The sequence below is a fragment of the Microtus pennsylvanicus genome, chromosome 4, assembly GCF_037038515.1.
Source record: "Microtus pennsylvanicus isolate mMicPen1 chromosome 4, mMicPen1.hap1, whole genome shotgun sequence".
NCBI classification, from domain to species: Eukaryota; Metazoa; Chordata; class Mammalia; order Rodentia; family Cricetidae; genus Microtus; species Microtus pennsylvanicus.
The window spans coordinates 93,930-166,018 of record NC_134582.1 but is presented as its reverse complement, the minus strand read 5'-3'; the positions used below and the strand labels follow the sequence as shown (position 1 = coordinate 166,018).

The window sequence follows — 72,089 nt, the reverse complement described above, 5'->3', positions numbered from 1 at the left end:
CCCACCCTAGCCAGCATGGGTGTGGGTGATTGCCATTGTCCCATGATACTATCCTTCCATATAACCCAGCCCAGAGATTGGGAGGGTTTCTGCCAATGTCTTTCCATTGCTGATAGACTTTGTTTATCTACTGTTAAAAAATTTAAAATGTTTAAAATTGTAGATAATTGGGTATTTGGGGAGGTGATATACTCCCCCTTCTTTATTTTACAAAAGAACTGTTTAAGGGTAGCATGTGTGCACTCCACTATAGCCTGTCCTGTAGGATTATGTGGAATTCCAAAGGTATGTGTAATTTGTTGTTCTTGGCAAAATTTTGCAAACTGTTGGCTCGTATAAGCTGGTCCATTGTCTGTTTTGAGAAAGTCTGGGATGCCCATATAGGCAAAAGCCTGTAGGCAATGGGTAATAACATGCTTAATCTTTTCCCCTGAATGTAGGGAGGCATAAATTACCTTGGAATAAGTATCTACAGAGACATGTGAAAATTTAAGTCTGCCAGCTTGGGACAAATGGGTAACATCCATTTGCCAAAGGTGGTTAGGATGGAGGCCTCGAGGATTAACACCTTCGTTGGGGGCATTATGAAATGGAGCACAAGCTGGACATTGGGATGTGATTTGAGTAGCCATGGCTAGAGAACAGCCAGAGTGAAACTTTAGAGAAGAGGCATTTAAATGATACTTTTTATGAAGATGACAGGCTCGTTGTTCCTCAGAAAGGAACAATGCCATTGGGCAGGTGAGGGAATCAGCAAGCTTATTTCCCTCTGCCAAGGGCCCTGGCAGATCAGTATGGGCCCGAATGTGGCCAACAAAGGCAGGAAACACTCTTTGGCATATAAGGCTTTGTAGCTGAACCAAAAGGTGGAAAACCTGAGAGGTAGGTAATATGTATGGTGAGGTTTCCAATGGCCCAACAATCCTTGCCACATATATACTATCAGTATACAAGTTGAAGGGTTGATCCTTGAAAAGAGAAAAGGCCATAAGGCAGGCCGTGAGTTCTGCAGCTTGGGCAGAAATTGGACCTACGGGCTGCTTTTCTTTAATTGAATCAGAGACTACCACTGCATAGCCCTTGGAAGAACCATCAGTGAACACTGAGCACACTCCCTTAAGGGGGGAAGTTTTAATAATTCTTGGAAAAATAACAGGATGATTCTTACAAAAGGAAATTAAACGGGAATCAGGATAATGGTTATCAAAAATGGCTCCAGTGGTGGCGATGAACAAGGTCCATCCATCTTGAACCCTCTGTAGCCTTGTTATTTCCTCTTTTTGATAAGGGATTAGAAATTTATTTGGGATCCTACCAAAAACTTGTAAACTAAAATCATATGCCTTCCATAGGAGCTGTAGCACCATTTCATAATATGGAGTCACCACCTTCTTAGGGGAAGCGGGTAAATGCAGCCAATAAATGGGTCCCCCTTGCCAAAAAACTCCAGTAGGAGAAAATTGTGAAGAAAAGACCATGAAATAAAAAGGGTGGGCATAATCAAGGCAGCAGAGATGTGCTCGCTCAAGAGCATTAAGCAAGGCATATAGGGCTTCTTTTACTGCTGGAGTCATGATCCTGGGGGAGGCAGGGGAAGGGTCCCCAGGTAGCACGTCATACAGGGGCTTAAGAGTTCCCGTAGGAATGGAAAGGGAGGAACGGATCCACTGAACATCTCCCAATAATTTCTGCCAGTCATGGAGGGTCTGTAAACGGGAGCAATCCAGCTGCAGCCTCTGAGGCTGAAGCCCAATGGATTGGACTTGAAAGCCCAGATAGGAATAGGGGGGCTGTATCTGCACCTTCTCTGGGGCCAAAATGAACCCATGTTCCTCCAGAAGGGTCTGTAACTCTGCAAACATTAATAAACTTTCCTCTTTTGTTGGTGCTGCCAGAAGTATATCACCCAAATAAAGGACACTATGGAAGGAGGAAAACTTATGCCTAAGTGGATCCAAACAAGCTGCAACATACATTTAACAAATTGAAGGACTGGCAGCCCTGTCCTGGATTGTTAGGGTCAGGAATTTTTACAACAGGGGCAATCACTGGGCAGCACTTAACGCCTCCACGGGGAGCCTCCTCCTAGCAGAGCCTCCTCAGAGCCCAACCAAATGGGAGGGGCTGGAGAGGTCCTGAACTGGTCAGAAAGAGGATAGGGAGGGGGCTTCTCCTGCTCCCCAGAGGTCCCTTTTGTCTTTTCTTTTAAACTGGCCCTGCGTAATTCCCTCTGCAGCACTGCGATTTCTCCCTCCAAAACTTCTTCTGAACCTGTTGATTTCCCCAAGCTCTCTTTAAAATCAGACAAAGAAGGGTAGAGGCGTGTTTGCGCCAAAGAATTTTGCTTGGGACAAGCCCCTAAGCTCTGAGAGGAAACTCTGTCCCGGGATTCACTTCCCTCCCCCCTGTCTGGAGGTTTTCGCTTTCTTTTAATCTTTCTCTCCTCTACCTTACCGGGCCTTCCCTTAGCAGGCTGAGAGAGCTGTTCTGCTTCTGTATCAGAGGCAATCTCAGAACAAAAGGAAGCCTTAGTCTCACAATCTTGGATCTCAGAAAACACCTCTTTTGTTGCTTTCAAACCCTGCTTAACCGGGACTTTCTCTGTAAGCAAAGCATCCCTGATCAGTCTCCAAAGGGAGAATATGGCCATTGCCAGGACCTCAGGCCCCTCCTCTCTCAGTTTTCTGAAGATCCCTACGGACTTGTTCCCATTCAGACATATTGAGAGCTCCACTGGTGATGAACCAGGGACTCCACGTCTCTATAGTTTTAAGAAAATCTTCTAAAGTCTTAGTTTTTACAGCTGTTCCCTGCTCTTTCAATAATCTCTTTAACTGAAACTTTAACTCTGATTTACTCGTAATATTTCCCATATTTCTTAATTAATTAATTAATTAATTAATTAATTAATTAATTCTATATAATTCCCCCAATGCGTCCTGGCCGGCTTACAGGACGACCCAGTCCACTTACCTCACTTTCTGATCTCGGTTGGGACCTCCAGATGCCGCGCCAGCGCGGGCTGGAACCAAGAGTCTCGGCGGAGGGTGTCCAGGTTGAATGAATCCACAGAGCACGAGCTTGCGGTGGAACAGCTTTTTTTTATTGTCTGCTGGGCTGGTTGTATACCATGGCACCAAATGAGGAGGGGGCTGCGAAGGGACTGTAACCTGACCCTAGCAGAGATCAAGGACTGGTCACCATGCACTTAAAATTCCTTCCTTCCCTGCTCCAGGAGCAGAGGGAATTTATTATGTTTTCCTTGCAGATAAGCACCTCAAATGGGGGCAGGGATATCAACTCGGGGCTGCAGTTCCCACAAGATACAATATTACCTAAGCAAACAAGAAAAAAGCAACTTTGAAACTCTAGAAATGACAGAGACATCTCGCTGCCTGGACAGTCATCCAAAGTTTCTCTGTACTGTTGGGGCATCCATCTTCGGCCTACAGGCCCATGGTATCCAGAGACATTTCCATGAAGCAGAACATTTCAAAGTCAGTTCAGTCACTATCTGTTGTGTCCTGCAGAATGTCTCGCAGACTCTTTCATGAATCAGGAACCCCCAAAGATCATCTCACCTTTAGGCAAGTTGAGCAGTCCTTTCTCTGCTGGTTCTCTGTGTCCAGTTTATGCAACAGTCCAGGGAAGAGCAGTTTCTTGCCCAAATGGCTATCAAACTCCATAAGGTTCCTCTTCGATGCCCTTCTTCTTCTTGAAGAAGGTTGGTGCTGCCAGGAGCAGAGTGTCTCATTGTCATGAAAAGTCCTAAGTTATTAAAATATTGAAAATGCCATATTCTGCAGTCTTTGAAAGATATGAAGAATGCCTATCTAACTGAAATATATCTCTATATATCTAGAAAATCTAAGTAACATGACTACAAACTTGACTATTATTGATTATCCATTAACAACCTATATACATTACATTTTTAAGTGAACTATACAATCTCAATACCTTAATCAAGATCAGAAATACATATACATATAACAAAATTGACCTTAAATCTCTATCAATAAAGCAAAATCTATACTAATGCAAATTACTCATATCTATATCATCTCCCCCTTTAAATGTTAAAGAACGTTTATAAACCATATTTGGGAACATGGGCGCAGTTTTTTCTCTCCAAACTGCTTCCTGCTGAATGGGGGCGCTGTTAATCAGATCATTTAGGGTGTAACCTGTGTGCCAGGCTTATCTCAGTTGGCAGTTGAGTGAAGTAATTTTTTGAGGGTGTTCACAGGAACTTTTTGGGAGGTCGTGGTCTATCATACCATATCGGGATAGATGCAAACCACAGGGTCTAGTCCTCTGTGAAAACAAGAGAAGACCCTCTCCAAAGCATCATATCCTTAGACCCAAATTTTGAAACCGTAATATCCTTATATCCATTCTGGTTTAGCTTGGCAGACCATGTAATGAAATGTCTCTCTGTACTTAGCTCCTTCACTGTCAAAAATTTTAAAGAAAACACAATGTACATAATCCAGACTCTGTGAATTTTCCATTTTTACATGGCTTATTTTTCTTTATTTCTTTTAATCTCTTAACTATCTGTACTCTGTCTCTTTAAGGACTTTACCTTTTTTTTTTAAACCATTAACTTTATTCTCTATTGATGTGGGAGTGTCATATATCAATCTGTTGATTTCATTGATTAAGCAATAAAGAAACTGCTAGGCCCATTTGATAGGCCCACCCTTAGGTGGGTGGAGTAAACAGAACGAAAGGCTGGGAGAAAGAAGCTGAGTCAAGGAGTCACCATGATTTTCCCACTCCAGAGAGATGCAGGTTAAGATCATTCCTGGTAAGCCAGCTCATGGGCTACAGCAGATTATTAGAAATTAGTCCAGATGCGAGAGCTAGCCTAGAAGAGGCTAGATAGAAATGGGCCAAGTGGTGTTTAAAAGAATACAGTTTCCGTGTAATTATTTTGGGTAAAGCTAGCCACGCGGGCGGCGGGGTGCTGGGGACGCAGCCCTGCCACACCTATTTCAACTCTCTATATTCTTTTTCTTCTCTCTCTCAAGCCTATGTACATTCATCCAACAGTGTGACTCATTTAGTGGTCTGAATCTGTCCTATTGTGAATCTGCAATTTTTTACTATCCAGGAGCACTTTTGATTTGCGCCTTTAAATCACTAGGCGCTTAAGAATCTAAGCTGTGACATTCCTAGGTCAAAAACAGGTACTGCCTGCTGGCCCCGCCCAGTCCAACATGGCGGAGCCGCTCGTGCCTCTGATCCTTGCACATTGCACCAGTAGCATGGCGGAGCTGCTTGTGCCTCTGAGCTGCGGCACGCAATGTCCCCCTTTTAGGCACACATCAGTCTAGTTGCCATCAAACAAATCGTAGCACTTTACTCCAAATGTTCCATTCAAAATCTTTGTCTCCCGCAGGAGACAGATCACAATGGCAGCACAGCCCAGAAAGCCAGCATTTTAAAACAGCCAGTTTTTTTCCTGCTGCTGAGTCAGGAAAATTTCAAAATGGAGGACCTACCATTTTGTGCTAGCTCTGGGGCCGCCAGGTAGGAGTGGCACTCAGCACTTTAATTCTGAGACTGAGCGTGCAGCACAGAAATTCTTTTCATCCAAGTTACAGCCAAATCTGACACGCAGAGCACTGCGCAGTTTGAAAACACGCCACGCCCTTCTGCCTGCCTAAGCCTGATTTGGCTGTCTACCCAGGTGCAGGCAGGGAGTGCTGAGCCATTGGCACGGTCTCAGAGCACTCTCCTTCTGATCCCAAGCGAGAACACAAACATCCAGTCCCATAAAATCCATTGAAATGCTTTAAAGCCAGAGTTCACGCTGGCAGCACAGCCCCAGGAAGCTGTGCTTTAAAATGACACAGTGTTTTTTCTGCTGCTGCTGCCGAATCAGGAAATCTCTCTATAGCACGCCACCAACTAACAGTCAAAAGCTGTGTTAAACTCTGTTTTTTTTTTCTCTAATTAAAATAAAGCTCTCTCAGGTTTTACGTGTAGTTCATTACCACGCTGGGCACCATTTGTAGTAATAAGAGTGGTGGGGCTGCGTCCCCAGCACCCTGCTGCCCACAAGGCTAGCTTTACCCGAAATAATTACACGGACACTGTATTCTTTTAAACACTGCTTGGCCCATTTCTATCTAGCCTCTTCTAGGCTAATTCCCACATATTAATTTAGCCCATTTCTAATCATCTGTGTTGCACCCCAAGGTGCGCTTACCGGGAAGATTCTGGCCTACGTCCATCCTGGGTCGGAGCTGAATCACGTCTGCCCAGGAGAGCGGAGCATGGCATCTCTGTCTGAGGTGTCTTACCTCACTTCCTCTTCCTCCCAGCATTCTGTTCTGTTTACTCCACCCACCTATGTTCTAAGTTATGAGCCCAAGCAGTTTGTTTATTACTTAACCAATGAAATCAACAGATTGATATGACACTCCCACATCATGCCTGGAAATGCTAGAGTGAAATTTAGATATATCAAAGACCCAGACATTATAATTATTATAGTTGTAGAGTTGCAGAGATAGCCTAACTTATCAGAATGCCAGGCTACATTATTATAGCTCTGGAGGAGTAGAACCACATAGAAGAGCTCTGGAGGCTGGAGCCAAAATAGAACAACTCAGCTCTGGAGGATAGAGTCACAATAAAACAGCTCTAGAGGCTGGAGTCACAATAGGGCAGCTCAGCTCTGGAGGACAAGTGTCCTGACTATGAGGAAGCCAGGCTACCTGAAGCTAGGGTGCAATGAGGGGTGGTCTCTCCACAGGATATAACAATCCTGCTTTTCTACTAGAAAGCAGGCACAGCTGAGCTCAGTTCTGGTCCCTTAAGGGAATATCCTAGCAGCAGGGATATCTGCTTCTTCTCTGGCCCAAGATGTTTCTTCTTTTGCTAACACTCTACTACAGGTTAAACCCCTGCAGAAATGTAGCAATCTCCTCAGGTGAAAAGTTACTTTTTTCTGCTCTGCCTTTCTCAGCCCCCCCCCCCTTAAGGAGCACCCTAGCAAGGTTCTTCTGTTCTACTCCTCTTTGCTCAGGCCCTCTAAAGGAGATTTTCAGCAAAGTTTTTCAGCTCAGTCCTCTAAGGGCCGTCCCAGCCAGGTTCTTCTATCATATACCAGTGAATGAAGATCATCACTCAAGACTATTTTGAGAAAGAGATTTATTTGGGAAGGAGGAGTCCAGGAGAGTGGCTGCCACTGCCAGGGAGGGATAAACAGTGGCCCTTTAACTGAACAGTCAGAGAGTCTTATATAGGATTTCTTAGGGGTGGAGTTTTTCCAGAAAGAAGAGGGACTGATTAGTTTTCTCTGCTCAGGGATGGGTTAGTTTAGTTGATCAGGGTAAGAGATAGCTCTGAATTCATGGCCAAACTGGGTTTCTTTCACTGGTCCTTTTTTTTAAAAAGCTTTTTGACTCTAATCTTAAGACCAGGGCATATTTCTTTAACTGGCTCTGATTCTAAGGACAAAGTGTATTTCTTTGACACTGGTTTCAGAGGCAGGGCATATTTCTTTGGTCCTGGGTCCAGGGATAAATATGTTTCTCTCCCTGGCTCAGGTCTCAAACCCAGGCTGTATTTCTTTCACTGGCTCTGGGTTTAGAGTCAGGGTGCTCAGTGATTAGTTGGTTTTCTGCTCCAGTTGTCCCATTTTACCCTACAATAATGCTTCCAGGAAATTGGATCATCATCAAAGAAACAAAGATTAGAAAGAGACAAAACAGTGAAATGGCTGTAAGAAAATAAGGTTTGGATGTGTTTGAGGAAAGAGTGTTAGATACAAAATTGAGTGTAGACTGAAATATCCTTTTTAGAAATAAAATGTATATAATATACATCACTAATCTATCTATCCATTAATATACAGAAATGCATGTATATTAAAAAGTCTTTTCTAAACACTCATGAAGTAAATAATAAAATTACTTATTCTATGACATACAAGAAGTAAAGTTGCTCAAATGATGTCATAAAGTATTTTTGTCTTCTAAAATCTAACTGTTGAAGAAATTAAAAAGACTATGTAACCTCAGTCTGAAATTTTAGAAAATATCAAAAAGTTGAGGAAGAAGAAAAATATATATTCATACCACACACACACACACACACACACACACACACACTGCCTTCATTTCTGCTAAGTTGCTGAAAATGCAATGGAAAATATGTAGGAGATTATGGCTGAAATTATCAAATGTTCTTTTAAGAAATGTAGCTAAAAGGCTGTGATTTTTAGTCTGATAATATTCTGAAAAGATTGATATTTACCAAATTATGATAGGAATGAATACAGTATTCATTTTTGTAATGCTGAATTGGGAAGCACTGCTTTAAATCTGAAATAAACTCATAATTGTGACATTTGAATCACTGTAAATAAAACTCTATGACATTTATGGATTTCTATTTGTGGTTTAAATATATACACAGTGCAAAAATGTCTCCTAGGCAAAGTGATGACAGTAATATTCCCTTGGTATTTTCTTAATGTGGTATTCAAAACATTCTGTATCATGCTGACTATAAAATGCAGTTTGAGTTTTGGGTGGGGAAAATGTACCCTGTCTTTTAACCTAATCTCTATGCCCCAAAGATAATACAAGTGAATGCTTACTTACAGATAGAATAATTGGCTTTTCAAAGCTCATCACCTCTGTCTCTTAATAAGCCCTAAAAATAGCATCCCTTGAGGCAGGAAACTATTCTGTTCTTCCCAGAGGACAGGTTTACATTGGATACCATAGCAACCACAGCTAACTGCTTTCTCTGACTTTTTAAGCTTAGTGTGGGTTTCTTTGCAAAAATATTATTCTGTAAGTCACCAGTTCTGAAAATCTTGTTTGGGGAAGATTGTGGCTTTGTCCAAACTCAATTTTTATTCTAAATAAAGAATAAATTCTGTCATTCCTCCACTTTGCTTGAGTGCCTGTAACCCTTCCAAAATAAAGATGCAGACCTGTTGCTAGAACCATTGATGCTGAAGTATGTAATTCTGACATATCACCATATTTGTCACTAACACAAAAATAGATAATCCTAGACTTCAAACGTAGTTTTTATAAAAAGCTTTTAGCAAAAATCATCACAATGTAAGCACAATATATCCATGATATCTAGTTTAAATTCTACTTTATATATTGCCTTTTAGTAGTCTATGAAAGTATAGCAGGTAAATTTTCATTTTAGACCATTTTTGGCTGTTTTTAGTTTCCTAAACTTCAATTAACTTATTGTCCTAGAGTTTCTAGTGCTGCAACAAAACATTATGACCAAGAAGCAAGTTGGGGAAAGAAATGGTTTATTTGCCTTACACTTTGACAATGATATTCATCACTGAAGGAAGTCGAGGGAAGGAATTCAAACAGGGCATGAATCTTGAGGCAGGCACAGAATTAGAGGCCATGGAGGAAAGTTGCTTATTGCCTTGCTTTCCCTGGTTTACTCAATATGCTTTCTTATAGAACCTAGGACCACCAGCCCTGAGATGGTATCACCCACCATGGACTGGACCCTCCCTCATTGATCACTAACTGGGAAAATGCCTTACAGCTGGATCTCATGGAGGCATTTCCTCAACTGAGGCTCATTCCTTTTTGATGATTCTAGCTCCTGACAAGTTCAAACACCAAACCAGCCAGTATACAAGAGCTGCCAACCCATTGAGTTCTTTTTGTAAACATGTGTTCAATTCAAATGTGTTTTGATTCCAATGCATAGGGATTTTGGTCAAGGCAAACTATCATGATCACAGACTCTAAATTTGGTGGTGGTGTTTTAAATAGGATAATTTCCACAACAAAGCATCTTCAATGTTTCATTAGAGAGGCACTCTTACACTCTATTCCATCAAAATCACTTTTTTTCATGCCTGTTTTTAAAGAGTTCTTTTTAACATTTTCAAACTCCTGCAACTAAAATTGCCCTTCCTTTCTTTTGCTAAATACCCCATCAGCTCCCAATGACCACAAGAAAATTGTTACAGGTGTTTTTAAAAGAATTGTATTTTTGATATGCTAAAAAGCAAGATGTGATTCATATTTTCCCCTCTTCTTTTTCTTTTTTTATGATTCTTAGTAAACCACACTTACTGTAAATTCACAGCTGTGTTCTGAAACTCCAGCACAAAGATAGTGTTTGTATCTCTCCTAGTCTCTTGCCTTGTGTGAGGTCACCTGCTGGCTTTAATGCCATGTTGAGTTACTTAAGTGTAAGAACACTTGGGAATTCACATAAGAATTGTAAACAAGGTATCTTGAGCCTGTGATTCTCTCTGACCCTGTACACCTTTCCCTCAATTCTTAAATCTTTCCTTTATAGCTCTTTTTATAAATTTCATGTTTTGGTTTTTTCCCTACATTCTTTATTAAATCTGTAAGAAGGCTATGGTCAAATAATTAAAAGGAAAACCCATGCCATCATGTGTTGTTCAATTGGCATGGCCTGATCTAAAACCTTGTAAAGACATGACAAATATGACTCAAAATACAGAATTATATCTATAGTTATGAGAACCATGATGTCTTAGGGTTTCTGTTGCTGTGAAGAGACATATTGACCAAAGCAACTCTTATAAAGGAGAACAATTAATTGGAGCTGGCTTACAGCTCAGAGACTTAATCCACTATCATCATGGCAGGAAACATGGCAGTATGCAGGAAAACATAGTGTTGGAGAAGAAGCTGAGAGTTCTATATCTTGGTCTGCAGGCAGCAGGAGACTGTGTACCACACTGGGCATAGCATGAAAATATAAGACATCTATGTCTGCCCACATAGTGACACACTTTCTTCAACAAGGCCACATCTACTCCAACAAGATCATACCTTCTAATAGTGCTACTCCCTATGGATCAAACATTCAAACACATAAGTCTATGGGGACCAAGCCTATTCAAATTACCATACAGTATACCCTGAAATTTAAGAGAAAAAATTAGATGGAGATGATACCATATTAACTGTGGTCAGTGAGAGAAGGTGTAAGTCACAAAACAATCCCACACCAGTTTGGAATTATGGTTAATAAAAGGGTTATTTATTTAAGGGGAAAACTTACAAATCACTGTCCTAGACAACAGCCCTCTGAGCGACCAGAAACAGAGTGTAGCAGCCGGAAGTGCAGCCAGAAGCAAGAGAGCAAGAGCAGGGCTACTGCTACTCTATAAAACAAAAGAGACCATGCCCAAGTGGGCTGGTATCTTAAAGGCTATTCGCTGAAGGAGTGGAAGGAGCTCCTGCATCACCTCCCAGTTTTGTTTAAGAAAGTTCCAAACCCAATACAAAACAATATTCACTAGGAACAGATATCAAGTATAAGATTAGAATTACAATCAGCATAAACAATATTAAGCAAGGAACATGTGTTAAATGTTTTAATAAACATTCTATCCTAAGGAGTCTAAGTCTTATATTGGAAATGGCTTGGCTATATCATAAAAGGACAGTAACTATGACTATCTAATCTTCAGCCCTATAGAAGGCCTGAGAAGGGAGATAATATTACTTGAACAGGCAAGAAGTACAATCAAGTAGCTTCCGAAGGGAGCAATATATGACAGAGTCAATTAGCTACCTGAGCAATCACCCAAAGGCTCATTTTGCAACATTGAAGCAACCAACTTTGACTATGGTCTAGAGTAATTGACAGACCATTTTCAGAGGCAGAAAAATTTTCAAAACCATTTTACCCTGTCTTGGCAAGATTTGACAGTCCTGCTTATTCATTTCCAGATATCATGTAACTTGTCAGTGGTTGAGGCAATGTCAGTTCCTTGCCCAAAGACCAGTTTTTCCAAGAAGAAAACAAGATCCGAGTGTAGTGTCTTTGGTGCTCAACATTCTCTAGGGAATAGATTGGTGTTGTCAGAAGCAGTTATTTTTCATGTCAACAGAACCCTAAGTTACTTAAATGCCATGTTCCACAGATCCTTGAAGTGGCTGAAGATTACTTATCTAGATAGAGTACAATCTCTATGTATCTAAAGAATCTAATTGATCTGACTGTATGTACAACAAACATGAACAACTGTTGACTTATAATAATTAATACCTATATAACTTAGAGAGTAAAACTTCATGTCAGAATATTAAATAATCTGTAAACAACTGTGCAAAAACTGAGGGCAATGACCTCAAAATGTAAACAACCTATAAGTATCTTGATCAGAGGCAGGAGTAATATATAATGCAATATGAAAATATATCCTAAAAGTTGTATCAATATACAAAATGTCCTAAACAGAGATAAGAAGATACATATATACAATCAGACAGAATAACTTTGTATAGGTATACAAATAATGTAAACAAAAAGAAGAAATATAATTTGAACATGTATCAATATACAACAACCATACCAATGTAAATTACCCATGAATAATAGCTCACAAGTATTCACTCTATTACTGACTATTACTATCCCACCCCCCCCTTTTTTTAAAATCAAACAGTTTTAACCCCAACCCTCTATCTAATACAAGTGATAATCAACAACCCCTAAACAGGTTCCCAACCCTATGGACAAAGTTTTTTGGGATGGGGGTGTTGTCTTCTAGAATTGCTTCATGCTGTCATGGGGGAACATTCAGAGTTTCTGTCTCATATCAGGAAGCCAGTGGTGTGGGACAGTGGTCTGTATTCTGTCAAATATATTTTAAATAAATGCTGATTGGTCAGTAGCCAGGCAGGGAATATAGGCGGGACAGGAGGGCAGGAAGTAGAGGCAGGGCAACAAGAACAGGGGAATTCTGGGAAGAGGAAAGCTTTCTCAGCAGTCCTGACCCGATCACAGAAGAAGCAAGATGTGATTTCCCCACTGAATAAGGTACTGAGCCACATGGCTAGCACAGATAAGAATAATGGGCAAATAATAGACTATATATGTTATAAGAGTTAATAAGAAGCCTGAGCTAATGTGCCAATTAGTTTATAGTTAATGTAGACTTCTGTGTGATTTCTTTGGAACTTAACAACTGTTGGAACAGGGCAGGACAGAAAACTTAGACAACAAGTGAGGGTTATAACAGACATACTTTGAATGTCACTTGGCAAAAAGCCTTTGAGAAATGCCAAATACTACTGTAGAAGAAGATTTCAAGATATAGTTACTATTACCTGGCCCATTTGTGGGGCCTCCATAGAAATACTAAAAATAACCAAAACACCGGATACTCACAATATCCTGCTATTGTGGTTTGGCACACATATAGATAATAAAATATCTTCTAGGAATCAGTATATTTCACTGAAATTAGTTATTCCATTTTAAGAATGGTCACATTTGCATAACTAAGATAGTATCAAAGATAAAAAGTTTCTCAGGTCTCATGCCTTAGCCTTAGGGCCTACAACTTCTGTCCAACATAAACCCTGGAATCCAAGCAGGTTGCATCTAGGTTCTAGGATTCTCTGGTTTGGGTAGAGGGAGCAGGGTGAACAGAGCTCTCTGCTTGAGACAGGATTCAGAAAACACTTTTCTAGTAACTTTAATTGTCTTAATATCCTCAGCATTATAAATGGAAGGATTTGTATATTTTAATTATTCATATGTGCTGCTGGGAAGTGACATGACACTATATTCTGGTGGGGAAGAGAAGAAGCTAGCTAAAACTCGGGGAATAAAACAAATATTCCCTTGGGTGGCTGTTTGCAGCTTTCTTGAATCTGGGAAATAATCGAGGCCTTAGACTGTGTGTTTTGTAGACCTAAGTGAGGTTTCACTGATCCCACTATTGCCTACTGTTGCCAGCACAGAGTCCAGGCCTGGGCTCTGGTAAGCATCTGCAGTGCTGTCTGAAGTATAGCCTCAGACAGAGCATGGCTTAGGATGAAGCAGCATTCCTGGGTAGACCCTACAAATCCAAGGTCTGCTCTATTTTTATCACCAAGCTCCATGTGAACCTCTTCAGTGGGCTGCCTTTCACAGCCATGGGAGACCCTGGAAACTGGAACCTATCTGTTCTCAGAATGGAGAAGGCCTAGCTTTGTCAGGAGAATGAGCCCAGAAAAGAACCTGGCCTCTGAATACATGTCGGACTTCCCTGGAGAGAAATTATGAATCTCATTCTTTACATAAAGCCATGTTGAAAACAATGCCAAAGTATAAAGAGGAATAATTCAATACTAAAAGGCTCAGGTAGGTTTTTTTATGGATTGTTCCCCAGGTGGCAAAGGAAGGACATAAAGGGTAACTCCTTTTGTACCTTCAACATTTGCAACTTGACCCTCAAATTTCTCCTTGAAAACAAAGGTGTGTTTATAGGAAACACACATTGATTCTTGATTATCACACCTGATTGTTGTGTCTTGTTTACAATTATTGACAAAAAAGTTCATCCCAAAGATACACACACCTTTAGAGAAATCATAAGGAATGAAATATTTCATTGTGCCTAGGAAAGTGAAAATAGAAAACTTCGATGACTAAAGGAAAATGTTTCTCAGAAATATCTTAGAATAGTAAAATTAGGTAACTGAGAAACTAAAAGTTACTTTTATATTTTGTGAAGTATTTAATGGGTTTTAAGGTATCTGAAAGTGTTTATTTTTCCTTCACATTATATATAATCACAGTTTAATAGTATAAAAGTTTTCTAGGAAAGGGTTTTGAGCTGTACTGATTTTTATAAACTCTGTGCCTTTATTGAGTGAACTGAGATTTCAAACTTGGAAGAGAATTTGAAAAGTATCTCTCCAAACCCATTTTACAATTAGCAGATACCTGAATTAACATTATTCTGTAGCAGATTATATACCCACTAAGTAATATGTAATCAATATAGGAATGAGTAGTTACTAATGTAAATAATGTAACTGTTCATCTCCATGTCCACTGCAGTAATCTAGAGGCAATGACATTTTAAATGGACCAACCTAATTTACAAATGGAACACACATGCATAGCTCCTAGAGTCAATTTTCTAAGAAAAGGAGCTCAATATTTTTTAGAAAGATGGGAGAGTCCAGATCAGTGAAAAAGATACTCTAAGAAAATGTATTGGTTTTTATATAAAAAGCCAAGGTTTTCTATAAAAGGTTAATGAAACTAGATTAAGAGAACATGGAAAACAAATTATAGGGCTTGGACTGTGATAATATGGACATCATAAATGCAATGGATTTTGTGGATAATATAAATATATTGAGCTTCCTCTGGCTCAAAAGAATAACCCTATCACTGTGCCACTCATCCATATGAAATATGTAAGACAGTTACAAATCAACTATCATTTTAAAACCAGTATTAACTTAAACTTTGAAAAATACAAATGATATACTGTATTAGTTCTTAACATTCAGAAGAAAAGATCATAGATGTTTAGCACTATTGATCAGTAACATGCTAACCAGCTACTTGATTTGCATAAACTTGTAAACTACTGAGAGAGAGAACAAAGACATGAGTGGGACAGCCTACTATAGAAATTATGAAAAAACTACAAGAAATAAGGCTTAATGTGATTCTTCAGAACTATGGATATGAACTAGGAATTCCTCTCAGATTTTTATGAACATCTTTAAGTACAGAGTGACCTAGAAATAAGTATTTAAAAATTACTGAAAAGAAAAATAGTGACAATATTTTCAAATCTTTTATTTGTTAAATTACAATGTATAGGAATGTATAAGAATCTTTACTATTGTAATAATAGCTTAGAATCTTTTCTGAAACATGCACTCAAGATCCTACTTAGAATTCAGTATTAAATGTCTAAAAAGGCTCTTTGTCTGACTGCATTTATATTTTAGATATAAGCCCTTAGAATTGTAATAGACAGTGTTTTCTCACCAAGGCCAGCTGGCCTGGGTCTGAAAAAGCATGGGATAAATCCGGACTAGCTGAACATAGAGGACAATGAGGAATACTGAGAACTCAAGAACAATCGCAGTGGGTTTTTGATCCTACTGCACGTACTGGCTTTGGAGGAGCCTAGGCAGTTTGGATGCTCACCTTAGGAGACCTGGATAGAGGTGGGCGGTCCTTGGGCTTCCCACAGGTCAGGGAACCCTGATTGCTCTTTGAGCAGATGAGGGAGGGTGACTTGATCGGGGGAGGGGGAGGGAAATGGGAGGTGGTTGCGGGGAGGAGGCAGAAATCCTTAATAAATAAATAAATTTAAAAAAAGAATTGTAATAGACAGGAAGAAGCATCAAAACATTGCTGCTAAAGGGGGCAGAGAAGGGTAAAGTAGAACTTGGCTTAGGGAGGCAGAGGAAGTTGGTGAATGTTTCTCTAGAAGCTGAGTATCCTCTAACAGCCATTAAAGAAGAAATGCTCTCAGTCCTACACCCCAGAGAAGAGAACTTCACTGGCAACCGGGATAAGTCTGGATGCACATTATTCTGTGGAGCCTCCTGGAAGAAGCAAGGTTTCTTATACCCTATTTTGTTTCTGTGAACTCACAGACCTGGTTTGTTTCTTTGGCTTTCTAGTCTGTAGAACTTGGAAATCACAGACATGGGCTGTTTAAATTTCACCAACAGAAAATAAATACACTGCCTTAGTACTAAATTAAGAATTCCACGATAGAAGTTCATTACAAACTTTACTCTTTCTGAAATTCTTCTAATATTGGGCAAGTCAAGATCTCTATTTAGGTATATTTAACATACTGGGAAGTTGAAGGGAAGCCATGTTTCACTGACTTCTGCTATAGGAAGTCTTACAGCCAGTGGTTACCCACCTATTGGGGCGTGGCATCTTGTACTGTATAAGCTGATGTAGAGCATACATTTGCTATTTCCAGTTGTCAAATCTTGCAAAGACAAAGTAAGACAGTTTTGAAAATTTTCCTGCCTCTAAAATTGGTCTATCAGTTATTCTAGACCTTAGCGAAAGCTGAAACTTTGAACGTTTTCAACGTTGAAAATGAGACTTTGGGTGATTGCCCAGGTAGCCAGTTGCCTCTGTCATTTGTTGCACATTTTGGAAGTTGCTTGATTGCACTTCCTGCTTACTCAAGTAATATTATTTCCCTTCTCAGATCTTCAATGGGGTTAAAGACTAGATAGTTGTAGTTACTTTTCTCCCATGACTTGGCCAAGTTATTTATTATACTAGTTAGGATAGATAATTATTAAATATATTTGTTCTTATTGTATATAATTTTGAATTAAGCTTAGAACTCTCTTATTTAAACAAAAGAGGGAGGTGCTGTAGGACGTCTTACAGCCAGTGGTTACCCGCCCATTGTGGCATGGCCTCTTATACTATATAAGCTGATGTAGAGCATGTGTCCACTCTTTTTTCTGGTACTGCATTTGGTTTCTATTCTCCATTCAAGGAGAGGATTCTAATTTGTGAGCTTACCCCTAAATAAACAACCATCTATTTCTCAATTCTGAGCTAGTGTGGGATTTTTTTTAATCATCCTTCCACAGACTTCATATAAGATTGCTTCAGGGTTCTTGTGGACAATCTGCCAATTACTTCTTTTGTGTGCTATTTGAAGAAAAACTTCTGCACCATTCCATCCTAAATTCTTGCACTTTAATTCTTCCTAACTCTTCCTCCTCCTTTTGCTTTTCTTTTTGATCTTCCTCTTCCTTCTGCAATTATCCCTTTTTCAAAATTTTGAAATCTAATATAGAATCTGGAATAAAATTCAAAACTATTTTCTGTGTCCTCTTCTAATCAAAAGAACAAAAGTATGCACAGGATGAGGATTGGTGGGTTCTTTTATACAAAATCCATCATTGCCCTGAGGGCATGCCACAGAGATTTACTTCATTGTCATACTGTCAATGAATACATTCTGCAGGAGAGAAATTTTTTGATTATTCAATAGACAATTTGAATAACAAGGAAAGCCACATGGGTCAATCACCCTTCAATAGTGGACTTCTCATTGAATCATCCACAAAGATAGCAACCAATGAAGGACACAAGTTTGTGTACAGTTACACATTCACTAACCTATTAGGGCTCAACTTAGATATAAATTACTTATGTAAACTTCTCAGGAGTTATTTTAGCAGAACTTTATGAACACAATGTCTATAGCATTTTTGCAAAATACCTTCAATAGAATAATCCTTTCAGGTCTTTCATTGGCAACATTTTACTTTGGATGGTCTGCATTGCAGTGTTAGCTGCCTCTTCAAAAGCTGATATCCAGGTCTCTTTGGTTGGGGTTCCATTTGAGAGTTAGAGAATTCAAGGCTCAACCAAAAGACAGAATGAACGTTCTTTGACCCTTACTAATTCTGTAAGCAGCAATTTAAAACTGAATGAACTTGCCTTCAATTTTAACACTACTAAATTAAGCTCAACTGAAGGAGAGTTTGAATGGAATTTAACTTATGTCAAGTGTTGAAAGGAGCAACTGCATTTTTCATAAACCTGACATAAGCTTACACTATCCTCTAGCTCTTGGAGTTTTTAATTGAAGTAAAAAGTTTTTATCTGTAGCTGACTTCAAAATATGTGCTATTCCAAAGCACATAACATAGCTTGGCAACTACCACTACACCAGCATTTTACTGTTGTCTAGTTTATTAACATTATCCTTTCTGTTTATATTAACTTTTAATAATTTCATACAATGTATATTTTATCATATTCAGCCCCTTCTTTAGGGAGCAGAGGATGCTCTGAATGAGTAAAGTACTGAAGAAATGTGTGATTTGACATGAGGCTAGCCTGTTGAGGGCTCCAAGACCAATAGGCTCTTGGTAAATTGTCAAAGCTGTTAACCATATGGGTCAAGCTCAAGAGAGTTGGCAACGCTTTCCTCAGAAGTGATAAGAACTTTTGATCAGTGTGTGCAAAGACTAGCAACTGAATCTTCCCCTGGATGCTTATAACCTATGACGGCCATTATACAAAATGTCACATAAAGATTAGCTAAACCCTCCCCTTGAGCTGTACTTAATAAACATGTTGAGGTTCCAGGTTCTCTCTGTAAAGATTAGAGAACCCTCACCTAATCCAAGTTTCATTGTACATGTGTCTTTGTGTCTCTCCTTCTTTACATCCCTCTGCTGTCCTTAGCAAAGTTAGAGAACCCAAGTAACACAGGACACAGCACAGTCGTTTAAACTCCTCCAAGATACACACCATCTCCTACCCTCATAACTTGATGTCCTCATTTATTTAAAACCCATCAAGTTCAGTTTGTGTTGCACATATACTCTAAAGTATGTGGCCATCTATTAGAGCATGATTGGCCTACAAGGAGTCACACCCTTAAAGAAAATAGATTCTCCCTCTACAAGTAGCTAACAGTTTCCAACTTCTCAGCCAGGGGTAGGACATCATGCTTACTTCTCCTCTCCATGTTGGAATTTTCTTAAGAATAAGTTTGTAGAGGTGTTGTGCATGCTGTCACAACATCTGTGACTTTGCAGTGAAACTGTCCAGTTTCTGTTTGAGAAACATTGTTTCCTTGTGCTTATCCACAATCTTTTGATCTTACAATCTTTCCTCCCCCACTTCTGTAATACACCTGAGGAATCAAAGAAGACGTAGAATATAAATCTCCCATTTAGGGATGAGGATTGCATGGTCTCTCATTCTCTGTACCTTGATCAGTTGTAGGTCTCTGTGTGTCTTAGTTATTTTTATGGCACTATGAAGAGACACCATGACCTAAACAATTTAAAGCAGAGAATGTTAATGGGAATTTACAGTTTCAGAGGGTGAATCCATGGCCACAACAGTGGGGAGCATGGCAACAGGTAGGCAGACATGATGCTAGAGCAGTAGCTGAGAGCTGACATCTGAACCACATGCATGAGGCATGAGGCAGAAAGAAATCTAAGTAGAAATGGTATGGGTTTCTGAAATGCCCCCTAGTGACACCCATCCTCCAACATGTCATAGCTCCCAATCCTTCCCAAACAATTCCACCAATTGGAACCAAATGTTCAAATATATGAGCCTATGGTCTTTTCTTAAAAACATCTTTTCTATTCTTCTCTTAAGTGAATTATTTGTATAATTTCTTTCTCACATTTGCCTCTTTTGGGCTTTGTATTAACTTTCTACTGGCCTTGTTATATGAATTGCTGAATGTTCTCTATTGCTCCTATTCTTGGGAAGTTTGAAACAATAATTTGATAGCTACATTTATGTGCCACATTACTACATTAAAGCATTTTCAGACAGGTGTTAAAATGTTATTCTGAGTGTGTCTTTGAAAATGTTTCTAATAATTTATTGACTGAATGAGAAATTTAGGAAAGTAGGCAGTCTTCTTCAGTGTGGGTGGAAATTACTCACAATATTTTTAATAGAAAAAAAAGATAATGGGAATGCAATCCAGAATGTGCTGGGACATTCATATTTTTCTGCCTGCCCTGAGTTCTTAGGTTTCAAAATTATACCATTGGTTTACACCTCCAGATCATGGGACTCTTTTTCTTGTGAAGCACCCCCAATAAATATTTTCTTACTGATTTTTATCTGCTGAAAAATTATCAGTAACAACTGATTTTTAAATAAAAAATAGACAATAGATAAGCATATTTTAGAAAGTCAGTCTACTGCTTTCTCTATAGAATGATTTCAAATCTGAATCAATTTTTCTAAGGGCTAATTCTAAAATCAATTTCAGTTTTGAATTTTTTCTTTTTTATATCAATTTGTAAAGTTGTTCAACCTATTAATTTCTGCTACAGATGTAGTTGTATTAGTTACTTTTCTCATAGCTGGGATAAAATACTTGAAAGAAGCAATTGAATTTATTTTTTTAATTGTCAGAGAGAATATAGCACATGCCTGGGGAAGGTCCTGAGCAGAAGCAGGTATCAGGCAACTAATTACACTGGCAGTGAGAAAGCAGAGAGCTCAGGTGGAGGGAAACATGGAAATACTTATCCTAAGGCTCTGTTTCAGCCAGCTAGGCTACATGTCTAAGTGTTAGAACTTCCCTAAAGAGCACTCTCAGTTAAGGAATAATTGTTCAAACAAAAGCCTGTGAGGGACATTTCTCACATAAATTGAACAAAGGTAACTAGTGTTTATTAAATTTGAGAAGCAATGCTTAATATTTTATCTTTCCACTATAACTAAACATAGGTTTTTGTTTAATTTTTAGTTTCAAACATTTTAAAATCCAACACTGAAATTTTAATTAATTTTTACAAGGTAAACACATCTTTGTAAGCAAGACCAGACCAACATAATATTTATCTGTACCCCTGAACACTCTTGATTAACTTTCTTAAAAATGAGCTTTTGTGTGTGTGTGGGGGGGTGTGGTTATAGGGAACACAGAGCTTGTTACTTTGTGGATGGTGGTATCTCAACTCTGGTCCTTGTTATAGTGCAGAAATCATTAAGTTAAGGTCTTGGTTATTTCTGAGATTGTGAAAATAATAGACCAAGTACTATCTTTTATTTGATTTCCCTTGCTCAACATTTATGATATACATCCTATAAATTCATAAAAAATTGACTCATTGTTTTGGGGGGGTTGTGTGTATTTGTTGCTTAGTTTTTGTAACAGGGTCTTACAGTGCAGCTCATGTATTCATGACTTTGAATTCATAGTAGTCTTCCTTGCTCAGCCTCTTGGGCACTGAATTACAAGCAAGGGATTACCCTGCCTGTCTCAATAATTTATACTTCTACTCCTCTGACTTTACATGCTCTGTTTCCATGACATAAATTCTAAGAGCTGATTTAATCCAAATCCTCTGGTACCTCATTCCCATTTTAAAAATCTCATTTAACTCAGATGTAATGACTGCCACAGGCACCGACTTATTAAAAAAAAGTGTACTTTTTAAAAAATCATTGAGTTGTATGCAGGCTGCAACACAAACATTTTATGCTAAAAATTCAGTCCATAAATAATCGGGAAACAGTAAAAAAACATAACCAAGATGTTATGATTAACTTCCCTTTTTCCAAGTTTCAGAAGATGCAATTCTCTTATTTTTATTGTTTATGTGTTTATGATGAACTTGGGTAACTCTGACAACTTCCATCGCCCCCCTGAAACTCTTCTTGAAGACCTGCGTGTCCTTTCGTGTGTATGTGTGTTCCACTGAGTTTCAGCACAGCAACCTACTACTTAAAAAAATGTCACACACCCCATCCAAGCACCCATTAACTAACTGTTGATAGTTCTCCCATCCATAATGGAATAGTAATGAGCCAATTTATAATATTCTAAATAGTTTTTTACAGAGAAGGTGTCAGAGCTCAGCAATCCAGCCTTATTTTAAAGCACGATCTCCTACCTATTTGTGTACTATCACAGAGTACAGGCGCGTTCACCGGACTTTAGTGGCAAGTTTAAAACGTGTGACAAAACTCAAGCTCGCAGTGCATGTCGGATCCGACCTCACCTCCACTAAGTTCACAATGCCACACGTGCACTTCTATAAGAGTCCTACGGCACACTCGCTCGGTCCAGGAAGAACCGCGCACGTATTTCCACCCTCTTGAGAGATCTGAGCGCTCGAAGGCACCGTGGGAATCCGAATGCGCATGCGTAGTGCTCCGGCGCATGCGTCGCAACCCGCGCATGCTCAGATGCTCCCACCGCCCGGCTACTGGGGGCCTGAGGAAGGCTACCCCGCCCCGCCCCGCCCCGCCCGTCCCGCCCCGTCCCTGCCGGCTCAAAGCGCTCCTTCCTCCCGGGTCGTCCTCACTTCTCTTTCCCCACAGTCTGTCGCCTCTCCCTTGCGCTGAGTCTCTGCTCGCACACGTCGCGGGATCCACGCCGCAATCCATGGCCGGGCCTACGGGGCTGAGGAGCTGGGCGACCTCCTTGCTCTTCGCTGCCGGTGAGGAGCGAGAGGAGCTAGCGGTGGGAGGTTGTGCTGGGGATGGAGCCGAGCTGGGTTGGGGCCGAGCTGGGTTGGGGCTGCGCCGCGGGGAACCTAGGACTACCGTGGGCCCTGGCTTCCTCAGCGGAACTCTCTGCCTTCAGATGCCCAGAGGGTACAGCACTACCTACTGTGCAAACAGGAAGTTTCCTTGACTCCACTGATAAGACTGAGGATGTTGAGCCCCAACTTGGCATAGGTTCTGAGTCTAAAAACGGGATGATGCCTAAGGACAGATTTTGGGCAGATAGCCAAGAAGATTGTGTTGTGAAGAGAGACCCAGTGTCTTTTAAGGTGTCAGCATGGAATATTTGGGTTCTCTGTGGTTCACCCTACTTAGCTACCAATTTCGATCCCCGTGTGAGCTAGGTATTGCCCTGTAATAAGTGCTATAACTGGAGCCCAGTTTTGTCATGTTCTACCTATTTTAGGGAATTGCAGTTGGACTTTGTACCAAGGGGATAAATGCTACTAGAGAAAAAGAAAATTATTTTTATCTCTAGGCCAGAAAATTAGGTTAGCGAGAAGAAAAAATAAAGCGAGAGTGGAAATATGCAACTATGTATTATGTGTACTTACCTACATAGTGCTTGCCCTTTGCAATATGAGTGAATGCATTGTAAATCTGAGTGAATGAACTACTTTTGCTTTTGTGTCACTTAATACCTTGTAATGGTGAGCTCTTTGGTAAATAGTAATAAATAAATAAATTAAATAAAACTAACATTTTATAGGCAATTTACACTTAAGGTAAAAACAAAGTGATAAATCATTTATCTTCTATATTTTGTCCTTTCCAGTTATTTTACTTGACCTGGCTGTCTGTAAAGGATTTGTAGAAGATCTAAATGAATCGTGAGTATACATATATGTGTAAAATACTATTATATACTATTTAACATCATTTAACTCAGATGGCCGTGCATATTTCTGCACAGGAATCTCATTTTTTTAAATAATAGGTGCAGTGGTGACTGATGTTAACATATTGCCAATTTTGTTTTAAGTTCCATTTACATGCAAAATTGAGGAGTGCACCAGCAAGTTTTGCTAAGTTATAAAGTGACAATCCAACCAATATTTCTATATTGCTTCTTTCTTTTAATTTAATCATACAGAGTGAGAGCTGGAATTCATAGTTTAATCTGTAGTATAACAGGTTTATTCGCAAGATCTTGCTCACACAGGAGGTGAGAAGTCTAACTTTATTGCAAAATTCAAGGTCAGTCTTTCTGCCTTGACTGCAGGGGATAATAATCTTTTCCCTGGCAGGCCACATGGGTGCCTTTCCTCACACCAAATTTGATGTATAACCAGTCTCTGGAGGGACTTGTAGTCAAGGACTCAGGCCTCCCATGCCAACCAAGCTCATAAATATATCAGCACTCCCAGCCTATTTGTTGGGTCATTATTGGCATCTTCACCTTTTTTATATACTTTACTACTAAAATGTTTTTGCTGAGGTCTTTAGCTTGGTCGCTTTCCCACTTAGCATTCTGTGCTTCTCATCAGTGAGATGGATATCTCTGTTTGTGCTACATCTGCCTGATGTTTGTATGGTACTGTTTCATAACAGGAACAAACGACACCCATTCAAGGAGTTACCTTTTTTTTTTAATCCCTCATATCTTTCACTGTTAACAGTAAATCAATCAGGACTTGTTGTTACTTCCAGGTTTGTGTGTGTGGTGGGGGGGGGCATGAATTTGTGTAGGTGTTTGTAGTTTGTGGTGTGTGTGCACATGTGTGAGTACAACCTTTGCATGCGTGTATAAAGGACAGACAATCACTGGAAGTCCTGCTTTACTGCTTTACGTCTTACTCCTTCGAGACAGGATCTTTCTCACTGAACCTGGTGCTAGCCAATATCTAGCAAGCCCCAGAAACTCTTCCTGTTTCAACCTCGGTGTACTGAAATTACAGGCATGGTAAAGGCTTTTTTGTGTGTGCTATAATCTAAACCCAGGTCCTCTTTACACAACAAACCCTCTTACCAACTGAACAATTTTGGCAGACGGTTAATTTCAATTTTGTTCTTTGTCTCCATCAACCACCTTGGCACCTGACTGTATGATTGAATTGCTTTAGTGAGAGTAATGTGATCATTTGAATAAAGGTACTCTAATGGTACTACATTTCATATAGTAGGAAAAAAAGATACTCTAATGGATTGGCAAGACGTATGAACATCTCATGGGTCCTAGTCATAGCAATGGGCCTCGTGGGTATGTTTGAAGATTGTTTATAGAAAATGGTTTTTGAGGAAAACTCTTTGATATCAAGAAAGTAGCGTTTTTTAACTCAATGGTGCCTTGTGGGGCATGTCACTATCAACCACCTTTTCACTCTCTTTTAATAATAAATAGTAACTGCCTGAGAAGAGTCTCACTTCTAGTAATCATTTTGCTGCTTATGTGAATGCTAACCTGAAAGACTCTTCCATTGGGAAATGTTAATGATAGAGAACCTTGCTTGTTGGCTAAATGAGAAAAGTAAATTATATCTTGTAGTAGTGCCAGCAGATGTTACCACTCAGATCCACAAAATTCAGACATGATCCCAGACTGAGCATGGAATTTATTGTGAAAAAGCACCAAAACCATATGAAAGAAAGAAGTCTCATTTCTCATATTCCAGTGAAAGCTAAAGATACCCCAGAAGGAGATTGCTGAAGCCCAAATTCATAACATTCTTGCTAGATGGAATATGCTGCACCCTTTGTGTTGTCTGTAATATTCCTTGGGACCTGACTTCCAGTGATGTCACTGAGTTTGCTTAGTCATCCCCATGCTTTGTGCTGACTTCTCTGTCTAGGTCATGGGTGCCATATTTGCTTCCTGTTGAGGTTGTCTAGGAGCAATGCATCTCATGGTGGCTGGTCCTGGAGTTTTGAATTAGCCTATACTCAGTTGACTTATTCGGGAGTATAAAATTAAGTCCTATGCTGTGTCACACTAACCCACAGGACTAGGTGAGTGTTAAGGTTCACAGTTAAAGGACAATCCTAACTTAGCTGATGGCATTTACAAGTTTATTATAGCCTGAAATATGAATCTCAGACCTTTGATCCCATTACAGCAATTCTGGATTTGCTGCATTTCACGAATATTTTACGAGAACAACATTCTTTACCAGGAAATGATGGAACTCCTAAAATCCACACTCTTAATACAATCCAGAGACCTATCTTGTTAACAGAGTTTCCTATGAATATCCTTAGGCCACTGCATTAAATTTCTTGCATGAATTTAATATGGAATACAGAAAAGAAGAGCTTAGGAAACACATCGTCATCCCTCAGTACTCATGGAGATTAGTTCCAGGTTTTTCTGTAGATAGCAAAGTCTGGGTGCTTAAGTACATTATATATATAATAGCTTATTTGCATATATCTGTACACATCTGTGTATTTTAGTTCATCCCTAGGTTTTTTTTTTGGTAACACCTAACAAAGCATAATGTAAATACTTTTGCTGTATTGTTAATGTAATAAAGACAAGAAAATGAAAAGCAGTACTTGTTCAGAATAGAGAAGCCCGTTCCTCAAGTGGAATATCAAAGGAAACAGACTACATTTGTGGTTCTTACCCATATTCTCCTTTCTTTTGTTGAAGTGTTTCAGTTCTTTAGACAGTTTTCAATTTTAATTCTTAAAGTGCTTGCTGGGTAGGAAAAGATTTAGTAGTTACTGAGTAAAATTTTTATATGAAACTTAGAAAATTTGTTCTGTGTTCTTTTATTGATCAGTTCAATATTAAGTTGCACATTTGTAAATTATACTAGTTATTGTAATAAATACTGTTGTAGGGATATTGTTTGTGAACATAAATATAAAATCAGATTTATTTTTCCTTTTGTTTTTAGATTTAAAGATAATCGAAAAGATGACATTTGGCTTGTTGATGTAAGTATGTAAATTTAAGTATCATTTTTGATCTCTTTTATGCAGAGAGACCAATTTGTTTTCTCAGATATTGCTACTTTCATTTCCCTCGTATGTTTGTGTGTGTGGTGTTGTGCATGTATGCGTGGGTATTTCTAAATGTGTGCATTCACGTATGCATGCAAGTGTTTATGGTGTATATCTATGCCTGTGAAGGCTGGAAGTTGACACTGTGTCTTCTTCAGTTGCTGAACACCTTGTATAATGTGAAGCAGGCTCTCTCACTGATCCCAGATGGAAATCAAAATTTTCTCTGTTTTGGTTAAGTGTCTTGCTCTGGGGATTCCCCATCTCTTTCTCTTATGGACCTCTTATGGACCATGATATGTTCTTAGTTGCATGTACCCACCTGGATTGTACTTGTGTTTTGGTGCTCCAAATTATGGTCCTTAGAAATGCATGGCAAAAGCTGGGCGGTGGTGGCACATGCTTTTAATCCCAGCACTCGGGAGGCAGAGGCAGCTAGATCTATGTGAGTTCAAGGCCAGCCAGGTCTACAAGAGCTAGTTCCAGGACAGGCTCCAAAACTATAGAGAAACCCTGTCCCCCCCCCCAAAAAAAAAGAAGACAATGACGACAACGACATGCATGGCAGCTCTTTACCCTCTCCGCTATATTTCTACCCCTACTTTCAAGATTCTGGCAAAGGAATTTATTTTTGATCAAATTCTGGGAGTAAGGTCACATTTTTTGAAGAAGTTGAGGCCATTTCTTACAATGAAATTGTAGATTATATCTTAAGGAGATTACTTTATGATTTCTGTATAGACTTTACCCTTGTTTCTTCATTTTTTAAGAGATTGAGTTATAATAATATACAGTAATGCCAAACATGCTTCATCCCAATACTGAGCAAAATTAAGTTTGAGTGTTTGCTTTAACATGTATCAGTGGGAAAAAAGTATAGTCCACAAAGTGGAACAAGAGAGCAGAGTTAATGATTGTTATGAGTGGAAAATAGAGCCTGAGAATCTGCTGCTTAAGTCTTCCTCCTTTTATTTATGTTTAAACATTTCCATGGAATCACCTTGAAAAATAAGTCTCATTTAATGAAAATACACAAATATTGTGTTAATACCATATAAATAGAATACCTAATTAAATTGTTTGATTCTGAAATGTGAAGGGCAGTGGTTGCAATCAAACTGACTTGTCCCTGTATCATATCTCTCAATGATCATGCAAAATCCTGCCAGTGAAAACAGTAGAACTCAGCAAATGTATCTACCTCTGTGTTAATTTTTTGTACTAGAAACATGTTTTCCATGAACACAGGTTGAATGTGGTATGGTGCTTGCATGTTTATTTAGTAGTTTTATCTTATGTAGAACATAAACACGTTTGCACAGAATTAAAGATTTTGAATCAATTATGATTCTATTCTAAATAGGTATCGATAGTCAATTAAAATGAAATTAAAATATTAGTTTTGAGGTATGCCCTAAGAGGTAAGCGATCTAGATTCATGCGTTTTTTTATTTTGTAATAAAAAACTATCTTGTCTGAAACAGATTAGTAATTAGATTGCTTAAATAAATTCTTTGAATATTAAGGTTGAGCTTCATAGTGGTACAAGGTTTTAGTGTATTTTTTTTTCTTTTTGTGTAGTTTTATGCACCCTGGTGTGGCCATTGTAAAAAACTGGAACCAATTTGGAATGAAGTTGGACTTGAAATGAAAAGCATTGGTTCTCCAGTTAAAGTTGGAAAAATGGATGCTACTTCCTACTCTAGTAAGCTCATAGTTAATTATTCTGTTATTCTATTAATGGAAATATTTTAATTATAGCATTCAGGGTAAGTAGAGGAGATGCTTTATCATGGAAAGTTATCTTAATAAGTTAAGACTATATACTTAGAGTTAAACAAAATTACCATTAAAAATTTAATATACTGTATGTGCTAATCTTAAGCATAGCATAGATATGCAAGTCATTGTTTGCTCCTAGTTGAGTCTACATTGATAATCTTATAGGAGGCAACTACAGAAAAGTTGAATTTGTAAGTATAAGCTGAGGAAGCATAATATGGAAAAAACTAGGTACTTACAAGATGAGTTGAGTTAGAAAAAATATAAATGAAGATTAGAAAGGTACTGAAAGTTGAAAGTGAAATTAATGAGTTGGTACAGAGAACTGAATGATGCTGAGACGAGTACATGGCACCTCATAGGCCAACTTTGCTCTGCTGCTTAGTTTTGTAAATAGAATTATTGAACTATTGCTACAGTCATTTGTGTATTGTTATCTAGACTATTTTCATGCTCCATTATCAAAACTGAATTGTGACAGAACTACATATCCCCATAACCTAAAATGTTTGCTATCTACCATTTCAGAAAATCTTTACTAGCAAGTGTCTTAAGGAAAATAATAAAAGAAGAAGTTAAGTTTATGGAAGTATGGGATGTCCTATCAATTTGGAAAGAGTATAGCTTCAGAGAAAATAATAATGCTTTTGTTTGCGGTAGTGGGAATTCTTCTAAAGGCCCTAAACTTTGGCTTTATTGGTAAACATTTAGTTGTGTTATTTCTTTTACTGGCTGTTTTGAAGTTTGAATGATGTGGCATATGCTAAATCCTTCATATTCAATAAGATTGGTTTCCTTGTCTTTTACTTCTGAAAGTAGAAGTATGCTGTGTGGCAATATAGCACAATATAGTCTTACAAAAATGGGACAAGATCTTTCCCTGTCTAAAGACTGGCTTAGAACTTTCTATGAAATCCTTAGACTCATATCAGTATTCCTTCTCAGTTTCCCAAGTACTAGGATTACAAATATGAATCAACATATCCTGCTACTTACTGTGCTTTTTTTCTTTTTTCGGGAAGCTAAGTATATGTTCTAGGTTGTACTTTACTACAAGACAGACCCATGTTTTTTAATTTCAACTCTTATTCCCTACTTTGTAGCTTTAGGTAGGCTACTTAACCAAGTTTTAGTTATTGAATCTGTAAGGGACTAATAATCTTAAAGGTGGAGACAATTGTATAATGCTTCATACTTAAACCCCCTTGGTGCAATGGCTAGTACATACAGAAGGCACCATATTGTTAAGAGTTTCCCAGGTGAGAAAGTGTTATACATTTTATCATTTGTCAATTGGGAGAGATTACAATAGAGGGAAAGCAAATGACTTGATAAAAATGTTTTGGGCTGAAACTTATAAGATCAAAAAGAATAACAATACATACATGAAGATTATCTATGTGAGCTTTCATATTTATTCTGTGTAGGATGCTAGGAGCTCAGAATTGAGTGAAAACAGCAGAACTGTGAAAATATGGTAGTAAATGCTGGTAATATTTATGGTAGTAAATATATGGTAGTAAAATATGGTAGAAAAATGCTGATAGTCATTTGCAAGGCTGAAGTTACAGATGGGATAGATTGCCATTGTAATCCTTAGTATACTTTGTTAAAAATGAGGCCACTTGTTGGTTCCTGGTTGCTCAGTCCCGAAATAATCACACAGAAACTATATTATTTAAATCACTGCTTGGTCCATTAGCTCTAGCTTCTTGTTGGCTAACTCTTACATCTTAATTTAACCCATTTCTAGTAATCTGTGTATTGCCATGTGGCTGTGGCTTACCAGGTAAACTTCCCGGTGCTTATCTCCTTCAGGGGCTACATGGCTTCTCCCTGACTCTGCCTCCTTTATCCCAGCATTCAGTTTAGTTTTCCCAGCCTACCTAAATTCAGCCCTATCAGGCCGAGCCAGTTTCTTTATTCATTAACCAATAAAAGCAACACATAAACAGAAAGACCTCCCACACCAGTACTTGCTGAGCTGTATATCTCCACTGCTATATGGGAAAGCATATTGTTTAGTTTTTTGTTTATGTTCACAATGTCAGCTAGCCTAAGTTTGCAATTTTTCAGATTACTGATGTTAATGAATCAGTGATCAAGAATGTAGTTGAGTTGTTAGAGCTGAAATTCCTAAATGAGATAAGAGGACTGACAGACCACTGTCGAGGAGAGGGAGGATGTTTGGGCTAGTATATTTGAATTAGTTATTACCTGTATTAGAAGAAGGAATTGTAGAGATGGCTCTGGTTGAGAATGCTTGCTACAGTTGCAAAGGACCTGGATTTTGTTTCCAGCACTCGTATGTGACTTACAACCATCCTGAACTCCAGCTTCAGGGACTCTGACAGCATCCTTCTATCCCTGAAAGCATTGTACACATATGGTACATGAAAGCATCCATGTTGTGATATATTGTGCACATTCATACGTGAAGACAAAACACTTTAAAAAATAAAATAAAACAAATAAATCTAAAATGAAAATAATGTTAAAGAAGTTTTTACATCCAGTGATTACCAACTGTGACTAGTTAAATCTTGATTATGTCCGCAGCCATGCATATTTACTCATCACATCTATTTATGAACTCACATTCCATTCTTTAGAGACTATTGAAAAGCTCACAAGTTTCACTTGGCCAGGAAATACTTATAGCCTATTAGAGAGAGAAGGAGAAGTAAATTATTAAGTGCAAAAAAGTCTGGAGAAATGGCAGATTCATTGATCACTTGAATCATTTAGTGGAAAATAGAATAGCTATATTAAGAAGTTACTGGGAAAACACATACATATAATTTATACAATGCATTTAAACTGGAAATATCGTAAAGATAAACTGGTGCCTCCGTGATATTTACATTAACTCAAAGCTTGCAGTATCTGATCCCTTGATATTTAAATTTTGTATTCATTAAGTGACTCTATTAAACGAATTCTGAGATTAAAAAAATTACCAAAATAAGGGCTACAAATGTTCCTCAATGGTAAAGCACTTCCTTGGGATATATAAAGCCAAAAAGTTTAGTTATAGTTCAGGTAAAAAAAAATGTTTAATTTGAGGAACTATAAAGTAGAATATTTTGATATGTAGTTACATAGTTTGGGTTTGATTTCAGAGAGGACCATTCCAAACAGTCAAGTATAGAAAAATTGTCTAAGATTGTTTTGACAGTAGCTTACTCTCAGCTGTGTAATTGTGGCAGAAACAAATGTCATCAGGCTCAATAAAACAAATCCCAATGGATAGGACTTTTGAACAGGAATTTTGAAATAGTGTGGTTTATTTTTCTGTGTTGAAATTGCACCAAATATTTTTGATTCCATTTTAATTAGTAATTAGTCAACCAATTACTAATTAATATCCTTTCTTCCAGGGATGAATACTAAGAATATTTTTCATTTGGAAGTTAAATCATATAGTTTCCCCTATCATAGTGAGTTTATTTCTATTCTGGAGCCCCTAAAACTCTGCTTACTATATAGCCTTGTTATACGGTCAGGGTCCTCTGCATCACTTGCATGAATAAGCTTTCATTGGTATTTGACCAGCACCATTCCAATTTTTTGTTCTTGTTAAAGGATTAGTTTTGAAAATTTTCTTTCTAGATCACAAATTCTTTTTAATCTGTGACTGTAATTGATGGTTTTTCAAACTTGTATTTTTGACATTTTAGACCAGCTATTTCTGTTTGGTTTTTTTTTTTTTTTTTGGTTTGGTTTTGTTGTTGTTGTTTGTGCTATACAAGTTGTTTTCCATGTATTTTTTAAATTTTTAGCAGCACCATATCTCTGACTTCTCTAGATTAAAGAAAGGTTCCTACACATTCCGGTTCTTCCTCCTCTGCCCATATGTAAATTAAAAGCTTTACTTTCCTAAGAGTCATTATTTATGCCCTTTTCATGTTGGTCATATGGTGACAGGAAGTATGAAAAAATAGTATTTTTTTAGCTAACTCTACCTCCCTTTTCAGTTCATAGATATTAACAGAAGGTAAATAAACAAAGTGAAAAAAATAATCTCACATGTCAAAATTAGGGGCCAAGTTCAGCCCAGAATCTTCTATGAAGGGATTAATAACAAGTTTGTATGTGAATCATTTTTCTTTAATGTTAGAAGAAAAGCAAGTTTATCAGACTGAGTTTCTATTTCACTCTTGCCTCCTAATTGATTTCACTCAAACAATATTCCAAATGTTCAAAAGTTATGTTTTATCTGAGATTGGACAAGTTTTTCCTCACACAGAATTATTCTGAGCTACATTTAAAGGATTTTAAAGCCAGTTACAATATTCCACCTCAGTATATATTAGCATGTATACTGTGATATACAATTAGATATCACTTAGTAATGAGTTCAAGATCAGGGGTCAGGAACTAGATCTTCAGTTGTGGAGTTTTGTGTGCTAGACTGTGTGCTAGAAATTTTCCTGTGTTTGTCTTCATTTAAAAATCCTTCTGCACACTTCATCTCATGAGTCTTTAGAATTGTGTGTGTGTGTGTGTGTGTGTGTGTGTGTGTGTGTGTGTGTTTATGGGAAGTATAGATCATGAAACTAGGAGAGGGACCATGAGAGGGAAAGAAGATAAGAGAAGAGGGAGAAGGGCAAAGAGTAATCATTGTTTTTTTTCTGATTAATTATGCATGCACACGTCATCCACACACACACACAGACATTCATACATAGCACAGACAGAGACAGACACATTCACACACTCACAGACTTACCTGGGACGCGAACCTCGGGCACTGCAGGCGGCGCTCCAAACCTCTGAGCCAGCTCTCCAATGTAATCATTGTTTTGATAGTCACTTTTTATCTTTTCAAAGTATTTTCTGAAGTTCATATGTGAGATTATTAACTAATTATAATAAATTTTCATGGTTTTTTTCTAAGATTTTAATACTTAAAAACATTTACTTGGGTTTATGTAAATGCACTTTTTTTTTTAAGTAAAATGCTCATGTTACCTAGTTTTCTCTGTTTAAAAAGAACTTAGAAATATTTATTCTTTTCCTTATCAAGGCATTGCTTCAGAATTTGGAGTTCGAGGTTATCCAACAATTAAGCTGTAAGTTGAGTGTTGTATATTTATGTGTATATTTTAAATAGTTTACTCTTTTTACAATTTATTTATTCTAGTACTTTCTTTGGAGGTTGTAGGTTTGTGTTTTTAAACCAAGTGTGTGATCAAAGGTGAGAGGCTGTATATGTGTGTGAGGTGAACAGCTAAGTGAGTAACTGTATTCTGAGTGCTTGCTGTATATTATACATTTACACAACGAGGTATACATTCATAAATTATGAAAGGTCTCCTGAAGGACCACATTATATATTCTGCTTTGCATCCGCTAATCACATGAAACAGATTTCATTCTGGTATATTTAAAGAGACTTACTTCATCAGAGAAAAAAGAAATCAAGAAAAGGAAAATTGATAGATGTTAATTTTAACAGATGAGTATTTATCAAGTCTCGTAGAGAATTTAAGCTGAAAAAATGATATGGTGATTCTAAAGGGAATTGTTTTATAATGATTTTGCTACCTTTTGCTATTTTCATTGACCTTATTTTGGCATTATGAGTAGCTAAGCTTTCTTTTCAAAGTTATATTTATAAGTAAGCTAGCTTCCCCCAATACTTTAAAACCTCAGATTTTACAAGTTTAAGTAAGTATATTATTCTGGGTTTTTTTATTGATATTTTTCCTTTGTTTTTGAAAATGTTACAGTGTGTGTTAATGATCCTTTCTCTGTTATTAGGAGTTCTGTTTTGCTCATTAGTTGTTTTTTTCCTGTACAGTTGATTAGATATAAATTTATTTATTAACAGATTTCTTGGAAGATAATGTATGTTTTAGGGCTACTACTCTAGTTCCTAGTCCTTTTTTACCGCTTGATGGAGAGTCTAATTAAAACTACTCTGACTTAAGCCCTTTACTGTAAATGTGCAAATTACTCACTTTTTTTAGACAGTGCATACTAAAACTCAATACCACAGAGTAAAATGTATTCCTCTTGTGTGAGTGAAGTATATTCGTATGCATCTTAAGGTGCTGTTTATCAGAAGACAGTTGCATACTGTTTTACACAAGTGTGCTTCTTGTAAAGTTTCCCTTTATTTGGCATTTTGTGCATTTTAAGTTTATATTTCAGTAAATTATGATTGAGATTAAAAATGAAGAAAGTTAATTTCCAATTTTTATTTTTAAGATTGAAGGGGGACTTGGCATATAATTACAGAGGACCACGGACTAAAGATGATATAATTGAGTTTGCTCACAGAGTGTCTGGGTAAGTTGAAAAACCTTTAATATGTGAATTTACTATTTGAAAGAAAATTTATTTTAGTAGACCACATTGGAATACATATTTTAGATATAAAATGTGTTGTATACATGTATGAAACAACCTAAGGTTTTATAGCATATGCAGTGAAATTCTGTAAAGATGTATCATATTTTGTAATATATGTTAATTTTGTGTTTAAGGCCATTTTATTTTATGTTTAAAAGAATCGTTTTTTTCCTCCAGTGAATTTTAATACATTTTCTAATTTTTTATTATAACAGTCTTTTTTATTTATAAAAGACATCCTAAGCTAACCCCAACACCACCCTCAAGGGATGCTTGAAGTTGTGCCTAGTACCAGACCGTATGGAACGTGCTCTATTTCTTTCTCTCAAAATATCTTGTAAAGAAGCACTTGAATTCCTTTCTTTAGTATCTGTATTTCCCGTATCACTAACTTCTGTACTTTGGGTCCTTCGTTAAACAAAGTAAGAATTACTTACACTAAACTCGTGCAGTTCCTTCATAAGTCAGTCTGGTGACTCAAAAGGCTGTAAAATTGCTAATGGGCAGGTCTTGTATACACCATGCATACGCTGATCAAAGAGATGATTCACTGGCTTTCTATCTGTGTACCTTTGAGGGAAAATAGTATAGAGTAGGGTTTCATAATACTCAGAGCAGTGCACAATTTAATTTATGGACTGTTTCCTGTGAAAGCTTGTATTTAGTACTATCAGACCATAGTTGCTAAGGGTAATTGGAAACATGGGAAATGAAATTGGGAGGATTACTCTAACAATATTTTGAATCTTAACTTTTAAATATATTTTTCTTATGTAGTAATGCCTTATATCAAATTTTATTTCTTTTTCTCTAATTTCAGAATCTTAAGAGAAGCCCAGAATGTTCTTATTCTGATAGTCTTGGGATTCTATCCCGAGTTTGTGGTTCTGAAAATATTTTTTAGATTCACCTAAATTAATTTTTTTTACCATCACATTTTTTATGCCATCTGCAAAGTGATCTGACAGTATGTGTTTATCAGATGATATAGTTAGAACCCAGTGAGCCATTTGCATTGAATGACAAATATTTGACCTATTGCTGGTCAGGAAGTAGATCCTTTCACAAGCAATTCTTACTAATTTAAATGTGATTCTTAAAAAAAAAAACAGTCTATATCTTGCTAAGGTATAGAGAATATCAGTGTTTATAATTATATTTATGTGTTTCTCTTTTGAAGAACATTTGTCAAGATTAATCTATATTGCCTGTAAAGTTCTAGGCACTTTCATTTTAGCTTGGCAAGATAAATTATAAATAGCTTTAAGTTAAAACATGATAGTTTGTTGTATAAAATGATGCCTTAAAATATCTGTATAAATGCACAGAACTAAGAATAATTTATGTTAAAGTTTGTGATGCTTATATGTGTAATTTCCGTTGTATTTTCTCGTTGTGATTGCATATTTCTCTTCGTTTACTTTGTGAATAAATTTTGAAATGGTTTGGTTGGAGATGAGTACTAGCGAGATGCACTTAACCCCCATGACTTCAGGTAGCTTTATGTTTTGCAGTTATGTTAATTTTTCTTTAACTCTAAAAAGGAATGCTCCTGATGTGAGGGTGCCTCTGGAGTAGGGGAGATTTCGTGACTCAGTTCTAATGTTGCATCACTTACTGGTTAATTATGAAGGATTGAAGCAGAAGCTAGGGAGAGTTATGCAATGACCTTAAGAGCTGTGTGTTTGGAAAGTGTTTGCCTTTGCAAAATAGGTTCTGTTCATTTTGTAAGTTTTGAGTACTGAAAGTATGATAATCTATACCATATTTAAAAGAAAAAAGCATTTACTCATTTCTTAACTGTATTTTATAAGTGATATGTTTTATAATACTCTTTAGTATTGATGTATTCCTTTTTTTAAATGTCTTTGATAAATTCCATAGAAATATTTTCTCTTTGTATTATTGTGTAACTATTGCTACATTTTATTTTTCTGAAAATAACTAATAATAATATAAATTGAAAGCTTGGGTCTTTGACCTCCATAGGGTATTTAAGAAGTATATAACATTAAGATTGAATCATATTATATAAATTTTAATTGTTTTTATTTTGTTTTGTTTTTTGAGACAAGGTTTCTCTGTGTAACTTTGGAGCCTGTCCTAAAACTCTCTCTCTCTCTGGAGATCAGATTGGCCTTGAACTCACATAGATCCACCTACCTCTGCCTCCCAAATTTTGGGATTAAAGACTTGCACTACCACCACCTGGCTAATTTTAGCTCTTGTTGACTCCTGGGATACTGTTTCATAATCTGTTTCTTTAAAATATGCTTTTGAAAAGGAAATTTTTTCATGTGAATTGTCTTGCTTTTAGTCAAGGTCTGTAAATGAATACTCATTGTGTCTTACTAATCAGAAATATTATTGATGTTTTTCTAAAGAAATATATTTGAAACTGCCAGATTTAATTCTGGGTACTACATAAAGCATGACTATGTATTACACAAGCACCATAGACTGAAATTTTACTTGAGTAGATTTGAGATATACTTAAGAGCAGATAAAACATTGCTAGCACTATAAACATTATCAGCTATCACATAATTGGAATGAATTGTGCACTGTCTTGAGTTCATACCCATTTGTTTTCTTTTCAAATAGAGCTCTGATTCGGCCACTTCCAAGTCAACAAATGTTCGACCATGTACAGAAGAGGCATCGGGTATTTTTTGTTTATATTGGTGGAGAATCACCCTTGAAAGTATGAAGTTATCTTTTTTTCCACATAAGCATACATATTGTAATTCTTTTTACTGTACAGTTATGATTTTATGAAAACTTGAAAGCAAAATATTTTAGCTTATCTAAATATTTTTCACAATGAAAATACTTTCTTTAATCCCCCTTACTAAATTTGCCATTATGAAATTGAGGTAAGTGAAAAATTTGAGAAAATATTCCCTGCCATAGTAATTTTTATGTAACTAACTTCATTATTTAATTTTAACATTTTTAAACACTTTAAGTGAAAGACTGGAAACTGCAGTGAAATGGTAACTTTGTAAAACAAAACACTGTGCCTAAGTTTCCTTAATGTACATGTGTTTCTGCATACCTTGCGTACTATGATCACCATCATCATTATCCATCATTGTTAATCCGTTAATAACCTGAATCTACTTTGTGTTATAATTTATGAGTTCTCTTTGATGGAGAGGGTAGGAGCACTTAATTGCTGTGATTGTTTGTGGTCATAACAGTGTATTTTGTTTGGTTATATTTTCTCCTTTCACTGAAAGGTGACATGGTAAAAACTTCTTATACTGCTTATAAATAGCTTTGATTGTTAAATGAGAACCAAATTTTAATTTTTGATATTCAAGATATCTTTTTTCTGTTTGTATTATCATAGGAGAAATACATAGATGCTGCATCAGAATTAATTGTATATACATACTTCTTTTCTGCCTCAGAAGATGTGATTCCTGAGGTAATATTTAATATCTGGTTTAATGACAAAAAATTACTCATAAGAATTAATATTTGATTTTATGTATCTGAGAAATTTTTACTTTTGGTGTCAGATTATTTATAATTCATGAGCCAGTACATCCACAATCATGGCATATAAAGACTGTCGTGTTTAGTAACTTTTTTCTCTATGAAATAACTGGTGAGCAGTGATATACATCAAACTCCAAAGATGCTTGTAAGTATGCTGCAAATACAGTCTTCTCTTGGCCTTTCAAACACTATAGTAAATAAATATTACAGAAACAAATTTTCATTGATACTACCAAAGTAAATAGGTAGTTTGAGAGTTGGAATAGGTAAGGATGGACAACTTTTCTGCATTTCTTTGTCCAAAAACTAAAGGCAGGAAGAAAAGAAGAGAGGGAGGTCTCTGAGTAGAAAATATTTGAACTGAAAACTGCCTGATGTGAAAGAGCCTCACACAGGTCTATGAACAGAATATATCAGAAACAAGAACATGCCTTGCCTTTCTGAGGAACAGTGCAGTAGCCAGTACTGTGAGAAGGAAATAGAAGCAAGCAGAAAACAGATCCTGTCTTGGGCAGCATAGTGTGTATAATGAAGTTGAACTTCATTTGAAAATACCAAGATCACAGTGAATTGAACAAGTGTGAAAGTAGGTCCAGAGATCAGTTGACCTTTGAGCTTGAGAGTCAATAAGAAAGCAGGGAAATATGAAATAATTTAAGAATGTTCACTGATACAGTGCTTCTCAAGCTTCCTAATGCTGCAACTCTCATGTTATAGTAACACCCAACCATAAAATTATTTTCATTGCTACTTCATGACTAATTTTACTACTGTTATGAATTGTAATGTATATATCAGAAATGCAGAATATCTGATATGCTACCCCTGTCAAAGGGTAGTTCAACCACAAAGGGGTTTCAACCTATAGGCTGAAAACCACTGGTCTAGTACATATCTCGATTCTTATATTATAATGGGAATTCTGGAATCATTTGAGTTTGTTGAAGAACCTCTATTTTTTTTTTTTTTAATCTAAATCCATTCCAGTTTTCCTAGTTTGTTTTAAGACATGTTGTTTTTCAGAGCAGATCATGTTCATATCCTTAATTTGAGATTTCTCCTTTGTAGCTCTAAGTATTGATGTTTATATTTTACAGTGAGACCCTCCCATTTTGTTATTCAGGCATATGATTTTTAGCAAACACAACTAGTTGTATAACCACTACATCTTTGAAGATGTAGAATTAGCTGGGCAGGTTATTGTACACCTGGAGATAGAAGCAGCAGCTCAAGGCCAACCTGGGCTACGTTAAACTTTGTATTTAAAAAACAAAGAAACAAAAAACTAAAAATATAGAGAACAGACCGACTACCCCATGCAATGTGTTAGTGAACGTCAAGGAATGTAGGAGACAGATGAATATACAGCTGGATTATCTGCAACAAGTTCTTCAGGAAGGACTGCTTTGTTGCTTTGTAAGGGAATATTGCTTTGTGTTGAAAATAGAATGTTTATATCATTTTTGTGGATGAGTTGCCAAGAGCAAATGGATCTAGTCATGTTTAAGAGCTTTTTCACTACCTAAGGTGGTTCTTTTTATGATGTTTAAATCTTAGTCATAATGTTTCAAGACCCTTTATTATATGGCCTCTGTGCTGAGATGAACCTGGATCCTTTTATTTGTTGTTATTTTTATATTTCATGTGTTCATGGGCAATTGCTTAGCCAAATTATTTGTCTTCTGATAGTCATAATTTTACCTTAAATAAATGCAAAATAGAAAATGTACCTTTAGGTGAAATATTATGAATGACAATTGTGTTTCAAAAGCACTTTATAGAGTTCTTCTTTCCTAATGTCATTCATAATTATCATAAGCTTTGTGATTCTAGAATGCTATCATGCTATCCACACACTTGGTGTTTCTAGAATGAGGCAGTCACCTCCCTATATAAAGTGGCTGCATATCACATAGCTGGTGAGTGGTGGGAATGACACCCTTAGGTAGGCGATTGAAGTGTTGGTCCTCCTGTTCTGTGCTCCAGAACCCTCCATCTTTTCCAAACCAGGATGCTATCTGTGTTCTTTTTTAAACTCTTTATGAGTAGTCTGATTTTTCTCACATTTCTGGGATGTACCTGAAAACATTCAGACAGAAAAATTGGCTGAATTTAAGATTATACTCTTTTTAGTCTTTTGTTGTTGTATATATGTTTCCTTGTTCTTTTCTTTCCTAGTGCTTTTGAAATTGTAGGTACTAATTGGATTGTTAGTGTTGATACTTAAACTTCTGATATTTTTCTGCAGTATGTGACACTGAAAGAGATGCCTGCTGTGCTTGTTTTCAAAGATAACACTTACTTTGTTTATGATGGTAAGTCCCAGAGCTTTAACTCATATAAAGCCTTTCATAATTGCAACATTGTTACAAAGGAGGTGTTTATAGAAGATTTTATGTGCCGCCAGTATCACAGTTCCCAATGGTAGATGATCTTTTTAACCCTTCAATAGCTTTTACATTAGTGCACTTTCATCCTTAGTTTCAGTGATTTTGTATGCGTGTGCGTGTGCGTGCATGCGTGTGTGGGGGTGTGTGTGTGTGTGAAATTATTTGCCAGTTTAAGAATAATATGTATGCAATTTCTATGCATTAAAATTTTCAGACTTGATTTTTAAGAGGGTAATTAACATTTCACCACACACAGATAAAATAAAACATCCTCAGAAAATAGAACCCTATACCGTCTTTAAGTATTTCTCCCCCTCTGTCTGAAAACACTTCCTTAAAGTGAATACTTAATTTCAGCTAAATTTTATTTTGATACCACCCATGCATCATAAAAAGAATGTTATAATACAACCCTAATACTCACAGTAATATTAAATGGTTAACTGGACCTTGCTGTATTTGCTTTAGTTTTGTTGTTTCTCTTTTGAAGCATTTCAAAGCAAATCCTAAAGGCATTTTGTTACTGTTTCATTTTTCTTTTTTTTTATTATTAAAAAAATGTGGGCCATATATTTAGGTAACCACTTGGTTATTGGACCACTAAAGACAAAGTTTTTTCTTTGTTTCAGTAAAGGAACATGTTATTTTGATAATTGTGCAGAAAAAAACTAAGCATCTCTTTTTTTTTTTTTTTGCTGGGTTTAATTGAACTAACTTTAATTTCTTGATATACAATCATCATTACTGTATATGCTGTTAGTATATAAGAGGTATACAGTGTTAACCTACTTAATGAAGGTCCTACATCACTAGAACATTAAATAAAGAGATTTATACAATGAAACAGAAAGTAGTTCATAGGCTCATTCATTCAGGGGTTAGTTATTTAATGTTTACAGTTATCACCAAACAGTCAAATGTTTGCTGTCAAAGGAACTTGAGAGGAATTATTCATACATAAAAATGAGAGAAAAGACATAACCCATATCTGTGTCTTTACCTTCCTTCTTTTTGATGACAGAACAGCTACTAGAGGTGCTCGCTATTGTTAATATTTTATGTATTTTTAAAGTAGAATATTTTCTTTTTTCTCCAAAGTTAAAATGCTTATTAACAGTATCTAAATTCAACCTTCTCATTTCATTACTCTAGTCCTGCTAAGAGGTCCTTAACACAGATACCTTCCTTTTTTACTTTCTTAGAAATTTAAAAAAAAAAAGTTATATCTGTTTATATTTTACATATTCTTTGTACCTGCCTAAGAAAGTTCCCTTCCTTTTGTCTTGCTTCCTGCTTCAGATGTCTTTTGTGCTTGAGATAGAAGTAGTAGGTGCAGTTTCTGCAGGTGTTGTACATGTCCAGCTTTGTTGCTGTTTCACAGACAGTATTTTGAAGTCTTCAGGTGGACAATAGGTTCCATAATGCCTCAGATGTTTACTCTGCTGCTGATTATTTGTGAATCTGGAAGCATTAGGATGCTTCAGGGACAGTTTATCTGAAGAGTTTTAAGTTTATCATATGCAGTCTTTAGCAAATTTGCTCTGGACATGGAATTAAGATTCTTGCCCAGTAATCACTTTGTAGTTTTAGGTTTGTTGCAAGGGAGAGGCTGCTTGTTCATCCCAGCCATCCGGCTAGGTTAGCCCTGAAATAACCACACAGAAATTGTATCAATTAAATCACTTGCTTGGCCCATTAGTTTTATCTCTTAATGGCTAACTCTCACATCTTGATTTAACCCATTTCTATTAATATGTATATCGCCACATATACATAAAGCAGTGGCTTACCGTGAAAGATTCTAACCAGCGTCCATCTCAGGCGGAGGATCCATGGCTTCTCCCTGACTCTGCTTTCTTCCTCCCAGAATTCAGTTCACCTACCTAAGTTCTGCCCCTATCAGGCCAAGGTAGTTTCTTTATCCATTAACCAATACAAGCAACAGATAGAAAGAAGGACCTCCTGTTTAAACAGAAAAAAAGGAAGATGGGCAGCTGGGATGAACAAGCAGGCCCCTCCCTACAACATAGGTACAGTTTTCTAACTTCTAAATTCAGCTCCACAAATACTTTTAATTTGACATTTATTCTGTAGGTTTGATTGCTTAAAAATAGTTTACTTGAGCCGGGCAGTGATGGCGCACGCCTTTAATCCCAGCACTCGGGAGGCAGAGGCAGGCGGATCTCTGTGAGTTCGAGACCAGCTTGGTCTACAAGAGCTAATTCCAGGACAGGCTCCAAAACCACAGAGAAACCCTGTCTCGAAAAAACCAAAAAAAAAAAAAAAGTTTACTTGGCTATATAATTAGCTATATAAGAGACAGGAAAAGCACACCTTTCAGTCAGTGGGTATAAAATAGTCAAAACACACTGATAGGCATTTAAAGACCCATACTTTTAATGGTTTTTTCATGTCATTATCATGTTTCCAAAAGTATTTCAGAACTCTATTTTTTTTTTTTCCAAGACAGGGTTTCTCTGTAGCTTTAGAGCCTGTCCTGGAACTAAATCCAATAAGGATGTAAATTTCCCCCTAAATACTATAGTTCCTGTCAGTCTAGGAAAGGAAGTACTTGATGTTGAAATAAAGCTCATGAACTATGTTTTATGTTTGTGTTGAAGTTGTATATATGAGAAAGAATTATAAACTAAGATAAAATCTAATAAACAGTACAGATTGCCAGGTAAAACCTTCACCAGGCTGTCATTTTAGGAGCGTATGTTTTCTTTGATCAGTCTGTAACTGTCTTTCCAACTTCATTTTTAAATGAATATTGAGATTATAATAACTGCATTTAACTTATGTAACTTACTTTTAAATTTATAAATGGAATTTTCAGCTTTTTACAAAATATATTCAGTTTTGTTTTAGGGGATTTTAATTATTTCTCTTATTTGAATTCTTTGTTAATTTTAGTTGGTGCTGTAGTAAATAATTGCATTGTTCATTAGTCCTTTCCTACATCTGATTAATAGAATAAACTACCTTAGAACCATCTTAAGATTTTAAAATAATAATACTGTATTAAATACTTTATTCACATTGCCAGATTGAGATAGTACAGCTATCTTGTACTCCAGTATATTTCATTTGCTTTGTTTTCAAGAGTATGAAGATGGTGATCTGTCCTCATGGATCAGCAGGGAGAGGTTTCAGAACTATCTTACTATGGATGGCTTCCTTTTGTATGAACTTGGAGACACAGGTAACAAGCATATGGCCATTCCTTTTTCATTACAGAATTTTTCTTTGATTGAATACTTAATTACTGGTTCTTTTAAAGCTGCATTTCCTAACTAAAGTAGACTTATGTTTACTAGGTCTGCTTTTTAAGAATTGAAACTTAGATATCCATACCACATTTATAAATATATGTTCTTAAATGTACTTTCATATGAGGATCAGTTTATTCTCTTTTCTTTTCTTTTTGGTTTTTCAAGACACAGTTTCTCTGTAGCTTTGGAACCTGTCCTAGAACTCACTATGTAGACTAGGGTGGCCTAGAACACATAGAGATCCTCCTGTCTCTGCTTCCTGAGTGCTGGAATTAAAAGCATGTGCTACCACTGCCCTGCTGAGGGTTTTTCTAACACCTAATGGTGATGAGCAAAACAAGGAGCATGGATGTTTAGTAATGAGGGGGAAAAAAACAAAACAAAACATAAAGCTTTGCATTAAAATGAAGCTTTACCAGCACTTGGGAGGCAGAGGCCTCTCTGAATTCTAGGCCAGTTTGGTCTATGAGAGCTAGTTCCAGGACAGGTTCCAAAACTACAGAGAAACTCTTTTTTGAAGAAGAAAAAAACAGAAGAAGAAGCTTTCTTACAATTTTCTAAAGTCTGCTTTTACTTGTGAGTAGGAATCAGTCATATTGTTTATTTCTTAAGGTCATGATAGAAAATTACAAATAAAGCAAGGAAATAAATAGAAGTTAACTACACATAAATAGAAAGTTCAGAACTTACAGGACACCTACATTTTTAGGAGAAAGTGTTGTGCATACTTAGACTAATTTTAAGTGGAATATCTATTTGTTGGTACCACATGTGTTTCCTCTCACAATTTCATGGTCATGGGTTGGAAGTGCAGCTATAGAGAAGAGACATTTGAAAATTAAATTAACACAGAATAAAAACTAAATGTGAAATATTTCAAGAAATGAAATAATCCTTATAGACTGATGTTTTCAACAAAAAGATAGGCCGGGCGGTGGTGGCGCACGCCTTTAATCCCAGCACTTGGGAGGCAGAGGCAGGCGGATCTCTGTGAGTTTGAGACCAGCCTGGTCTACAGAGCTGGTTCCAGGACAGGCTCCAAAACCACAGAGAAACCCTGTCTCAAAAAAAAAACAAAAAAAACAAAAAGATAACAGTGAGTTGAGATTGTATTGCTTAAAGATGTATTATGCTGGGCAAGATTAGAAAAAGCAGCAAAATAATGTAGAATTATGTGCTTTGTTTTGTTTTATACTTAATCTTACATTTGTGTTCCTGCCCTTGTCAAATAATACTCCAGTATATTTAGGTATAAACATTCATTTAACTTCCCTTATAACTCTGAAAAACTATTGTTTTCCTAAAATGAATGGGAGTTTCTTGAAGCTAAGGTATTTAGCTAGTAAACAGTGGTACCTTATTTTTGTTCTCCCAGTCCTAGGTATAGTGCTAAGAACATAACACTTCAACTCACACCAGCACCACCAGAGCACCACTGTTCTACCCTTCTGAATATATCAGTATGCATATAATGTATGTTTTACTTATACTTCAGGATCTGTAGTATATCGCTCAGTTTGATGCTGTGTACCATTTCTGGTAAATGGTGATTTATTGTACTAGCAAGTGGCCATGTAAAAAGCATTTCCTTCATGTTATAAACTATTGCATCTTTAGCACCAACAATTTTTTTTTCATTTTTTTTTTTGTTTTTTTGGTTTTTCAAGATGGTTTCTCTGTGTAACAGCCCTACCTTTCCTAGAACTAGCTCTTGTAGACCAGGGTGGCTTTAAACCTACAAAGATCTGCCTACCTCTTCCTCCTGAGTGCCGGGATTAAAAGCATGCACTACCACCACCTGGCTTATTTTTACTAATTTTTTTAAATCAATATCTTCTTTATGGTATAGCTTTTGACAAAATACTGTGCCAGTCTGTGTGTTGCATAACACATTTTAATAGAGAAATTACTACAAATTTATTATGATTTACTTCGTAGAGGAAATTTATCATTTGCAGTTGACTAATCTATTGGTCCAGGCTACAAACACTATATAATAATATGGTGGCTTAACTTTTTGTAACATGTAAAGGATGATTGGAATTAAAATCTAGAAACATATTCTGATAGTTCTCACTTACAACAGAAGTAATATTTGACAAGAGTGTGAATGTGTTATGTCATTCTCAATTCCAGGAGATGAAAGATATTATTTTTAATTTTAGGAAAGCTTGTGGCCATTGCAGTTATTGATGAGAAAAACACATCACTTGAACATACCAGGTATAGTTGCTTTGAAACAGATTTAACCTTCAAATGTCATTCATGTCTTGCTTTGCCTGTAATCATTTAGATAAAATGACAGATATTATAATGGAATAATTAAACTTTTTAACTGGGAGGTAAAATATTTATATATTTGTTCTCTTACAGATTAAAGTCAGTTGTTCAGGAAGTTGCTAGAGACTTCAGAGACCACTTCCACAGGTATGTGCATGTGTTCTGAAAGTTGTCTTTGTTAGAAATGTTGTCTTTGTGTAACTTGGTGTTACAGTAAAATAAATCTAAAACAGTAAGATAAATTGAGTAACCATAATCTCCGAAATTTAAATCTGAAATCTGAGATGCTCTGAGGTCTACATACATGAGCTTTGATATGACATTAAATAGAAAATTTTACAGCTACCTTCACATGGTATGATCAGAACACAGAGTCACCTTTAAAGGATTGTATGAAACTACTTCAGGATACATATATAAGGTATATATAGGAGAAAAAAAATTAATTCTGTAATTAACATTTTGGTCCCTGCCCTAGGGAGCTCATTGTTTATGTGCAAATGTTCCAAACCATGAAAACTTTCAGAAATGTGAAGCACTTCTAGCCCCAAGCTTTCCAGAAAAGAGAGTTCATCTCACACTTAGAAAGGTGAATCAAGAATTGCAGTAAATGACTAGGAGCTTCAGATCAACATGAGGATAAATGTATTGTCACGGCCACCCTTGGCCCGCAAGGATGACGTGACCACCGGAGCTCTTCTTGCTTTTTCAGGACTTTATTCACAGCAATTCATCTCCTTCTCCTTCTCTTTCTCTCCTCTCTCCTCTCTCTTTGACCTCTCTCCCTGGGCAAACCTCTCTCTTTCCCTCTCTCTCTCTGGGCAAACCTCTCTCTTTTCTTCTTCTCTCCCCTTTCTTTCTCCTCCGTGCAAACCTCTCCCAGCCCTTAAGTAGGCATGGGCTGCCAATCCCGGATTGCTAGGTGGGCATTGCCCATAGGCCCACGCATATGCAGGCAGCTAATGATCATTGCGTGATCATAGCATAGGTCAGACTTTAGCCATAGGAGTTGATTATACATCTCCATCAGTTGTGATTCCACGCAGCTCGCTACAGTTCCCCCTTCTGTTTTGTAAAGCAACAGGTAAGAGTAGAAGTCTGATCTCTGTTAAAAATGAAACATGTACTAGTGTTTGTCCAAGTGTCATCCACTCAGAGAACACTAGACCTGTCCGGTGCCTTTTTACAGAGGTGGGAGTTAGACACCAACCCACATGCAATCAGACTTGCTCTTCTTGAGGCTGATGTATGCTTACCTCAAGTGCAGTGCACAATCCCAGTCTGATAACCAAGCTTGAGGGGACTGTCCTGCTTCAATAGCCGTGAAGGCTTGAATGTTCATAACTGCATTGCAATGCTGTGAAACTTTTATGTGACAGATGCACCATAGGCATACCAGGGAGGCAAGCACCATTAAGCCTTGTTAGGGCTCTTATTCCCGCCCACTCCTTCAGATGATCCATGGAGTGCTCCAGGAAGATAGTTCTTCTGCCAGGCTGGTATCCATGCGTGTGGAATCTGCAGTCACAGTCGTCACTTGCAGCTTTTCCAGTTGTTGTTCGAATTCACCAGACCAATTACCTAAAAGATAGCTAGACAATTCTTTAAATTTTTCATATCACACACATCCCCAGATACTTCCATTCACAGCCAAGCTGAGCCAATTGCCACAGCTGCGGCTATACTTGCGGCAGCAGCAAGGGCAGTCAGAACTGGTAGCAGGGGGGCCAGCACAGAGGAGAGGAAGGGGAGGCAATCTTGCTTTCCCCTCCCTGGCTTTCCTCTGCCTGCTCCTGTCATTAGCAGTGGCTTTGCCATGACCCCAGAAGCAGTCAGAAACCACTGTTCCTTCAGCAGTCCCCTAAATAACATACCCCAGCTGCCATACCCCCTGGCACATTCATTCTTGTCAGCTGAGTGCATGGAAGACACCTTCTCCCTCGTGCACCTCTTTAGCTTCCCTAGCAACCCAGCTGATCCTGCTTCTGCTCTGAAAGGACCCTGCTTAAATTATCTTACAGGGAATTTGGCATTGTCAATCTCTCTGGCTACTTCCTGCTGAGCGGGGGACATTGCAGTCTTAAAGTATTTACTACAATCTACTGCCATTTTCCAGTCGCACTCGGACTCAGGTTGCAGCAACAGCAGGGGAGAGGCAAAGGCTCCTCCCCACCGAGCTGGAAGGTGGAGGCATGGCAGGGCGGAGCAGCCGCCCCTACCATCTGGCCCATTGCCCTGGGCTGGGACAGAGGTTCAGGCCAACAGATCTTACAGCCCTTCTACGCCCTGAGGCATCCATGCTGGGAGTGGCCTAGCTTCTGGCTTGTGGGTCCTCGAGGTAGATCCTCAGTGCTGCTTGGCCTTGGAGCCACCTGGAGCTCCTTGGCCTTGGAGCCTCTAGCTGCTCACACTCCACCGCAAACTCTGGAGGTCTTGGTAATTCAAACCACATGAATATCACTCCCTTCCTTAGCGTACCTTGTTCAGTGGCAAAATTCAGATCTCTACCAGGCTTATCCCAGGATGACACATTAAGATTGCCAGAGACGGCAAACCAAGAAGCAATTGTGTCACATTCTGTCAAAAAATTCTCCAAAGCGCTCTGTAACAGCTCGTTAAGAGCCAGAAAAATCAGGTGTGATGTTGAAGCACCCATTCTATTTTTTTTCTTTTTTTTAAATTTATTTCTTTATTAAAGATTTCTGTCTCTTCCCCCCCACCGCCTCCCATTTCCCTCCCCCTCCCCCAATTAGGTCTCCCCCCCTCATCAGCCCAAAGAGCAATCAGGGTTCCCTGCCCTGTGGGAAGTCCAAGGAACCCCCACCTCCATCCAGGTCTAGTAAGCTGAGCATCCAAACTGCCTAGGCTCCCACAGAGCCAGTACGTGCAGTAGGATCAGAAACCCATTGCCATTGTTCTTGAGTTCTCAGTAGTGCTCCTTGTCAGCTATATTCAGAGAGTCCGGTTTTTTTCCCAGGCTTTTTCAGCCCTAGGCCAGCTGGCCTTGGTGTGTTCCCAATAGAACATCCCCATTGCCTCAGTGTGTGGGTGCATCCCTTGCGGTCCTGAGTTCCTTGCTCGTGCTCTTTCTCCTGCTCCTGATTTGGACCTTGAGATTTCTGTCCGGTGCTCCAATGTGGGTCTCTGTCTCTGTCTCCTTTCATCGCCTGATGAAGGTTAATATTCAGGAGGATGCCTATATGTTTGTCTTTGGATTCACCTTCTTATTTAGCTTCTCTAGGATAGCGAATTATAAGCTCAATGTCCTTTAATTATGGCTAGAAACCAAATATGAGTGAGTACATCCCATGTTCCTCTTTTTGGGTCATGCTCAACTTCCTTAGCGATCAGGGAAATGCAAATCAAGACAACTTTAAGATACCATCTTACACCTGTCAGAATGGCTAAAATCAAAAACACCAATGATAGCCTTTGTTGGAGAGGTTGTAGAGAAAGGGGTACACTCACTCATTGCTGGTGGAAATGCAATCTTGTGCAACCACTTTGGAAAGCAGTGTGGCGGTTTCTCAGGAAATTTGGGATCAACTTACCCCTGGACCCAGCAATACCACTCTTGGGAATATACCCAAGAGAGGCCTTATCATACAACAAAAGTATATGCTCAACTATGTTCATAGCAGCATTGTTTGTAATAGCCAGAACCTGGAAACAACCTAGATGCCCTTCAATGGAAGAATGGATGAAGAAAGTATGGAATATATACATATTAGAGTATTACTCAGCAGTAAAAAACAAGGACTTCTTGAATTTTGCATACAAATGGATGGAAATAGAAAACACTATCCTGAGTGAGGTAAGCCAGACCCAAAAAATGAAGCGCCCATTCTAAAATCCCATTCTTAAACCGTCCACTTTGGTCGTGGCCCTCACTTTAAACCGTCCACTTTGATCGTGGCTCTGACTTTAAACCGTCCGCTTTGGTCACGGCCCTATTACCCCCACTCTCCCTTCTACTGGCGAAAGCAGAAAACCCGCTTTTTGTTGCGGATCCCCAATCTTTACCTTGAGGATTATTTGGTGTACCCCCTGACTGCAGCAAGTTCTGGGCTCCACGGAGAGAGGTTTGGAGGTTCCCCGTATGCTTGTCCCCATACAGGCCACCAACTGTCACGTCCACCCTCGTCCCGCAAGGATGACGCGACCACCGGAGCTCTTCTCATTGCAGTTTTATTCCAGGACTTTTTACACTTCTCTCTCTCTCTTCCCCTCTCTTCCCCTCTCTCTCCGTTGACCTCTCTCCTCTCTCCTTTTTTCCTCTCTCCCTTCCTCTCTCCCTCACTCTCCTCTCTCTCTCTGGGCAAACCTCTCTCTTTCCTTCTTCTCTCCCCTTTCTCCTCCGGGCAAACCTCTCCCAGCCCTTAAGTAGGCATGGGCTGCCAATCCCGGATTGCTAGGTGGGCACTACCCATAGGCCCACACATATGCAGGCAGCTGATGATCATTGCATGATCATAGCATAGGTCAGACTTTAGCTATAGGAGTTGATTATACATCTCCATCAGTTGTGATTCCACGCAGCTCGCTACAATCTATATCACATCTTACAAGTTAGAGAAGCTGTTCCCAGTCATTTATAATTAATTCCATTTCTGCTTCCTGTGAGTGTTTGACATGGAAGGAAAATATGCCCATAGACTTGAAAATATGAAACAAATCAAATGAGCAGTCACATGCCAGGTAGATGATTAAAACAAATATTCAAATTAACGAAATGTAAAAATTTACTTAGAAATGAGAAATTTTTCTGTGTTCCAGATTTTTGTGTTTCTTGCTGTCTCTAGTAACAGAAATAGATACTTGTACAATTCATTATTTTCTTTGTATTTCAAACCTACTGAAAGTTCATTGTATAGTTCTAATGGTACATGTGACCTCATCTGAGTGATCCTATTTCATGGTAAATCAGCTTTCCTTAACTACATTTTACTGAGAGCACATTTTCTTTCCCTGCCTTTTAAACATGCATGAGATGAAATATCTTAGAGTTTGTTGCTACTGCTCATGTACTTATCAAACCACAGTAACATAAACTTTATGTACATATCATAGAGATTTCCCTGTTCAGTATTTAAAGTTTATATGTTTACCAAATTCTTATTGTGTTGTGTACCTTTTTTTAAAATCTAATATTGTGTTCTTTCTCTTCTCTCTATTGTTGCTGATATCTTATAGAAATTTTCAGTTTGGCCATATGGATGGAAATGACTATATAAACACTTTGCTGATGGAGTAAGTTAAAGTGTTAATGGTTTTACTAGCAGTTTTTCCACTTTTGTATTTCTAATTTTGAGAGAATGGGAAAGACTTAATGGGAAAAACATGCCCCACCACCAAAAAAAATCCACATCATTTTCTTATGCTGACATTCTCCCATTAAATGTCTTATTTTTGTTTATAAATCCCTTATTTTGAATTTATTGAGATTCAGTTTTAATCTTTACTATGAAAGATTATTTCCCACTTCAACATTATAACTTGTAGCATTGTCAGATTATTCTACAATATGTATATTTGTGGGTTTTTATAATATATACCTTAATAATTTTAATAGGTAATTATGGGTTGGTAAAGTTATTCACTGGGTAGAGGCACTGGCATACAAGCCTGAGAACTTGAGTTTGATCCCAGTGTACCACAAGGTAGCAGGAGAGACCCCCATCTCTGAGTTGGTGGCTGACATCTACATGCAATTATTGAAGGTACATGAAGTATTTGACACTAGTATTTTTTTTTCAGTTTTAAAAGTTCATTGGTAGATTCATATGTTTGTAGAATAAATTTTATTTATATCCACCTCATTCTGTCCCTCTCTCTCTTTTATATCTTCTTTTTATGTGTGACCCAACTGAATTTAATTAGAGTTGTGTGAATGAGTATGTGGTAGGTTGTTGACTGGAGCATTGGTAATATTGCTGAAGAAAATGATAACCTCCTGACACGAAAGCCATTTACTTCAAATAATCACACAAGAAGGGATAGGGGCTCATAGGCGTCTCCCTCATTCATGCTGATGAAATGCTGACAGGACCATGTTGTTCCCAAGATGACACTAATGTTTTAATATCAAAAGCAAAATAGAGAGATAGAGAGCTGGCTTAGAAGTTAAGAGCACTGGTTGATCTTCTAGAGGTCCCGAGTTCAATTCCCAGCAACCACATAATGGCTCACAGCCATCTATAATGGAATCTGATGCCCTCTTCTGGTATAAAGTTGTACTTGCAGATAGAGCATGCATACATAAAATAAATTTTAAAATTTTACAAAAAAAATTGAAAAGCAATTGTTTATATATTAACTATATCCAATAGAACAATTAATGTTTATAGAAGTTTTAAGGTTGATCTTTTTTAAACCTAAGAGAAAATATATTCTGTATAATCTTATATTGTAGTGTATATACATCAGAGGACTTAATAAGATCATTTTAAGTCCTTTGCAGTGAATATATATGATTGATTAAAAAAATTTGCAACATTCCACAGCAATTTTATTCCAATGACTAGTATCATAATTCAGGGTTATAGTATCAACAGTAGATAAACATTTTTTAATACATTGTGGTATAGTAGAAAATCTAAGCGCCAATTAGAATCAGAACATAATTAGCTTAAGTTGCTAAGTTTGAAGATTATGTTAGTTTTTTGTCTCTGACAAATATCTGAGGGAAAGATTTTAAAGGAGGTTAGATTTATTTTGGCTATAATTTATAGGTTTCCGTCAGTGTTGGTGGTCACCATTGCTTTCAATCTAAATGAAGCATCATGGCAGCATGAGTGTGTGGCTGATACTTCTCACCTTAGATGTCTAAGAAATAAAAGAAGAAGAAAAAAAGGAGACAGACCATCAAGAGCACATTTCCAGTGACTTGATACATCCAACTAGATTTAATGGTTGAAGATTCCCCTACATACCAAGATAATATCACCAGTTGAGGATCAAGCCTTCCACACATGAATTTGTCCAGGCCATTTCATAATTCAAGCTATGATAACAGGGCTTTATGTGCTAAGATATGATCTGCTTTGATGAATATTTAAATATATATATATATATATATATATATATATCTTAAGTAGAATAACAAGAGACTACAGAGAATTCACAATACTGTTTATTCAACATGTTTTCTATATGTTAACTATACAAGGTACATGCTGAATTTTCTCATGTAATTGTCTAGCAAGTTAGGTACTGTTGGTATCCTTATTATATCAGAAAAAAAATTGCTTGTAAGAAGCTAATTACTTAACTGACATCCTGTAATGTTAAGAGAAAACTCCAGATGCAAACACAGTGTGACTCCAGATACTGTCCTCTTGCATGTGTTGGTTTTAGAGTGCCATCTGAGGTAGGGCTAAATGTTACTAGTATTCTATGTAATACTGTGCAGAAATTTATACTTTGTATAGCACAACTTTTATTCTTATATTTAATCATGTTGCTCAGGTGTTGTTGGAATATTTTCATACATTCTTGGTTAATGGGGTAATGGTAAATTTGATGCAAAATTTGAAAGTTTCCTGTAGGGCTGGAGAGATGGCTCAGTGGTTAAGAGCACTGTCTGCTCTTCTAGAGGTCCTGAGTTCAATTCCCAGCAACCACATGGTGGCTCACAACCATCTGTAATGAGATCTGGCGCCCTCCTCTGGTGTGTGGGCATACATGGAGGCAGAATGTTGTATACATAATAAATGAATAAATCCTTTAAAAAAAAAAAGTTTCCTGTAGACCACAGAGGTAAAAGTATTAAAAATCTGTTTTCTTCCCTAATTATAGCTACTTAGAGATGCATGAGCATTAGGGTATTATTATTGTGCTTAATACAATTTTTTTCTTTTTACTTGTTTTTAGTGAATTGACAGTCCCAACCATAGTTGTACTGAATACTTCAAATCAACAGTACTTTTTGCTAGATAGACATATTAAGGATACCAGTGATATGGTCCAGTTCATTAACAGCATTTTGGATGGTACAGTACCAGTAAGTAATTGACATTCATTTCAGAGGGATGAAGAGAAGGAGGCAGAAGATAAATTAGCAGATTTTTACCTCTGATTATGAAAAAAAATAGGTATTCATTGCCTGGAGGGAAGAGGGAATCAACTTCACCCACTGCATTTTCGTGTCTCATTCACTCAGTCTCATACTCTTCTGTAGCAGAGGCTCATAGGTACAAATGTCCTTCAAAGAGTGACTTGGAATACCTTTGCTTGTCATGGTGATGGGAAAAGTGCTCTTGGGCTCTAGGGTTGGATTAGAGATAATAAGAGGTTTGTGATGCAGAATAATGTTTTTTAGAGAATTTTCATGGCACATAACACCCTTTTTGGTAAATTTAATTAAGGCTAACTGAATTAAGTTACCATAAATAACTATTTTTTTTTAAGTTGTGAAAAACACCAGTTTACTAAGCAATCAAGAAATATATTCAGAATCATGGCTCCAACAAAGAATTCTAAAAATAATCATATGGAAAAATTGTCATAAAGACTACATGATCTTAATTTTCTTTTTTCCCTTTGTTACTGTAATTCTTATTGCAGTATTTCTCAAACTAGGTTGCAAGTTATATTAAAAGTCATGAAGTCCTGCTCAAGTGTACTAGCACACATCTTAATTCAGTGAAAAAATCAGGAAGGGTCTTTGTTACTTCAATAGTATTTACTGTTTTCCTATATTTTTGTTTCAGTTTTACACAAACATTGAAAAGCCAACTTGCTTACCTACGTTGGTTTAAAACCAATAAATTGGGGGAAACTCTCTTAGTCACATAGTAGCAATATGATATATAGAGAGATGATATTTTTATTATTATAACAAATTCATTTGTAGTAGTGTGAGCCCTTCTCTTAGTGAAACCTCATCAGATCTTTATAATAAAGATTACATTGGTCCTGTAGCTTAAGAATTCAAAGAATGGGCCAGAATTCTGGGATGGCTAGATGCCAGAGTTGATTTCCTCAAGAACTTTTCTATTTCTCAGCACTCTCTGTTGAGTTCCATCTGCAGGAAGATGCTGCTACTTAGTAGGAAAGTCTTCAGCCACAGTGTGTTTACACAGCCCAGAGAAATGTAAAGCTTGTACAAGCCTAGAGAGGGTGAACCCACTTCCAGCAAACCACAAGGATCATGAGAAAGGGCAGAATGAGTTTTTAGGGTGCATTAGCATGATACACTAGGAATGTAGGACATGAGGGGGTATAAATATTTATCATGAATTTAGGGGTGATATGTGTAATATTTTGTAAGTCAATTTTATGGCTTCCAGTTACATGATTATGTATCATAAAATAGAGTACTAGAATATGCATAACATATTTTATTCTTCTTATATTGAAGGCCCAAGGAGGTGATAGCATTTTGCAGAGATTGAAAAGAATAATGTTTGATGCCAAATCTACAATTGTGGTAAGTTCTGACAATTAATTTAATATTCTTGATAACTGAAAAACTTGAGGTTCTCAGTCACCTCTCTCTTTCCACATACCTACCTTTCTTTAGAGGCAGACTTAAATTATAGACTGAAAATGTGGCAGTAAATCTCTAAGAATGTCTTTCTTTATTTGTTCACCCCAGATGTCATGCTAGCTGTTCCATGTCACTTTTCATTTGTTGAGTCCTAGACCTCCATGAAAATGTAGCTAGCATTCTTTATTATTAAGAGTTCATATAGACAATAACCATCTAAGAGATCTTCATGAGTAATGCGAGCAAAAGAAGGATCTTTATTAAATATTCAGGCTATTTGGTTCCTTTTCCTGTTGCCAATAGCCAGTTCTGCACACATGTACACTCACATGTGCATCTATGAGCATAGTTTTTATCTTGGAGTCTTTAACATGGTATGTATTGCCCTACGTATGTATTTGTTGAAACTAAGTTCAGTAGCAGTGAGTTGAAATTTAAGTAAGTGGCCTTAAATTTACATCGTGCTTTTTTTTAAGTTATAAACTGAGTGGCCCATTAGCTCGTGCTTCCTATTAGCTCTTATAACTTATATTAGCCTATTATTCTAATATATGTTAGCCACATGGCTCAGTACCTTTTTCAGCAGGGCAGGTTACATCCTGCTTCTTTGGTGTCTGGACAAAACTGCAGAAACAGCTTCCTTCTTCCCAGAATACTCCTGTTCTCATTGCCCCCCCATACTTCCTGTCTGGTTATCCCGCTTATACTTCTTGCCTGGCTACTGGCCAACAGTATTTACTTAAAACATAATTGACAGAATACAGAATTGTCTCCCACCATTAGACTTTCTGGTGGAATTACATTTGGCTCTCTTGATGGAGGGCCTCTGTAAAACTTCTCTTAGGAGTGGAGGGGGAGGGGGACAGTGGGAGGGAATGGGAGGAGGGGGAAATTTGTAATTAATTAATTAAAAAAAGAAAAAGAATAGACAGGTTTTTACTAAGCTATCCTCAGAGCTCTTGGCATTTTTCTCAGTTTTTAATCTTTTATCATCAATGTACATAATGAGACAAGTGAAGCTTTTAAGTTTTAAATTATCTTAAAAGTAATAAAAGTCAGTGTGATTACAATTTTTGTTTAAAACACACTTTGCTTCTCTTTTCTATGTATATGTCGATGATAGCTCTGAAATTTGGTATTTAATTAGTATTAAGTGTTTTACAGAGGCCCTACATCGTGCTTTTTATGTCAGAATTCTGTTCAAGTGCAACTGAATTCTCTCCCCACAGTCCATATTCAAGAGTTCTCCACTTTTGGGCTGCTTTCTCTTTGGCCTGCCACTTGGTGTCATCAGCATTATGTGCTATGGAATCTACACAGCTGATACAGAAGGAGGCTATATAGAAGAGCGATATGAAGTGTCCAAAAGCGAAATGGAAAATCAGGAACAAATAGAAGAGAGAAAAGAGCAGGAGTTCATCAGTGGAAAATCTCTAGTGCCTACTATGCAAGAGCCCAAGGATGTATTAGAAAAGAAGAAAGATTGAGACTTCACCGGAAAAAAATTGATAGGATTTCAAATTATTAAAGAGTATTTATTGAATTTAGAAATTTAATCATGATCTATTTACAGAAGAGAACATGTTACTTGTATTTTGCTAATAACAACTGCATGAATTAAAGTAATCCTTCCATAAGTGGGAACTTATTTGGAGCACAGAGATGAAGAGTTTGTTTAAAACAAAACCAGATCATTGTGTCAGTTTACCTTAAAGATGCCCATTCTGTTCACACTCCTTTTTGTGCATGTTCTATGACAAAGTTAAAAAAACTTGGACAGAATATTATCTTGACAATTGGGGTGGAAGATATGTGGTTTTACGGAGAGAAATAGTGTTTCACCTACTATGTCAAGTCTCTTATATTTTGGATAAAATTTATATAAACAAATTAAGTCTTTAAAATTTAGATGTTTTAAGAGAAACTACTAACTTTTTCCATGTATAAAATTTAAGATTCTGAGTTTAAAAATAGTGAGGATTTTATATAGCATAGTGATTTTATTTTATTAGTTGTTTTTAAAGGAGAAATGTTACTTTTTTACTTATACTCAGTTGCATTATTATAATACTGGCTTATGGTCCAATGAAGTGGGGAAAGAATCTTTGACCTTTACAGAATGACCAGGGTATGTGGGGAGTGGTGGCTTTAGCCCTGCCCTGTGCTGCTCAGCAGGGTGCACTGTCCGTCACTGCAAGAAGTAGAAGCCCTCTGAGTACACCTTGCTTTTAACCAAAGCAACGTAGTATTTTGTTCTTTTATTTTTATTTTATAGCGTGACATTACTTCTAAAATTTCTATTATTTAAGAATGTTTTCAGAAGTAATAAATCATCAGCACTTGGGAGGCAGAGGCAGGCGGATCTCTATGAGTTCGAGATCAGCCTGGTCTACAAGAGCTAGTTCCAGGACAGGCTCCAAAACCACAGAGAAACCCTGTCTCGAAAAACCAAAAAAAAAAAAAAAAAGAAGAAGAAGAAGTAATAAATCATGTTTTTATGATATATAAACTAATAATTTAAAAATTACTGCCACATCTCTGTTGTGGGAGGCCATGACATGTCAGTGATACAATCAGCATATTAAACTTGGATGTCAGGAACAAAGAGATCCATGTTCCCTTCTCTAGCCTCTCAACTTTGCCTCCGTGACATTCATGACCTCTCATCTTTGATCAGAATGCAGTCTAAGACTGTCTAAGAGTGGGTATTTTGTGAGGACATGTTTACTAAACATTAATTTGTTAATTTTGAAGCCTTCATTTTAGCTCATCTTAGAATTTTTATTAGATAATATTTAGGTGGCTGTTCTTTGAGTAGTTTAGGATTTATTGAAAGGATCTGCTGAACATTTGCAAACATGGTTTGCAGTTCTAACACTGTTGTTACTTAGGGCTTTTTTGGTAACCAGGGGAGTTTCTGCCTTCTGATGCAATATTAATCAACACTGAACTGAAACTGTCTGTAGAGCCAGGAAATTGCTAGTCATAGTTTGTATCCAGGTATTCTTTTCATGTTTTAAAAAACATCTATTTTTAATATTTAATCAGCCATAATTAACTTTATTGATAATGGTATAAATATAAAGTTACAGGAAATTTCAGAAAATAGAAAATATTTTCAAATGGAAGCTGGAGGTGAACACTGTTCATAATTGCTGTGAAAAGTAAACTCCTCCAAAGAATAAAGACTCCTTGGGAAGACTTCATGATAGTTGTCCGAATGGAGGAAAGACCTGAAGTTTATACAAGATGATTCATTTATGATACTCTATGGCATCATTAGAGAGACATGAGGAAATAGGGAGTACCACTAATAAATTTTATTATTTTCATCACTATCAAAAGTTATGTGTATTTTGTCTTATCAATCATAACTTGTAAATAAGTTCTCAGTAGGAAAAAAGATAAGGCACAGCTTTGTATCAGTAAACAGAAATACAGAGGTAGTTTTGGGGAATTTTGTTTCGTTTTTGTTTTTGGCAATACTTTTCTTGAATGAGTATTTTGGTTCTATATTGTGAAACAACTTCATACTGATCCTCAGAGTATTTGTACTTTCAAAATGTTTTCATTGAGGAAAAAAACCCAATGTGTAAGTGGTTTATAAGTGAATAGTTTCATTTCTTCTTGTATTAAACTTATACTTTTTGCTTATTCTTGAGGATATTTTTATCTGCATTGTCAGGTTGCTCACATAACAAAATTTAAAGTTTGTTCACGCATGTGTTTTTCTCATTGATGTGTTATTCTTAAATACTGTTTGCTTACCAGGAGAACATACTACAGAATCAAGGCAACTTCTTCATAATCTAGGAAAAGATTGATCCTCTAATTCAGTGATAAATTTCATGGTTAAATACCAACAAAAGAGTCCTTTCAGGAATTGGAATTCCACCTTTTCTTTCATGTGTAAAGTTCTGATTTTTGAAATTCAAAAATTTAGCTCTTTGTGTGCTCAAACAACATTCAAGAATATTCCAGAGAGTGTTCATGCTTAGTCCAGCATCTCTTTCTGAAATCCTTTATTGTGTATGTCAATAGGTTTGTACCTTCTATTGTTTGAAACTTCTTTGAGATTTATTAGATATATAGGTTTTGTTTTCCTCCTCTCTTTAAAGGACATTTGGACCTGGTTTAGAAATGCCAAATAAGTAAAGATGATGAAAGGACTCTTAAGAGCTGAAGCAATTGCGTCTGTTGTTTCTTATTGCCTGTGATGTTTCTGAGATTTTGACTTGGTAGCTCTTGGTTTTAAAATATTTTTATCAGTGTTTTCTGATGAAATGGACAGGGAAAAAAAATCACTCAGCTATTCTTATGCAGAAATTGTTAAGCCAGTATAAGATGTTAAGATTTAAGTGGAGGGACTGAATTTGTCATTTTATTTTTTACAAATATATATATTTTTTTCTGAATGTTTCTGAGTCCCAAGAATGAGCAAAATAATAATAGTAATTTTCTAGTTTGGACTAAGCTATAAAGGTTTTTGAAAGTCTGTATTACTACTAACTTGTTGAATTGTGATAATATGCCTTATGTCATCAATTGCAAACTTTTCTTTTTCTAAAATAAATTAATTAAAAACACGATTGCATAATTTTTACACAATATGTATTTTTCAGAAATTTGCCATATGGCTATGGGGCAGTGGAATAAGAATAAACAGTGAGCCCAAAATAGGAGTTGGCACTGATTTGCAGGTTATAAGCAGAGATAGCCTACTGAGCTATGGGGGGCTCCAATTTTATGGGACTGTGGTCTTAACTCCATTTTTCTTTTTCTTACTCTACCCTAGTGAAATCAGGAAAGCCAATTAACTTCTCCCACTTCTGAATTACATGCGATTTGAGGATAATGCCACTTATCTAGATTATGAAGTACCTGTGTCTGGCACATAGCTCATTAACTGACTGACATTTATTGTTTAAATTTAGTTGACTTATCACTTCATTTAGAATTCTGTCATTGATAGAGGGAAAAAAATTTACTGCAATTTGAATTCCTGGTATTTTTAAATTTTCTTAGCTAATTTTCTGCAATTTTTGAATTCTATCATTTTATATAGTGATAGAAAATATTTTAATATTGAAATTAAAACTAAGTATTTAGGTTTAGTTACCTGTGAAAATTCTCTGGCTTTTCTACTTTTTAGATGAAAATGTTACATAAGAAGGTGTAACTTGTCAGTAAGGTTATTAATATGTGTGAATATCTTACTTAGATTTCTGTATGATTTAGGCAGAGTTAAATGCAGGTATGTCACTGGAGGTAGGTTTTGAGGTTTCCAAAGCTGCCTGTGGGTCTGGATGTAGCTCTCAGGTGCTTTTCTAGCATCATGTCTGCCTGCCACCATGCTCCCCATGATGATGATGATGGTGATGATGTCTTGTGAAGCTGTAAGAAAGCCTCTGATTAAATGTTTTTGCAAGAATTGTGTTGGCTGTATTTCATCACAATACTGATAATCCTGACTAAGACAATCTTGTTATGCCTCTACATAGACGACTACTTTGGACACGTGAGCTGGTCAGAACTGAGCTGATTTTCACGTTGGAGTGCAAGCATTTGGTGTGTGTATGTAAGATATTTGAATTTCTTTAGAAGAAAACTTACTGAAATGACATTTTCCTGTCTTTTTGGAATAGTAGGATAATTAATAATTTCTTGTGTGGGAGTGGGAAAGAAACAATTATTCTAAATTGGAGTGGGGATTAGTGTCAAAAATAAGTGGGGTAAGAGCTTAGTCTTACCTCAACTTGATAGGCCATTTTAACATCCATGGAAGACCCTTTCTGAACAGAAACAGAGGAAGAGTGGATTGGGGGTCAGGAGAGAGGCATGAGGGGTGATGCAATGGGAAAAGAGGAGGGAGGGGAAATGGGTTGAAATGTAAAATAAGTGAAAAAATGTAATTAGTAAAAAGATTTTTAAAAGTAAATGTGTGCTGGAGAGATGGTCCCATGATTAAGAGCACTGACCACTCTTCCAGAATATCCAGGTTCAATTCCCAACACATGTTTGCTCACAGCACTTTGTAGCTCCAGTTCCAGGGATCTAATGCCCTTACCTAGTCTCTGCAAGTGCTACACACATAGTACACAGAGGTACATGAAGATAGACACTCATATACATTAAATAAAAATAAATACATTTTTAAAAGTGATTTTTGCTTATCAAAACAATTGCAACAAAATATTTTACACCTTGGTTTCTATAAAGCAAAAATATAAAATGCAAAACAAATACTATAATATAGGTATTTGAGCAAAGGAGACAGGTATGATTATACATACCCCAGAATTTAGGATGCTGAGTTAGGGTGATCATGAGTTTGGGGCCAGCTCCAGTCATTTACAACCAACCCTCTAAATGAAAACAAATATTTAATAAACAATATTTTGGGAACTTGAGTTTAGTTTTCTTTATTATTTCCTATTGATTGGGGGCACTAGTAATCATATGGACATTCTGAGAAAATTTAGAATTATGGTTAAATCTTGGGTGTAGTAGTCTGAAGCTGCATTCAGCCGGTTGCCTTGAAGCTGTTTTTGATGTTGGATTACCTGGGCCATTGTTCCCATCAGAAACCACTCAGGGGTCTTACTTGATCTAACCATATTAGCCTGGAAGGAATCCACAGCTTCTCATCTTCTGTGGAAACAAAAATAGAATCTCTTTTCCAAAGCAACATATCCTTCGATACAAATTTTGAAGTCAATATACCTGTATGTGGGTTTAGCTTAGTAGCCCCCCCAATCAAATTTATCTCTGAAGTTAGTTCATTAGCAGTTAAAAAATTCAAAAAAAGCATGATAGTAAACATAATCCAGACTCTATTATTCACATTTACATGCTTATTATAATTTTTATTACTCTATTTCTTTATTTCCTTTTTAAGGACTTCAGTTTATTATCTTTAAATTATTCTAATCTGTGAGACTCTGGCTACCCTTTATTCTCTTCTCTTCCAAGCCTATGCATATTTATCAAACTCATTGTGAAGTGTTGAGAGGGCTTTTTGTCTTAATCTCTTTATTGTGTAGCTCTAATCATTTTCTGACTAGGAGAGTTTATTTTTTTAATATTTATTTATTATGTATACAATATTCTGTCTGTGTGTATGCCTGCAGGCCAGAAGAGGGCACCAGACCCCATTACAGATGGTTGTGAGCCACCATGTGGTTGCTGGGAATTGAACTCAGGACCTTTGGAAGAGCAGGCAGTGCTCTTAACCTCTGAGCCATCTCTCCAGCCCTAGGAGAGTTTTTTAAAATGCAAAGTAGGTGTGGCTAGAATTGAAACCACAACTTTACTCCTCTCTAGGCTTTTTAACATGGTGGAGGTATGTTTACCAGCAGCTTTGGGAGCCATGCTCTGAGAAACAGTACTAAGTAGTGTGCAACTGTGCCCTTAGGCCCACAGCTGTGCTTTAAAGCCAGCAGGCAGCTGCTGGGAACCTCTTTACCATAGCCCATGTAAGAAATTGTGGGGACGCACCACGCAACTCAGCCTATGGCAGTTGGCAGCTGGCTCCATTTCTTGGGTTGTTGTCCAGAGATGGGTCTCTGTACCATGGCCAACAAGAGAGACTAGGAAGCCCAGTGTGGCTTGTTTCTTTTTCCTTAGAATATTTTTAAGCTTTTTTTTTTTTAGATCTTATGTGAATCCATGCCAGATGGAGGTTTCTCTCCCATCCACCAGTTTCCAAAGAACCACTCTGAGGTTTAATATTAATTATAAACTGGCCTATTAGCTCAGGTTTATTATCAACTTGCTCTTATAACTTAAATTAATTTCTATTATTCTATATTTTACCAAAGACACATGGCTTGTTACCTCACATCTTTTCTGGCAGCTGCTGGCGTCTCCCCAACTTTGTATTCTTTCTCCCTCTATCACTGTTTGATTTCTTCCTTGCTATATTCTTCCTGCCATTGACCAAAGTACCTTCTTTATTAACCAATATTAATAAAACATTCACATCATACAGAGAGGCATCCCACATCAGACCAGTCTGGCCTTAAACTCAGAGTTGTTTCTGTCTCTGCCTCCTGAGTACTGGTATCAAAGTTGGTACTCATTTACCTTTACCCATAACACTGTTTGGGAACATGTTTAGTTCTTTTTCTTCAGAAGATAGTATTCCTCTATGGAAACTGACTTGGTGAAGCTAAATCAAGTAAAGTATTTATCTAACCTCAAATATAAGATGTTATGTTTTTGTTTCTTTCAGTTACTAACAGTCACTCTCTCTTCTTACCCTTGTACTTTAGATTTTCCTAAATGGGATGAAAACCTGATGATGTCTACAGAGCCAGCACAATGAGAGAAAATTAAATGAACACAATTGACTCAATAGGTGGAGTCACTCTGATATTTAATGTTCTTCTCTGTGCTGTGTGTTAATATGTATTTGTAGAAACTATACACTTTATCTTCTCTCACAATAACTATATGAGGTGGAATATCACTTCAATCTCTGACACAGTGTCAGTATACTTTATAAAGTCTCAAACTATACTATATTTATTAAAAATCAGAAGAATGATGAGAACATTAGTATACTAGACCAATGATACTGTGATTGCTAAAACCAAAGTCCTATTTAGAGATAGAATTAAGAAAAATGTCCATTTAATGAATTTTTAGTTTGCTTGGTTTCAAGCTAAAAGTTTAATTTTGTAACAGATGAAGAGCTTTTGAAACATATGTTCATAATTAAGAAATGAAAGAAAGGAATATAGAAGAAAGGAAAAAGTAATGTAGGAGTGAGGGAGGGAAGGAAGAGAAGGAAGAAAGTAATAAGGAAGGAAGGAAAGAATGATGGAATGATAAAAGGAAGAGGAAAGAATTAAAGAGGGAGTTTGTATTCTAACAGTCGTTACATATTTGACACTTACAAAATGTCCTATTTGTTCCACATGTTCTCTTCATTCTTGAATATCTGCATTGTGCTTTCTATGTGTTCTATACTAAAGATGAGAACTCTAAACACCAGAATTTTGTAACTCTGTCAAGAACAGTTACAAATCAAAGGCCCATGACTACATTAAACATAGCAGTCTGCCCACAATTTGCACTCTATCATTTTTTTATAGTTTAAAAGCACCTTGAAATGCAAAAAAAAAAAAAGTGAGAAAAGTTAAGTTTCTTTTCCAAAGCATAGTGGAGTAAACATATATTCACACAGTGTATTGAAACATATTAAAAATGTATATTTACCAAATCTGTAGTAATGTATGTCTGGACTCACAATGTGGAAGTAATCTCTCTCACCTGTTAAAGGACTAGCTACATAAGTCTCACCTGCCCAACACCTTTTAATAGCACCCAACCCACAGGATTCTTGAAAAAAATATTTTTCTGCTCTCCTGAGGGACTATATTAGCACATACTGTTACAGAACATTGATGTTATTTGTAGCATTATCACCTGAAATTTCCCCTCTGCAGCTAGTCAAAACCATTCCAGAGACTTTAATACATCTAATTTACACTGTTTAGACTATAGCAATATTGAATGAATCATCCTTGAATTTACTAACAAGAAAGGAGTTAGGAAAAAAATTTGCATTAAAGTTGCCAGAGTAGGAAAAATACAAATGTATTAATGAGTAGTAAGACAATATTAGGACCAAAAAACAGGAGAAAATATTATTGGTACAAGAGAATTTGAATCATGAATCCTTGCTCCAATGTATGGCCTTAAATTAGCCTTACTACCTTGGATGGGGGATGTGGAGAAATTGTAGCTCGCATAGTGAATTTGGAAAGTAGTTGTTAAATCTTATCAGGGAGGGAAGTTTTGAGTGATAAAACTTAAAGTTTATTCTGTGGTCTAGAGAAGATTCATTTGAAGATCACAGAATTGTTAACAATTTCTCTGAGGATTAGTATGAATACAGAGCTCTGAATATCATTTTAAGAAAATAACCTCTCCATTTGTTTTACAAATCCAAATCATTAAAAACAGTCAGGGATGGACTCGGTCTAGCAGGATATCCCGGGCCTCAAAGGCCGGGCTCCTTCCTTCCTGCCTGCCCGCTGCTCCGCGGGACTACATCTCCCATGATTCCCCGTGGCGGCCATTTTGCCTGTAGTCAGGTATGGACTCGGTCTACCAGGATATCCCTGGCCTCAAAGGCCGGGCTCCTTCCTTCCTGCCTGCCCGCTGCTCTGCGGGACTACGTCTCCCATGATTCCCCGTGGCGGCCAATTCCGCCCCCCCCCCGCTGCTCTGCATCCACCTCCATGGCTTGTGGAGCCACCTGCAGGGTTTGGATAAGATTTAATTAAACGTCGCTCTTTATCGTAAATGGCTTCCGTATTCAATCATCCGCCTATTTCATCGATGTTCATTAGATTCATATTTAATACTAGTTAATATCATGGACGATTAATTATGTTGAATAATAAATAGATCGTTTCTATTCAATCAGTGCATGGAAGGGGGGAGGGGGCGGAGCTCTGTGTCCCCAAGGCTCCGCATCTGCTTCCCGCCAGGAAAATTAGAATATTGCACACATAATTAATAAATAAATACATACATACATACATACATACATACATACATAAATGCATACATACATAAATATAAAAATTAGACTATTGCATACATAATAAATAAATATAAAATTAGACTATTGCATACATAATAAATACATATAAAATTAGAATATTGTGTACATCATAAATAAATATAAAATTAGAATTTTGTATACACAATAAATAAATATAAAAATTAGAATATTGTATACATCATAAATAAATATAAAAATTAGAATATTGTATGCATAATAAATAAATGTAAAAATTAGAATATTGTATACCTAATAAATAAATAAATAAATATAATAATTAGAATATTGATACATCATAAATAAATATAAAATTAGAATATTGCATACATAATAAATAAATATAAAATTAGAATATTGCATGCATAATAAATATAAAATTAGACTATTGTATGCATAATAAATAAATATAAAATTAGAATATTGTGTGCATAATAAATAAATATAAAAATTAGAATATTGTATACATCATAAATAAATATTTTTAAAAAATAAATAAAAATAAAAAATAAACACCTCTTCTATACACAAAGAATAGAGAAGCAGAGGGAGAAATAAGAGAAACTTCGTATTTCACAACAGCGACAAACAGCATAAAGTATATTAGGGTCACCATAACCAATAATGAAAAATCCATTTGATAAGACTTTAAGGCTTTGAAGAAAACCTGAAAAGGACCCAAAAATATTGAAAAATCTCCCAAGGTCTTGGAGGAATAGGATCAACAAATATGGGAGCTACAGCAATGGCGATCTATAAATTTGATACATTACCCATGAAAATGTAAAACAATTTTTTACAGACCTTGAGAAAACAATATTCAACTTTATAAAAAAAAAAAAACAAAAAAATTCTTTTTTTTTTGATAAACAGGGGAAAATACACACAGTGAATTTTTTTTTTTGGGAATGTGTGCGTCGTATTCCTGGATAATTCCTACTGGTTGGGGGCACGGATCATCTTATATGGACCCGAAGAAAATTTAGAATTATTTCCTTTGAAACTCAGGATGAACCCACAGCCTCTCGTTTTCAGAAGCAAAGTCTCTTCTCCAGAGTAACATTGCTTTTGAATTTCATTCAAGGTATTTCAAAATTTATCTTGAATTAAGTAATTCATTAATAAACAAATATCCTTTCTCGCCGCGGTTGCCACTCCTCACGACTCAAACAATGAAAAGATAACATGATAGCATAGAGTGTCACGATTCTCCGTGTATCTGGATTTTTGTACTTGATTTTGTACTTAATTTAATTTTAATTGACTCACGGAGATCTGTCTGTCTCTGCCCTCCAAGCACTGGGATTAAAGGCATGTGCTACCACTCCCAGCAACTCTCTTTATTCCTTATTTTTCGATTTTTACTTTAAGAACTTAAACTTATAGCCTGTCCATATTTTTAACACACTGTAAAGCATTTTATAATTTTTCTTGGTGTTGGAGAGATGGCTCAGAGGTTAAGAGCACAGCCTGCTTTCCCCGAGGTCCCGGGTTCGAGTCCAGGCCACCCCATGGTGGCTCACAGCCATCTGTGATGGGGTCTGGTGCCCTCTGCTGGCGTGAGGGCATACACGCAGACAGAATATTGTATACATAATAAATAAATATAAAAATTAGAATATTGTATACATAACAAATATAAAATTAGAATATTGTGTGCATAATAAATATAAAAATTAGAATATTGTATACATAATAAATAAATATGAGAATTAGAATATTGGGGTTTTTTTGTAGCCAGAAAATAACTTTATTTGTTCCAGGTCAGAACTTCTGGAACTGCTTCTTGGTGCCAGCGGCCTTGGTGACCTTGAGCACGTTGAAACGCACGGTCTTGCTCAGGGGCCTGCACTCTCCCACAGTGACAATGTCGCCGATCTGTACATCCCTGAAACAGGGGGACAGGTGCACGGACATGTTCTTGTGGCGTTTCTCAAAGCGATTGTACTTTCGGATGTAATGAAGATAGTCCCGGCGGATGACAATGGTCCTCTGCATCTTCATCTTGGTCACGACACCGGACAGGATCCGACCTCGGATGGAGACGTTGCCAGTGAACGGGCATTTCTTGTCAATGTAGGTGCCCTCCATGGCCTCCTTGGGCGTCTTGAAGCCTAGACCGATGTTCTTGTAGTACCGAGGGAGTTTTTCCTTGCCGGTTTCTCCAAGCAGAACACGCTTCTTGTTTTGGAAGATCGTGGGCTGCTTTTGGTACGCACGTTCGGTCTGAATGTCCGCCATCTTCCCGGCAGCCTGAAGAAAAGAGAGAAAATTAGAATATTGTGTACATTCTAAATAAATATATAAATTAGAATATTGTATACATAATAGATAAATATAAAAAGTAGAATATTGTATGCATAATAAATAAATATAAAAAGTAGAACATTGTATACATAATAAATAAATATAAAATTAGAATATTGTATGCATAATTAATAAATATAAAATTAGAATATTGTGTACATAATAAATAAATAAATATTTAAAAAAAAAGAAAAGGATGGAGAAAAATTTGCCTTTCCAGTGCCTACACATATTAACGCTCAGCAAACTGGGAGGTAAAAGTCGACTGCACTCCCACAGGGAACGCTCAACTGCACGAGCACGGGTCGATACTTTGTAAATGAAGCCTTGGAAATCACACGCAAGCGATTCCATAAATCTATAAAATACCATTCCACAGATGGCATTTTGCTATCTGACTCAAAAAAAACGTTTTAATATTTATTTCATAATAAAAAAAATAATGATGACGGAAAAAAAATACGCCAAACAGGTTTTATTTATTTCTCATGAAACTTTATTGACACGTGAACCCGAGTGCTAGAGTTTGTAGATTTTACTTTAGAAAGATTGTTTGAGTCAGCAAAGATATTTTCTGCCTAAACGGCTCCTGAAATTAATTAATTTAATTAATTAATCCAACATTACCCGGGTGACAGAATGGGTTTGAAGAAAATTAGGGGCACAGAAGGGAAAGAATTAGGAGAGACAGGGTAGGGACGCTTAACGATTTCCAAAAAAATTTATTTAAACAAAAATTTAAATAGCGACAAAGATTTGCAGAGTCCCAGAGAGTTATCAGCGGAAGCGGAAATGGAAAGGACGACGGTTTAGGAAAAAATTATAGGAAAAACATGTAAATAGGGTGGATCCAAATCTTCGTGGTCTTCTATTTGTATCGCTTTCCTGAATTTTTCCTACAGGAATTTTAATTTTAATAATTTTAATTTTTAAATTTAAATTTAATACAGAGGGAAGATGCTATTTTAGAATGAATCTTCTTAACACACAAACCAGGTAAAAAAAAAACTGGATCAGACTGGATCCAACTGGATCAAATCGGATCAAACCAGCGTAGACAGGTTCAAAACTGGATCAAACCAGTGTAGACAGGTTCAAAGCCAGATTCAAAATGGATCAGACCGGATCAAACTGCATCAAACTGGATCAAACCAGTGTAGACAGGTTCAAAACCGGATCAAACCTGATCAGACCAGATCAAACTGGTTCAAACTGGATCAAAGAAATGAAAACTCATAGAGAAAAGATCTCTGGATTAATTATGAAAGGTAAATGGAGACTTCGTCAACGAGCAGGTAGAGACCCAGCAGGGATTATTATATTTATATTTCAATATTGATGAAATAAAAGACTGCTAGGAGTGGGCGTGGCTAGGGTTGGGGCGGGGCCAGGGGTGCGGCACGTCTATGGTGTGTGCCCTGCTAGGAGTGAGCGGTGTTGGAGAGGTGGCTCAGTGGTTAGAGCACGGCCTGCTCTTCCCGAGGAGCTGAGTTCGAGTCCCAGCCACCCCATGGTGGCTCAGAACCGTCTGTCATGGGGTCTGGCACCCTCTGCTGGTCTGCAGGGATACAGCAGAATATTGTATACATAATAAATAAATATAAAAATAAGTAGAATATTGTATACATGATAAATAAATAAATATAAAAATTAGAATAGTGTATACATAATGAATAAATATAAAATTAGAATATTGTGTCCATAATAAATAAATATAAAATTTAGAATATTGTATACATAATAAATAAATATAAAAATGGAATATTGCATACATAATAAATAATTATAAAATTAGAATACTGTATACACAATGAATAGATATAAAAATTAGAATATTGTATACATAATAAATAAATATAAGAAGAATTAGAATATTGTATTCCTAATAAATAAATATAAAATTAGAATATTGTATGCATAATAAATAAATATAAAATTAGAATATTGTATACATAATAAATAAATAGATAGATATTTAAAAAATATAATAATAATATTAAGCATGTAACAGGTATACAATACGAACATACATGTCAAAAAATCAGGGAAAGATCAAATATAAATATATAAATGTATAAATGTATAAATATGAATATATAAATATATATGTATAAATATATAAACGTATAAATATACAAATGTATAAATGTATAAGTATAAGTATAAATAATTCCTGTTCTTTTTCAGTGGGAGTGGTTGTGTGTTTCTCTTCCTTGGGTTTTGCTGATCTGAGGTTATCTGTTACTTGATTTTATTTTGTGGGTGAAGTTAGCTTCCTTGGGTTGTTGTTTGCTTCTTGTACTTTCTGTAAAGCTGGGTTTGAGGATATATATTGTGTAAATCTGGTTTTGTCATGCACTATCTTTTTTCCTCCATCGATGGTGATTGAAAGGTTTGCTGGGTATAGATATCTGTGCTTGCATCTGTGGTCTCTTAGCACATCTGACCAGGAACTTCTGGCGTTCTTAGTTTCCATTGAGAAGTCAGGTGTAATTCTGATAGATCTACCTTTATATGGTACTTTACCTTTTCCCTTTGTGGCTCACAATATTTTGTCTTTAGTCTATATGTTTTGTGCTATTGGGTACTTAACTTTGATCCAGTTTACCTTGTGTTCTTTAAGCTTCTTCTATCTCTGTAGAAATATCCTTCTTTAAGTTTGTATGATTTTGGTGAATGTGTTTTTTGTGTCGTTGAGCTGGATTTCTTCTCCTTCTATCCCTATCATTCTTAGGTTTTGTCTTTTGATGGTTTCCCAGATTTCCTGGATGTTTTGTGTTAAGAATTTGTTAGATTTAATGTTTTCTTTGGCTCATGAATTTATTTCATATAGCTATTTTCAACCCCTGAGATTCTCTCTCCCATCTTTTCTGTTCTGCTCGTCTACTTCTTACAGTGGCTGTCTGGGTCTTTGGGAACTCTTCTTGGTCTGCTCTGTGTCTCAGGCATCCACTGAGGTCTCCTTTAGCATCCTCCCTTGCTCTGTTCTCCAGGGTTGCTCTCACAGCTTGTGTTTTATAGTTCCCCTCTTGGTCCTCTCAGCAGGAACCTCTTCTGCTGGCTGTCTAGATAACTGGAGTCAGGTTGGTCATACCCCTGGCTGGGTTGGTGTTCACTCACCTCTTGGTCCTCTCAGTATTGTATTTCAGAGTACCACTGAGGTTGCAGGATAGGTGAATTTTGGTGCAGGATGGTGTTTGTTGCTTGTGGGGGTCCAGTGGATTGGAGTGGGTATTGATCCAGCCTACCTGCAGGAATCTCTCCTTTTGATTGGCTAGAGAAACTGAGGCAGTCAGGTTAGAGGTCCAGTTTTTTGCCTCACTATGAAAGGCCTCGAAAGTCTGGTTTCATACCTGGTGGCTGGTCAC

General features: G+C 36.8%; 2 protein-coding genes across 2 annotated transcripts; one reads left to right on the top strand and one right to left on the bottom strand.

The window, feature by feature from the left end:
• The first annotated feature begins 22,499 nt into the window (after positions 1 to 22,499).
• Positions 22,500 to 60,427, top strand: Tmx3 (thioredoxin related transmembrane protein 3). Its single transcript, XM_075968100.1, has 16 exons — positions 22,500 to 22,742; positions 23,585 to 23,639; positions 26,649 to 26,688; positions 28,336 to 28,459; positions 33,566 to 33,611; positions 34,753 to 34,833; positions 37,501 to 37,600; positions 38,252 to 38,329; positions 40,652 to 40,718; positions 43,900 to 43,998; positions 46,234 to 46,291; positions 46,442 to 46,495; positions 51,542 to 51,598; positions 54,221 to 54,350; positions 55,710 to 55,778; positions 57,068 to 60,427. Exons 1-16 carry the CDS (start codon positions 22,688 to 22,690, stop codon positions 57,323 to 57,325), a joined length of 1,371 nt encoding a protein of 456 aa, XP_075824215.1. The 5' UTR covers positions 22,500 to 22,687; the 3' UTR covers positions 57,326 to 60,427.
• A 7,713-nt stretch (positions 60,428 to 68,140) lies between these two features.
• LOC142848587 (small ribosomal subunit protein uS17-like) lies at positions 68,141 to 68,680 on the bottom strand. The gene has a single exon (XM_075970796.1). It carries the CDS (start codon positions 68,653 to 68,655, stop codon positions 68,179 to 68,181), a length of 477 nt encoding a protein of 158 aa, XP_075826911.1. The 5' UTR covers positions 68,656 to 68,680; the 3' UTR covers positions 68,141 to 68,178.
• Positions 68,681 to 72,089: the final 3,409 nt, after the last annotated feature.

Bases quoted from the DNA above. Each gene is read 5' to 3' on its own strand.
- Tmx3 (XM_075968100.1), top strand. From the start codon at position 22,688: ATGGCCGGGCCTACGGGGCTGAGGAGCTGGGCGACCTCCTTGCTCTTC. The intron at 33,612-34,752 runs GTAAGTTGAGTG...TTTATTTTTAAG, and splicing joins GGTTATCCAACAATTAAGCT to ATTGAAGGGGGACTTGGCAT. The intron at 40,719-43,899 runs GTAAGTCCCAGA...TTTGTTTTCAAG, and splicing joins CACTTACTTTGTTTATGATG to AGTATGAAGATGGTGATCTG.
- LOC142848587 (XM_075970796.1), bottom strand. From the start codon at position 68,655: ATGGCGGACATTCAGACCGAACGTGCGTACCAAAAGCAGCCCACGATC.